Source organism: Papio anubis, chromosome 2 (assembly GCF_008728515.1).
Source record: "Papio anubis isolate 15944 chromosome 2, Panubis1.0, whole genome shotgun sequence".
NCBI classification, from domain to species: domain Eukaryota; kingdom Metazoa; phylum Chordata; class Mammalia; order Primates; family Cercopithecidae; genus Papio; species Papio anubis.
The window spans coordinates 141,823,983-141,896,071 of record NC_044977.1 but is presented as its reverse complement, the minus strand read 5'-3'; the positions used below and the strand labels follow the sequence as shown (position 1 = coordinate 141,896,071).

At 41.0% G+C, this 72,089-nt stretch overlaps 1 non-coding gene and 1 pseudogene across 1 annotated transcript; one reads left to right on the top strand and one right to left on the bottom strand.

Moving 5' to 3' along the window:
• Window positions 1–22,418: 22,418 nt before the first annotated feature.
• Window positions 22,419–34,469, top strand: LOC110742634 (annotated as a pseudogene).
• Window positions 34,470–50,432: 15,963 nt separating this feature from the next.
• LOC116274048 lies at window positions 50,433–50,537 on the bottom strand. The gene has a single exon (XR_004182527.1). It is a non-coding gene; the product is annotated as a small nucleolar RNA U13 (small nucleolar RNA).
• Between the last annotated feature and the right edge of the window lie 21,552 nt (window positions 50,538–72,089).

Below are 72,089 nucleotides of genomic sequence, written 5' to 3'. Positions count from 1 at the left end.
TGGCAGATAGGAGGCAGGACTATCTTGCAACTCCTGCTCATATGGATAGAGCAGCAAATCCAACAGCATATCAAAAAGATAATCCACCATGATCAAATGGGTTTTATATCAGGGATGCAGGGATGGTTAAACATAATTAAGTAAATAAATGTGATACACCACTTAAACAGAATTAAAAACAAAAATCACATGATCATCTCAATAGATGCAGAAAAAACATCTGACAAAATCCAGTATCCATTATGATTAAAAACCTCAGCAAAATTGGCATAGAAGAGACATACCTTAACACAGTAAAAGCCACCTATGAGAAACCCACAGTCAATATTATACCAAATGGGGAAAATTTGAAAGCATTCCCCCTGAGAACTAGAACAAGACAAGGATGCCCACTTTCACCACTTCTGTTCAACACAGTACTGGAAGTCCTAGCCAGAGCAATCAGACAAGAGAAAGAAATAAAAGGCATCTGCATCATTAAAGAGAATTGCTGTTTGCTGATGATATGATTGTATACCTAAAAAATCCTAAAGACTCATCCATAAAAAGCTTCTAGAACCAGTAAATGAATTCAGCAAAGTTTCAGGATATAAAATTAATGTACATAAATCAGTAGCTCTACTATACACCAACAGTGACCAAGATGCGAATCAAATCAAGAACTCAGCCCCTTTCACAATAGCTGCAAAAAAATAAAATACTTAGGGATATACCTAACCAAGGACATAAAGGACTTCTACAAAGAAAACTACAAAACACTTCTGAAAGAAATCATAGATGAAATAAGCAAATAGAAACATATCCCATGCTCATGAATGGGTAGAATCAATACTGTGAAAATCACCATACTGCCAAAAGCAATGCACAAATTCAGTGCAATTCCCATCAATATACCACCATCATTCTTCTCAGAACTAGAACAAAAAGTATTAAAATTCATATGGAACCAAAAAAGAGCCCACATAGCAAAAGCAAGACTAAGAAAAAAGAACAAATCTGGAGACATCACATTACCTAACTTCAAACTATACTAAAAGGCCATAGTCACCAAAACAGCATGGTATTGGTATAAAAATAGGCACACAGACCAATGGAACAGAATAGAGAACCAAGAAATAAACTCTAATACAGCCACTGATCTTTGACAAAGCAAACAAAAACATAAAGTGGGGAAAGGACACCCTATTCAACAAATGGTGCTGGGATAATTGGCAAGCTATATGCAGAAGAATGAAATTGGATCCTCATCTCTCACCTTATAAAAAAATCAACTCAAGATGGATCAAAGACTTAAATCTAAGATCTGAAACCATAAAGATTCTAGAAGATAACATTGGAAAAGCCCTTCTAGACATTGGCTTGGGCAAAACTTCATGACCAAGAATTCAAAAGTAAATGCAACAAAGATAAAGATAAATAGATGGGACTTAATTAATCTAAAAAGCTTCTACCCAACAAAAGAAATAATCAGAAGAGTTAACCCACAGAGTGGGAGAAAACAGACAACCCACAGAGTGGGAGAAAATCTTCACAATCTATACATCCAACAAATAACTAATATCCAGAATCTATAAGGAATTCAAACAAATCAGCAAGAAAAAACAAACAATCCCATCAAAAAGTGGGCCAATGACATGAATAGACAATTCTCAAAAGAAGATGTACAAATGGCCCACAAGCATATGGAAAAATGCTGAACATCATTAATTATCAGGGAAATGCAAATCAAAACCACAGTTCCATACCACCTCACTCCTGCAAGAATGGCCATAATCAAAAAATTTAAAAAAAAAAATAGATGTTGGTGTGGATATGGTGAAAACAGAACAGGCTTCTACACTGCTGGGGGGAATATAAACTAGTACAACCACTATGGAAAACAGTGTGGAGATTCCTTAAAGAACTAAAAGTAGATCTAGCGTTTGATCCAGCAATCCTATTACTAGGTATCTACCCAGAGAAAAATAAGTCATTATGTGAAAAAGATACTTGCACAGTAATATATATCGTGTGTGTGTGTGTATTATATATATTATATATTATATATATTACATATATAATATACAGACACACGTGATATATATATATACACACACACACATATACACACACACACACATATATATACACATACACACACCACGGACTACTACTCAGCCATAAAAAGGAATGAAATAATGGCATTCACAGCAACCTGGGTGGAATTGGAGAATATTATTTTAAGTGAAGTTAACTCAGGAATGAAAAACCAAACATTGTATGTTTTCATTCGTATGTGGGAGCTAAGCTATGAGAATGTAAAGGTATAAGAATAATACATTGGACTCTGGGGACTCATGGAAAGGGTGGGGTGTGGCAAGCAATAAAAGACTACACATTGGGTACAGCGTACACTGTTTGGTTGATGGGTGCACTAAAATCTCAGAAATTACCACTAAAGAGCTTATTCATGTAACCAAATACCATCTGCTCCCCCAAAATCTACTGAAATAAAAAAAAATTTAAAGCAAAAATTTAAAAATAAATTAATAAAACAAATCCCTCCCCCCGCAAAAAAAGACATGGAATCAACCTAGATACCCACTGACAGTGGACTAGATAAAGAAAATGTGGTACATATACACTCTGGAACACTATGCAGCCATAAGAAAGAATGAGATCATGTTCTTTGTAGCAACATGGATGGAGCCAGAGGCCATTATCCTAAGAAAATTAATGCAGGAATCCAAAAACCAAATACTGCATGTTCTCATTTAGAAGTGGGAGTTAAATGTTAAGTACACATGTACACAAAGGAGACAACAAAAGACTCTGGAGCCGCTTGAGGGTGAAGGGCAGGAGGAGAGTGAGGATTGAAAAACTACCTATCAAGTGCTGTACTCATTACCTGGGTGACAAAATTATTTGTGTACCAAATCCCCACAAGATGTAATTTACCTATGTAACAAACCTGCACATGTATCCCTGAACCTAAAGTAAAAGTTGGGAAGGAAAAAAAGATAAATGCATACAAATCAATATTCATGTAATAACAACAAACAAACCAAAACATAAAGTTTATGAGAGTTATTCATGCTGGAAATATAAATTTGGGTGTCATCAGCGTACAGATGGTGTTTAAAGCCAAGAGACTTGCGGAGATCACTAAGGGAGAAAGTGCACATAGAGCAGGAAAGGACTTGGAGGACTAGGGGTTGGGGAAAAGGTGTCTACATTTAGAGATTAGAGAGAGAATTAAAGAAACAAACTGCAGAGGAGACTGAGGAGGAGTAGCTAGGAGGCAGGAGGAAAACCAGATGTGTGTGGTGTCAGGAATGAGCCACTGTGACAATTAGAGATTTGCCATAGGATTTACCACTGTGGGAGCTTTGCTGAAGTTGCCTGTGATAAAGTTGCCTGGGATAAAGGAAAACCTGACTACAGTAGATTTAAGTGAGAATGGTGGGGAAGACTTGGAAACAGGATGCAAAAAGAAGAAAAAGCTATACACACACATACACATGAGCATGCATTTGTACACGCACAGAAGAGCTCTGGAAGGAAATGCGCTAAACTCAGTGAAAGCTCTCTTTGAGGAAGGAGGAACCGGGAGCAGGGGGCTGATGGGGAGTGGGAGAGGGTGTAGAAATGGAAACTTTACATTCTTACCTCATACAACTCTTTCCAAAGTAATTTATTTTTAGAAAGATACTATTTCAATAATAAAAGTATTCTATTTAAAAGCCAAAGAAAACTTTATAATCACATATTTACAATCATTTGGTTGCTTAATTTTATCTATTATGTGTAGATTGTATTAGTTTCAGCCTCAGGTAAAACATTATTCTTCCTATTTCCGGGAGCTTGGGGAAGTAGCACCTCACGGTCAGGATTCATGCCACTTATATCAGACCTTTTGCAGCATCTAGCACTTCCCCCCTGAAAAGCAGTTCTAATGTATTCACATTATAAAGTACATAGAATTAAAATTAAAACTACTGAAAAATTTGCAGTGCTTCTAAGATGACTAGAGACACCTTTGCCTTAATGTGTTGGAGAACGATAGAAGAAGTCAATACCTAACAACTTTTCACTTATTGCAGTGACAGTGCAGTTGATGAGCTAATGCCATCTCCTCTTTAGCCATAGAGGAATATTGTTCATGTGTTGCCCAAGCTAACTACAGCGACTCTCTAGAAGTGAGACCCAGGCATATGTATGTTTTCATACAAGCTCCGGATTCTAATGTGACCTCAGGTTTGAGAACCACTGGAGTAGACAATTATAATTCTGCCTAAATTCACACAAGGACTACTTTATTTTTCTAGTAGTAGAGTTAACTGCCTGTTAATTTTATATACATGAAGGCACATGGAGGTAGGATGCCCTGAGACAACAGAAGCTAGAAACTAAGTCTGCTGCCTAGGTTAGAAGTCCCCACTGTGTTTTTAAGGCCAACTATGATTCACTTCTCTTAAACCTAAGATTGCCTGAGAGGGGATCCACGCGGCCTTTGGGGAATGAGGTTGGGCAATGCTGCTGGTATTAGTCCCGCTGAGAGTACTGCAATGGGGGCATCAATAGGGGAGACCATAACTACTGTAAGTAGCATAGTTTTTACATCCTAAATGACTGTGTTTTCCCATTATCGAACTACCTCCCATCTTCCCTCATCCTCTTAATGAGCTCTCATTTAACTAAGTCATTATGATAAGCAAGCCCTACTAATTGTGTCCCCACCCAAACCAGGTCCTCTGCATTACAGCATATAAATTGTGGAAATAAAAGATAGGTATTGGAGGAGGTAGCAATAAGGAGTAAGACGTGTCATTTGTCCTCACAGGTGGATATTTACAGACATTTCTAAGCACCTGCATTTTCCAAGTCCAGGTTTTGTGCTCAGGACTCATGTCTGCAGCATCTGCAGAAATTTCGTATTTTAGGCCTCTCCCCAGACCGAGTGAATCCTCATGTTACAGTAGGTAGCTAGTCAGTCATGCTCAGGGCAGGACAGGACTCCCCGCACCTCCCACCAGGAATGTCAGGCAACCATCAGGTGATGGTCAGGCGGTTCTTAACTGTCTCTCCAAAATAATAATTGGTCAGTTGCAGCTAGTGCCAGGGAAAGGCAATCTCCCAATAGATAGAAAAAGCCTGAAACTGGTAATCAGCAGTTTTCCAATAAGACCTCAGGAGTTGGGCAAGTGAGCTCAAGCATGAGCATTAAGAGGCAACATGGTAGAGTTTAAATGGTATATGACCTTCTAGAGACATTCGACTGGTAAGGGGAGAACGCCTCAAGAGAGCATGCGTACAACTTCACTAAACACACCACGCATACTCCCCTCCCAAACGCTAGCAGGGCACTGCCTATGCGGACAGCCTACCCCACGGGAAGAATCAGGAAAGCAATGCAAGACCCTGGAAGTATGCCAACGTGTAAAACTCTAAGTCAGAGGTCAAACCATGCACTTGATCTCTCAAGTCACCTGCTTGGCCTTCCTCCTTTCATTCCTGCTCTAAAGCTTTTTAAATTATTAATAACTTTGATTCCTGCTCTAAAACTTGCCTCAGTCTCTCCTTTTGCCTTACGCCTCCTCGGTCAAATTCTTTCTTCTTAGGAGGCGAGAATTGAGGTTGCTGCAGACCCATATGGATTCGCTGCTGGTAACACTCAGTTGATTTGGATGCACATTAAAATGTGAGAAGCACTGAACCAGCACACAAAGATGACTGTGAGAGAGTTCCGCCTGCAGGGAGTGCATGGCTTCTGGCAAATACTTTTTTTTTTTTTTTACAAAAAGTAAAAACATGATCTCAGAAAAATGTATAGTGAGTGTGTGTCAAAGATTTATTTAATTTGCTAATGAGGGGACCAGCAAAATGGCAAAGCTGGAGCATAGGGTAATAGGAGGAAACTGATAAATGTAGTCAATAGGAAAAAAGAAAATGCTGGAATACAGGGGCAAAGTTAGGTACAAAACAGGTTAATGTCCTTCCTCCAGGACCTTAAACCTTTGGGTTTATTCTTTTTGATTGGAAGAAAATAGTTTGCCTCTTTCCTGGATAAAAATCATTTGTAATTTATCAATCCTCTACAAATAAGTATCTAATTTTCCAGAATCTAGCCTCTAGTTAACAAAAAATAATCAGTTAAAGTTACTTTCCCTTTAGGTCTGTTTGTTAAATGATGCTTGAGTATGATGCCAAAAACTATATGATTATCTCCAGTTTTGTGTAATTTTTCCTAACAACTCAGAGAGGAGACAGATCTAGAAATAAATAATTGCAACAAAATAGCATGGTAGGCACTGTTCTAAGTGTTTCCATGAATTGGCTCTTTTAATCACAGTCACGACCCTATGAGGCAGGGGCTATTCTTATCCCCATTTTACAGAGGAGGAAATTGAGGCACAATGAGGTAATTGTGTACACAGTCTCTATATACAGGCTGATGGTGGCCTTGGATGCACTCCCATTTCCCATTTCTAATTAAAATTTGAATTGGGTAGTGAGATGTAATATGACAATTTGGTCTGTGGGCTGCCTGGAAACCCTAAGATGGTTTGTGTAGAATGCCTGCTGCATTTTGCAATTGGGGATGCTCCTCCTGGTGCTCAGACCTCACGTGTCAGCTCATTACACCATCATTCCCAATCCCAGGGCTGGAGCAGTTAAGTTGGTGTGTCTAGTAGAGACAAGGGGAGGGAGACTGGTGTGTATGTCATATTTCAGTGGGATAGATGTGTCAGTGCTCTTCGTAAAAAAAAACAGAATTTCATAGAAATCTGGCATTTTCTGGAAGTCTGGGTATTTAATTAGAGGGCTATATGACTTGATTTGGTGTTTGGAATCCACTTTAGCAAGATGAGTTGCTTTTTTCTAATTAAATAAATTCACAGTCTAATCCTCTAAAAATATGTTCGTAGGGCCGGGCGCAGTGGCTCACGCCTGTAATTCCAGCACTTTAGGAGGCCGAGGCGGGCGGATCACCTGAGGTCAGGAGTTTGAGACCAGTTTGGCCAACATGGTGAAACCCTGTCTCTACTAAAAATACAGAAATTAGTCAGACGTGGTGGCGGATGCCTGTAATCCCAGCTACTCGGGAGGCTGAGGCAGGAGAATCGCTTGAACCCAGGAGGCGGAGGTTGCAGTGAGCCGAGATCGTGCCATTGCACTCTATCCCGGGCGACAAGAGCGAAACTCTGTCTCAAAAAAAAAAAAAAAAAAAAAAAGTTCGTAAACAGTGGAAGGACTGCTCCAGCCTGCACATCCCAGGGTAGGTGCTACTTTCCTGTCCCTGCTGTTCTACCTTATAGCTGGCACATGGATGAAGTTGGAGACAGGACTTGATGAGCCAAATTGTTCTCCTCAGCCTCCTTTTGTGTTGTCACAATGAGCTGCACGTGCAGAATTGTTTTTATATGTAATTGCTCCCATGAGGGGGTAATTGCACCCAAAAGTGGCTGGTTGCACCAATGGCAGGAGCAATTAGTAATAAAAATGCAAATAATTGCAGTCATCCAAATTGCAGTCTTAAAATAGGGACACCCAGTAGAAGCTTGGTGAAGGATTTGGCCTGCTCTTTGTCCCGCTGAAAGCGTATTTGTAATTCAAAACCAATATTATCATCTCTGGCCCTTCCTTGAGTTTCCACGCTTTTAAGAGCCTCTTAAAAAAAGGTGTATATTATGGGACCAATAAAAAATCAGACTAATTCCAAATGTCAGCTCATTTAAGAACTAGAAAATGGAGTGACTTGGAGTCAAAATTATATTTTGGAAAAAAAAAAACTCCTCTGACAATTGAATAAATGCATTTTTATCGTAACTGTGAATTTGATCTCCATACATCAAACCTGGGGGAAACAGGTTATAGAAGTAGTAATAAAGTGATTTTTTATTACTCAGCATCTAGGCACAATTTCAGCAACTCTAGCTACACATCTTTCCTGCTACCCCTGCCCCTCAAACAAGTTATTCTCAATGGTAGCCTTGGTGAAGCCCAAGCATAACCTGTCTCCATAGCTTTGCATATGTTTCCTGTGATCTCCTACCTTCCCCACTCAGATAGCACTGGGTTGTGCCAGGTGGCTTTGGTGCTCTGCTGCTCTGGATGGCAATGTTGAGCTGACAGGTTGTCCCCTATAAAATGGGGATAAAATACTGTTTTCCATTTGTGCTGTGCTCTGTAACATGGGCCATAGGGGACGGCATCTTTCTGCTTTTACAGCCTCACAGAGGTGTTAGTGAAACACCTCTCCTTTGTTTTTGGATCTCAACCTCCCTCCCCAGCTCTAGCTAGAGAACTGCGGGAAGAAGGTACAGGGGAAAGCTAAGGGTGGGGCAGAGAAGGGGTATCCAGAGGGCAGTGTGAGCCCTGCACTCCTCATCATACTCAAAACCACCCCTTTACTCACATTTGTGCACACACACGAATCCTTTCTTCTTTTAGAAGTTTCCTCCCATAAATTTCTTGGACACTCATGCAAATGAACATCCAAATTGGCTCCTTTTATTGGTCCACAGTGTTCCAGAGGTACCTGGACACGCCTGAATTTTACTGGTAAGACAGCCCCAGCTATCCTTGAGACCCCAGCTATAATGGCACTTGGTTGACAGAGAAACATTGCCCTAAGGAACACAGGAAGGAAAAGCAACATTTTAGAGCAAAGTGTTTTACAGCACAGAAATAGCGAGCTCCTATTGATTACTGGCCCGTAGAGACAAATGTCACAAACAGAATGAAGAACATAAACTCTGGTGATGTGTGTATTATTTAGCATTCTTATGTTGGCAAAGTCTTTTCCTCAGGGAAGAAGTTTGTTACATGAATCAATGCCAACTCAACCGGAAGAATGTGGAAGAAATGTAGGAATACATAAGGCACTTCTCTCCTCTAGAAATGCCACACTTTTCTTTTGCTTGCAGGGTAGTGGTAGACCTTGCAATGCTTTGTGGCCACCCTCAGGGGATAGGAGTAAAGCTCATTTGTTGACAAGAAACAATTTAAAGAAAACATTGGGCCACCTGTGGGCAGAATGTATTTAAACACCAAAGGTTGGCCCAGCAGTGGAGATCTCACGGCTGCTGCTCTAGGCATGAGCTGTTAGTTGATTTAATAATAGCCTCCTCCACCCAGCGCTGGGAGGAAATGTCACCTTCCATTTATTCCCACTGTTTGTAGCATCTGGGATGCCACTCGATCATCCAGCCAATATAATTCTTCCTTCTTTCATTGCTGTAGGCAGCTCTCATTCAAAGGAGTTATGTAGCAGATAAAAGAAGAGGCAGCAAGTGGTCAAAAATGACTAAGAGTGAGGGGTTATAAAGTGTTTTTGCTGAGACTGAGAAAGGAAGTATAAAGAAAAAGAGAATTGTGCAAGAATAAGAGGGCTATTCAGATATTGTGATATCAGATGAAATGTGGTTGGGTCAACTATTCGGTTTGGGTAACCAGAGAAGGGAAGATCATTTTGAGCCCCTAGTAAATCTCCTTGAGAAGAAGTGACTCTCCATGTGTCCCAGGCCTAAAAGAAACTATGACTGTTTATGGAAGGAATTCTCTGTGTACAAGCTGCAGGCAGATTCTGTTCTTCTGCCTCAATGAACCGGTGTGTGGTCAGTGAACTCTGTGACAACGGCTTGCATATGGAAAACTGCCCATCTGCTGGACTTTCACATGTTGCAGGGAAGCTGCAGCCTTCCTGTTTGCCTATGCTAAAATTAATTTAAGCTAGGGATAAACGCTTTAATTGCTCACTTAGGCTTCAAGTTCAAATATTATTGGGAGACATAGTGCATTAGTGAAAAAAGATCACATTAAAATGTAAATGATTGACATGCAAGTCTAAATCAGAAAGAAGCTGTGGGAGAGGGAAGTGACAAAGCAGAAATATAATCTGTTGAGAGCTCTGGGTAGAATTCATGCAGAGATATTGGGGTGTGAGACCACAGTTTCTAAATGGCATGAAGAAGATGGAGCTCTGGGTCAGCAGAAGGAGGGAGAGCAGTGTTTCATAGTGTCATGGATGCCCACTGATTTCACCTGATTGGTATTCTTTCCCCTTCATCAGGTAACAGCATGCTCTTTTTTCTTTTTGGGCACTATGCTTCTCATACCGCATGTGGTCCTGGAAAAACATAAGTTCCCCAATGACCTTCTCCATCCCCTCTGTGGCCCAGTCTGACCAACCGGCAGTCTCTATCATCTGGAACACTGGCCTTCCCTACGGCATGCTCTACGGACACTGGGAGAGAGGAGGTGTCTATTTTACTCTGGGATTTCTAGTTGTAGGGATTGGGTGAGCCTGGAGTTGTTGGAAGCAATTTTCCCCAGCAGTATGAGAGAAACTGCCTATAGAACCAAGCCATCACACAGAGGAAAGCACAGCCAAGAGGTGGGGAGACAAACACACTCAGAGTTCTGATGGCGTCACTAAAGGCCCCAGATCCAGCCATGCCTGAAGGGAGAACATGCCAGTTACAAGAGCCTCAGTGTCTCCATAGAGCTCTTTTTAAGTTACAGTTGGATTTTTGTCATTTGAAACCCAATGCAAGGGAATTAGAGAATAAAAAAAGTCAAAGGATTTTAATAAGAGTAGATACAAACACTGTGTTTAGACTTTATTTTTCAAAGGCCCGCCACAGAAAAATGCAAACTCTGTGTTTCTTTGAATGTGATTTTGCTCTGAGATGGAAAAGTGGGTTTTGGCTTTACCTGAGCAAGTTATTTATTCATTTTGTTTCCTCCTTTATAATATATGAATAGTAGCAGTGCCTGCCTCCAGTAGGTTAATACATACAGAGCTCTTAGAACAGTGCCCAGCACATAGTAAATGCTGTATACATATTCTCCACTCTAGTAGTCTCCTTGCATTTCCTTTCTTTCCTCCGTTAATTTTCCCCTCTACCTGAAGTCAGCATCAAAAAAAAGGTGCAGTCAGGTGTGGTAGTGCAGATGCCTGTTGTCCCAGCTACTCGAGAGGCTGCAGGGGGAGGACTGTTTGAGCCCAAGAGTGAACCCAGGAGCTCAAGGTCAGTGTGGGCAACATAGTGGGACCCTGTGTCAAGAAAAAGAAGAAAGAAAGAAAAAGAAGGAAGGAAGGAAGGAAGGAAGGAAGGAAGGAAGGAAGGAAGGAAGGAAGGAAAAAAGGAAAGAAAAAGGAAAGAAAAGACAAAGAAAGAAAGAGAAAGAGAAAGAAAGAGAGAGAAGGAAAGGAAGAAAGAGATGAAAGAAAGAAAGAAAGAGAAAGAAAGAAAGAAAGAAAGAAAGAAAGAAAGAAAGAGAAAGAGAGAGAAAGAAAGAAAAGTGGAAAACTAGTCTGGTAAATAGCAGGCAGAACTTGCTTTGAAGGTTGGGGGCTGGGAAGTAACTGAGCTGGTGAAGGCAGAGACTCTTCAGTGAATGGAGATAGAAGATAATCCTGTCAAGAACACACATTTGTTAACAAAGTTGAGTTTGTCAAATATAGACTGAACACATTAATCAGTTTATTCACATTAGCCTTTAATATCTTCTTAACTACTGAAAATTTAATGCCAGCACATATTTTCTGGTATAAGATTTTAAAGACAATTTGTAAGGCTGTAGGGAAATCATTCAACCAAATCACCTGTGGAACAGTCAGCAGAATGATCATAAAATAATATAGAATATTAGATAATACAAAAAAAGTATAGGTGTTTAGGTTGATTATTGATATGGTTTGGCTGTGTCCCCACCCAAATCTCATCTTGAATTGTAGCTTCCACAATTGTGGGAGATAATTGAATCATGGGGCTGGTTTTCCCCATACTGTTCTCATGGTAGTGAATAAGTCTCATGAGATCTGATGGTTTTATAAGGGGAAACCCTTTTTGCTTGGCTCTCATTCTTTCTTGTCTGTCACAATGTAAGATGTGCCTTTCACCTTCCATCATGATTGTGAGGCCTCCCCAGCTGAGGCAGGAGAATAGGGTATGGAGGCAGGGAACCTAAGGCCATTTTACACCGACTTCCGAGAACTAAATTGAAAGGAAAACCCTACCTTCCCATGCCTAAGTAACAAAAGGACCAGAGACTACTACCTTTACAAATCCCCACCTTTTCTGCAAGGCAGATGAGAAATTGAATGTCCCCAACCAGTCAGACTGATTGCGGGCAGAGTCTTCCTTTGTGTAAAAGTGCAACTTTGTAACTTCACTTTAACCTCTGATGGGTTGCTTTTTGCAGCCTATCAGATGTTTGCACAGGAGTGTAACCTTTGTAACTTCCCTGCAGCCTCTGATTGCTGGCCACCACTTCATTTACATGAGATGACCACCAAGTGGCCAATGGGAATCCTGTAGAGGGTATTTGGACCCGAGAAGATTCTGTATACAGGCCCTTGAGCCCCTATGCTCCGGCCGCTCCCACACTGTGGAGTGTACTTTCATTTTCAGTAAATCTCTTCATTCCTTCCTTGTTTTTTGTGTGTGTTTTGTCCAATTCTTTGTTCAAGATGCCAAGAACCTGGACACCCTCCACTGATGACACAGCCACGAGGAACCGTGAGCCCATTAAACCTCTTTTTCTTTATAAATTACCCAGTCTTAGGTATGTCTTTATCAGCAGCATGAAAATGAACAAATACAGTTACACACTAACTCAGAGCTGAAGATACTTGGTTACAGAATATTTGACATTTAAAAAAAACAGGGACGCTTTTGTGCATGACTCCTTCCAATGCCCTTGGGGGACATAAATTTATGTGTTCTCTTGTTTATATATTTTTATAAGATTTGCAAAAGTAAAATTTTTTGTATTTTTTTTTTAAAGAGACTCTAATATTGTAAGAACTCCAGGCCCCATAAAACCTGGAATCATTTTCCGTCAAAGGACTTAACACTATTATGATAGATTTCCTAGTGTATTGATAAGAAAAATAATCAACCAAAATTTGGAAATAAGACCAAGAGAGAAACCACGACCTTTTAATATCAGCCAAGGAGTTAAGAAACCCATCAATGAGTAATTATCTAGGGAAATGTATCTTTGTTTGATTCCTTTTTAATTAACGTTTACAGGTCTCAGACTTGGTGAAATTACATGCTAACTTGTAGACATTTTTGTCTGGTGGAGATGCAAATGACTTCTGTCTGAGAGAAAGGGTAACCTAAAAGATTATAGTTTTATTGCCCTGTAAGACATTAACAAGTTTTGTATCTAATCTAGTAATCTCATTCTCTATTTTTTGTTGCCAAGGAACACCCAGTTCCTCCAATATTCTTTGTACCAGAATTACCATCTTACAACTTCCCTCCTTAATGAATTAAATAACATATTTGACATGTGTTCATTCTAAATTTGTACAGGAGTTATGTCTTTAACTTTTTGGAAATTGTACTTTGACAGTACGTTAAACTCTCCAAAGAAAATCATTCTATTTATAATTTATTATGACATACACGAGTATATGTCACCCATCTTTATGTTTACTTATAGTCAGGATTCAAACTTGGCTTGAGCTGCTCTCACCACAAAACCTAATAATCTCTTTCATTTTATGGCCTGGTGGGCTAGCACAGAGCCCCAACTTGAAACCGTGCATGTAACCTTTCTGAGCCTCAATTTTCTCATCTGTGAAATGTGGGTTGCTGTTAAGATTACGAGATGAGGTCTTTAAGGCTCTGACACAACACCTCACATATTTTCCCTCAATAATTGTTGATATCTTTCCTGCCTCAGCCAGTATCCTTTCAGTTACCCAAGGCAGCCCAGGTGTCTCCCAGAACCCAAGGCAGAAATTGAGAAGATTAGACCCACAGCCATACTTTCCTGGCAAGTAAACAGTTGCAGCAAAAAAGACCTAGACCGAGGAGCCCATTTCTCTTTCTGATTATGGCTTAAATGACTCTGTCAGCCCCAAGACTCACTCAGAAGCAGAAGATGGCTTCCCTCCTTGGGGCTTCCCTCCTGAACTCATTTGGTTCTCAAACAGCTGAAACTTTGCTGTCTTGTCCAACTTTTTTTTTTTTAACCATTGATTGGGTCCTTTTTAATTATGTATAGTCTGTCTTTCCATCTTCTCATATTCAATCTTGAAGGCAAAAGATGTTTCCATTTTAGTTCTCTAGTTCCTTCAGATAACTCCTCCCACCCCCCAAAATCTAGCAGCATGGTCAACATGATTTACATGGTCTGTATTCTTAGCAAGACTTTATGGGATGAAGAATGTATGGACAAAGAGGACATGACGCTGAGTAGCTGGAACGGCTAGAGTGGGATACTGTTTCAGCTATTTTTGCGGATTTCAGCAGAGGGACTCGAGGACCCTGGGATTCTGGACCACTGTTTGCTCCATTCTGCCTTCGTAATCCACCCCTGGACCTCCCCCCTCATGTGTTTGCACCTTTCATTGTCCAGACTCCATTACTATTTCTGGTTCCCTAAAGGCCATGTTCTACCTCCTTCCATCTTTACAGATACATACACACATCCCTTTCTCCTTCATTTATTTACTCTTTTGAAACTGATGCCCAAGGAAGTAATTAAAAAGTTTAGGGGAGGCAATTGAATTAGATTTGTCATAAAAACAGCACTCTGAGCTCTCAGGACTTCTCTTTCAGTCAAGATGGAGGAACCAGGACCAGATTTACCCTCATGCCTATACAGCTAGAAAACCAAACAAAATATATGAAACAATGGCCTTCACATATTAAACAAGATGTGGCGCAGGATTGTGATATATGATAGAAGGGAAACAAATGAGGTGAGCTCTGTAATGCGCCCAGGTTTCTGCTTGCAGGCTCTTTCTAAATTGCAGCACAAGGAACCCAACTTGGCCCAACCATCATGCCAAAGTGAGGAGAGAGAGATCAGAGTTTGGGGAGCCAAGGCAGCATAGTACCAGAGACAGAGAGAGAAAGGGAGGAAGGGAGGGAGGGAGGGAGGGAGAGAGGGAGAGAGGGAGAGATAGAGAGAGAGAGAGACAGAGAGAGAGAACCAACAAGAGTGCCCTAGAGATATGTAGAGAAATATCCTCAAGTTTTTGGCTGAGTACAGATCTGTAAATGCATGAGAAGCAGGAAAAAAGCCACTAAATGGTGCGGCAGAAGAATTTCTAGACTTGAAAATAGCTTGTATTTCACCATCCAGAGTTAAAAGATCTTGTAATACAGAGGAAATTGAATAAATTCCTCAGAAGGGTATTATTTTAGTAGTAAAAGTAGTAGTAGTAGGGCTAAAATAGCCCTAAAGATCCCTCTGAACTCATTCTAACAGAGTTGGAAAGCAAGCCTCCAAAGGGTCAAAATCATTCCATGTAACTTAGCTGTGTATCAAAAAATCCAACACTTTTTAAAGGAATATAACAAAATCCAGCAATTAATAATGTAAACTTTACAATATCTGGCATGTAGTCGAGACAAAGAATATTACTAGGAGTAAAAAAGGGCTTAATAATAAAAGAGTCAATTCACTGAGAAGACATAAGAATCACAATTGTGTATGTACTTAACACAGAGCTTCAAAACATATAAGGCGAAAATGGTAAGACTGAAATGAGATATACACAGATCCACAATAACATTTGGAATCATCAACGTTCCTCTCTCAGTAGTTGACAGAACAAATTAGAGACACAAAAGCCCGTATATGAATATTCATAGCAGCACTATTGCTAATAGACCAAAAGTGGAAACAAGCCAGATGTCCATCAACTGACAAATGAGTAAACAAAAATGCAGTATAGTAAATAAAGGCACCATAAGCATTGACTTAGTGAATACTGAACCATTGCACCTAGGCAAAATATACGATTATGTTCCTGTGAGCCTCTGGTCACAATATTTCTGTCAACCAATCAATAAATAATTTTTCTTTGCCTTTGTTTCTGTTTTAAAGACACCTTATTTAATATATATTGTTGATTCATTAACATCTAACTCACAGCCAACAGCACTATAACTCATGCCTCAATAAAGCTTATTTAAAACATGTATTTTCTCTGTAACATATATCACAGACTTCTTGTGCTGAGCAACACAAGATAGCACTTCAGCACTACACTTGCGGGGGGGCATTTTAAATAGCAAATTCACCAACAAAAAGCAAAAAAAAATCCAAAAAAAAAAAAGTGCTATGGCTTGAATACTTGACTCCTTCAGACTTCATGTTGAAATTTGATCCCCAATATTGGAGGTGGGGCCTCATGGGAGGTATTTGGATTATGGGGATGGATCCCTCATGAATGGCTTGGTACCATCTTTGTGGTAATGAGTGAGTTCTTGCTCTATTAGTTCCTGCAGGAGCTGGTTGTTAAAAAGAACTTAGCACCTTTTCTCTCTCTTATTTCCTCTCTCACTATGTAATCTCTGCACATGCTGGCTCCCTCTGGCCTTCTGCCATTAGTGGAAGCAGCCTGAAGCCCTCACTGGAAGCAGATGCTGGTGCCATGCTTCCTGTACAGCCTGAGAAACATGATCCAAATAAATCTCTTTTCTTTATAAATTACCCAGCCTCAAGTATTCCTTTATAGCAACACTAGGTGGACTAGGACAACATGGCAATAAACAGACCACAAAAAGGACACTTCTTTATAGTTAACGAAATCTTATTTACATTAGCATTAAAAAATCATGACACTTATAAGTAAGTTATATAACAAAATACATGAAAGATCGGTATGCTGAAAACTCAAAACATTGAGAAAAATCAAAGACCTAATAAAAGAAGGGTATACTGTGTTCATGATTTGGAAGTCTTACTCTACTCTTGTTACAATGTCAGTTCTCCTTGAACAGATCCATAGATTCCACAGATTCAATGCAATCTCAATCAAAATTCTGGGAGCCTTTTGTTTTTGTTTTTTTTTTTTTAAGAAACGGACAAATTTAGCTGAGCTTGGTGGCATGCACCTGTTGCCCCACTTACTCAGGAGGCTGAGCTAGATGGATGGCTTGAGCCAAGGTGTTTGAGACTGGACAACATCGTGAGACCCAATTTCTAAAAAAGAAAGAAGGAAATAAATAAATGAATAAATAAATAAACTGACCAGTTGATCCTCAAGTGTATATGGAAATGCAAAGGACCTAGAATGGCCAAAACAAAAGTGAAAAACTAACGCCACCTGATTTCAAGATTTACTACAATGCTAAAATAATCAAGAAAGTAAGGTATTGTCCTAAGGATAGACATAAAGATCAATTAAGCAAAATAGAAAGTCCAGAAGTAGTCTCACATATACATGGTCAATTGGTCTTCGATTAATGAGCCAAAGCATATAAATATGGGAAAGGAGGGCTTTTTCAATAATCGTGCCAGATCAACTAGGTATTTATATGCAAAAGAAGTACCTTGAGCTTTACTTCACATTTTAAACAAAAATTAACTTGAAATGGATCATACACCTAAATGTTAAGAGTTAAAACTACAAAAGTTCTGGAAGAAATTGTGGGAGAAGATCTTCTGGCCTTGTATTAAGCTGTCTTCTTTGACAGAACACAAAAAGGCATAAACCATAAAAGCAATAAATTGAATTTCACCAAAATTAAAAACTTTTTCTTTTCAAAAGAAAAGAACAGTGAAAAGGTGAACTGCAGTGTGGGAGAAAATATTTACAAAACATGTATGACAAAGGTCTGCATACATAATCTATAAAGAACATGTACAACTAAATACTAATCAAACTACCTGATTAAAAATTGTACAAAAGATTTGAATAGATCAAAAAAATACAAATAACCAAGAAGTACATGAGAAGATTATCAACATCATTAATCATTAGGAAAATGTCAATTAAAACCACAATGAGATATTAGCACACACTCATAATTGACAAATGACTGACAATACCAAGTGTGGTGAGAATGTGAAGTAACTGAAACTCCCAGATGTTGCTGATGTGAATACAAAATGTTAGAACAAGTTTGGGAAACAGTTTGGTAGTTTTTAATAAGTTAGATGTACAACTCTGATTATGATATGACCCAGTAATCCTATTTGTAGATATTTACCCAAGAGAAAAGAATACTTATATTCAAAAAAACCCTTTTACTTTAATGTTATAGGAGCCTTTTGTATAATAGCCTTAAACTGGAAACAATCCAAATGTCAATTAATTTTTGAATAGATAAACAAATTGTGGTATGTCAATATGATGGAACACTAGTCAGCAGTAAAAAGGGAATGAACAACTGATAATACACAACACAGATGAATCTCAAAAGCATTATGCTAAATAAAAGAAGTTGGACAACAAAGACTTCATACAATATGATTTCAATTATATGAAGTGCTAGAAAAGTAAAAACTGAAGTGTTCCAAAGCAGATCAGTGGTTGCCAGAGACCAGGTGTGGAAGGAGTCTCGAGATTACCTGTAAAGGAACATGAGAAACCTTTTTTGGTGTCATAGAAATATTCTACTCTCTTGATTGTGGTGATGGCAGTGGTTATACAACTGTATACATTTGTCAAAACTCATAGATCATACATATAAAATTGGTGAACTTTATTATATATAAATTATATCTCAATTAATCTGATTTTAAAAGACAGAAGGAGAGAGGCCCTCTGGTTGGTACAAAGAGGATGGGGTGGTGAGGGTGATCAAGACTAAACACCTAGATGTTAATTATTTAGAGACAAAAGCTGGAATATTCAAAAAGAAACTTGAATGATAAATGAGGGGAAAGCACAAGAAGACCAAAAACGGGAAAAAACAGAAGCACAGAAACAGATGAGCTTCCTGAGCACAGATTTGTGTCCTAAGATAACTTAGAGACAAGGCACAGATTTGCATGACAGACACTCCCTGGGTACACAGGCCCCTGTTCCTTCTTCTGCCCTACTTTGGTCTCACTTGAATGTTACACCAAGCAGCTCAGGCTAATTCCAAGGTAGGCTGGTGCTAACACCACTGTTTCGGTTTGCCACATGCATTTTTAGTACTCCCTGAAGACTGGTTCTACTGTTGGTAGAATTTGGTAGAATTATAAGCTACCTTCTGAGGCTGGAATGCCCAGAGGCCACTTGTTTACTCTTTTGGTTGGTGAGCCCATATTCCTGCTGGGCACTCACCCAGTGGTCATTTCCTATGTTCACATGATTCCACCTTGGTAAGGTGGTCCCATGCAATATAGGGAACTTATATTCTTTATCTGAAATTTACATTTAACCGGTTTTTCTGTATTTTCACTTGCTAAATTTGACAACATACCTGAAGGCTTTCCCCTAGGATTCTGCATCTGCCTATTGTCCCTCCTAAGTAATCCCTGAGACACTGTTTACCCCAAATCTTATCACCTAGTGTTAATAGTAGAAGTATGTTTATCCATCAAGAAAGAAAAACACCCTGCCCAACAACTGGGAGAGAGGAATTGTCCTCTCAAGATTCAGGCTAGCCAGAAGAACGGAAGTATCTTTTTCTTAAACAGCTATTTCCTCAACCACAGGTAAAAAAACAAACAAACAAACAAAAAACCTGCTTTGTCCTGTCTCCTCACCATGGAGCAAAGGGATATTTCCCTTTGCATGTTTAGATATAAATAAAGATTAAGTTCTTGCCTTAAACTAGTAGCAACAAGTTAAAGATGTAGCCAATATAACCTAAGATTGATTCACTTCTTTTTCAAGTTATTTTACCTACATTTTGTATGGAAAGGTCTTAAGGAACCTATTTTTTTTCCCAAGTGTGTCAGAGTTTACATTGAAAGTAATTTCATACTAAAGAAAAACATCGTGAATCATGGCATTTTGTGTAAGGATTAAGAATTCTTTATTGTCTGCATAGTGCTCTAAAATGTCTTATGAATAAGCCAATATTTTCAATCTTCAGCTCAATCGGCTTTATTATTTGAAATCTATGATCTTATACTTGTAATGTATTTTGAGCACTTTTTCATCCTTATTAATAATGAAAATGAGATTGTTAATGAAGCTAAATGACATGGCTGGGATTACAGTAAGTTGATTGTTACAGAGTTCCTGAGTCAGAAATTCTTGCTCCCTTTTCTCTCCCTGCAATTGGTGATGAGAAATCTATCTATAATCTGATATATTATTATTATAATCTATCTTACAGTCTATCTATAATCATCTTTTATATTCTGGTTCTCCATTTTTTTCTCTTATGATCCATAAATTAAGAACATATACTTATGACTTAAATATTTAAGAATTGGATAGAAGTATTCATCCATAAATTTTTATCCCCCAAAAAGCCACAATCCATAGCCCCAAACCACATGAGTAATGCCTATACGTGTAAATATGATTCTTGTGTATTAAATACATATATGTATATATCATGTTAAGATACACACAGCTGACATATATTATATACTGTGAGGTGGGTACACGTGATTGGAGGAAAAGACTGTTGTCTCTCTGCACTCCATTTTCCTTTGCCCCACTGTATCACTTAGGCATGTAACCTCTTTGCTTCAAGCTATTATAAAAGAAAAAAAGGCTACGCCTTTTAAAAGCATATGTGCTGAGGAGCTCAGGGCATAAAGAAGACCTAATGAGAAGGAGAGAGTCTTCCATTTGATCCTTAATTCCTCCAAAGGTTCACAGGTTAGTGGAGTAGGGAAAGGAAGACAATTAAAGGAGAGGCAAAGGGAGGTTAGCTAAACTCTGATGTGACCTGAGAAATGGTTCCCACATGCTGCTCCCTCCCCTAGGCTAAGACCCTGGGAAGGAGGTAAGAAGCAGGGTGAGAAAAATACCAGATAAAAGGAGACAATCTGAGCGTGGTGAGCATCTATACTCTCTTGTCCCTCTACCCCAACCTCAAAGGGGTGGCAGCCAGAACCAGAGTCCCCTGGAATCTTCATGTGCATGCTGGAGCAGCAGGGTTCAGGGCCTCAGGCAGCCTCATGGAGCTGCTTGTGCCCTGGGCTGCAGCTCTGAGAGCGTTGAACTCTTGCAGCCTTGCTGCCTCTCTGTGTGAACAAAGACCAGACAGCAATAAGGATGCCTCAGTCTTCACCAACTTGGATGGATCATGACCTAGACCAGACAACCCCTTCCGCCCACTGCCTGGGCACACAGCTCTACCCTGGTAACTTAGAAGGGAGGAGAAACCCTTCCTGACTGAGATTGTTTCCTCGTAAGATGTGTTAAGGTTTGTTCTCATGAGACTAAATAAAGTGATATATTTTATACCACTAAGTTTGTGGTCTAAAATACCCTGTACACACACATATACATATACACAATGTCCATATATATAAATTTTATTTATAGCTATATATATAATTTTCACCTATACCTATGAGTATATGTAATTTTTTATTTATACCTATGTGGTATATATTTTATATATTTTAGTTATATGCATCCTCTATTTTATGTTTCTGGTTTGTTTTAGGGAATTTGCTTGGGAAGTGGACAATAAGAAGGGCAGGCTTTTCTTTGCTATCTGTGATGAAGACTTGAAAGGGTACACAAAAAAACTTAGTATTTTAGTGGTTAAGATAAGGAAAATGAAAAGAAATTGTGTAGGTGTGTGTGGTACATATATGTGCATAGACAAATACGCAGATACATAGGTAAGTAGATAGATATGGAGCTACCAACTCTCTGCCTACAGCAGTTGTTTTCCTGATGCAGAAAAACCAGAGTGCCATGAAAGCCTCCACATAAACTTGAATAACATTATCTCCTGGGTTCTCCAGTCCACGTCACCAGTCTTAGCTATGTGGTTCATCTCGTGGCCTCTTGTGCTCTCACAATGGATGGGTAGAATTCCTGCTTTAATTCTGGTGCTGGATTGTGCTTTTTAAAATAATTAGATGGTGAGTGGGGAACACACTGACTTAATTTGCCCCAGCAAGACTTTTTCTCTATTAATGAGGGCAGCATGAATAAACTAAAGACCCTTTCTGCAGTAACCTGTCAAAGGCTTTTTCAGATAAAGCATTGGTTGTAGGTTTTCATTTTCAGGAAGAAGGAAAAGAATTACATTTACTTATAAAATAATGAAAGAAAACAGAAAAAGGTTTTTGGTGTCTCTTCATGAATCACTTAAACAAACAAACAAAAAAAGGGATAGATTTGTGAATAGCAACCCAGATGGAGAATTTGCTTATGTGAGGGGCAAAATGGTGCAGTGACTGAAGCACAGATCTTGGAGCCGGGGGCATGGGCTCAGATCCCAGCTGTGTCTCTCACTACCTGGTGTTTAGCTTCTGTGCCTCAGCTGTCCCATCCGTAAAGTGGAATTGAAAGAGTTATCTATCTGATGGAATTCTGAGAATTAAATGGTAATCTGTAAAGAACCTAGATTAGTATTTATTTTAAAAGTGTAGCAGTCCATTCTCTCATTGTTTTGAAGAACTACCTGAGACTAGGTAGTTTATAAAGGTAAGAGGTTTAATTCACTCACAGTTCCACAGGTTGTACAGGAAGCATGGCTGGGGAGGCCTCAGGAAACTTACAATCATGGCAGAAGGTGAAGGGGAAGCAGGCACGTCTTACATGGCCAGAAAAGGAGGAAGAAAGTGAAGTGGGAGGTGCTACACACTTTTAAACAACAAGATCTCCTGAAAACTCTATCATGAGCCAGCACCAAGGGGATGGTGGTAAACCATTGGAAACCATTCCCATAATCCAATCACTTCCCACCACACCCCACCTCCAACACTGGGGATTACAACTCTACATGAGATTTGGGTGGGAGTATAGAGCCAAACCATATCAAAAAGTGTAATGTGCTGAGGGTAACCACCAGTTTACCCTTCTCCATATATGACAGAAATAGAGGAAATAACCTAGAAGGCAATGTAAAGGACTTAGGTTAGAAATAAGAAAGAACTGGAAGATTGTTTTTTAAGTTCTGGAATGGTCTACCCAAGAAGCTGTAAGTGCGTAAAAAACAAAGCAGGAGAGTTAGTTACTCATTTGACCAGAACAGTTTTAGTGCAAATCTGTTATACTAAAGCCATTTCAGAATAAGTACCTACCTTCTTGATCTGATGGCTTAGAATTTCACTCAGTTCTCACGTTGGGTGACTTTAAATTATCTATGTCACTGTTGACCATGGTGGATAATTGTCATTTTCCTAAATGTACATTTGCTCTGGTGGTCAACTACTGCATATTAAATCCCTAGAGAAGAGGCGTGCACTACAGTCAGACCTGCTTGAACATTTAAGGTGATAAAGATCGAGCAAACCCAGTGACTCACCTTCTCCACGCTAACTCCTCGCTAGCTCTCCGGCTCATACACTCTCACACCCGGCTCAAGATGGCGGCGGCAGCTGGAGACTCCGACTCCTGAGAGGCAGACGCATTCTCCGTGGAAGACCCAGTGCAGAAGGTGTGGGGCGGCGGCACTGCCGGTGGGGACCGCTAGGAAGGCGAGGACTAGGACGAGGACGTCAAGGATAACTGATAACAATGATGACGTAAAAAAAGAAGCAGCAGAAGTAAAACCAGAGGTTAAAAGTTCAGAAAAGAGAAAAACAGCAGAGAAGATAAAAGAGAAAGAACGGCAACAGAAGAAAAGGCCAGAAGAAATTAAAAAGAGGTTAGAAGAACCTGAAGAACCTAAAGTGCTAACACCAGAAGAACAATTAGCAGATAAACTGGGGCTAAATAAATTACAGGAAGAGTCAGACCTCTAATTAGCAAAGGAAACTTTTGGTGTTAATAATACAGTTTATGGAATAGATGCTATGAGCCCATCTTCAAGAGATGATTTTACAGAGTTTGGAAAGTTACTAAAAGATAGAATTACACAATATGAAAGGTCACTATATGATGCCTTCTTTTTGGAAATCTTAGTTTGAGATGTGTGTATTTCATTGGAAATTGATGACTTGAAAAAGATGACCAATTCACTGAAAACAAAGCAAAACCAAAAAGAAGAAAGGTGTGGTTCCTGGAGGGGGATAAAAGCCACCAGGAAAGATGATCTGGCAGATTATGGTGGTTATGATGGAGGATATGTACAAGACTATGAAGACTTCATGTGACATTTTATCTTTTCCTGGTGTCATTTTGTTTTGTTTTGTTTTGTTTTGTTTTTGTTTTTGAGACGGAGTCTCTCTGTCTCCCAGGCTGGAGTGCAGCCGCGTCATCTAGGCTCACTGCAACCTCTGCCTCCCGGGTTCAAGCAATTCTCTGCCTTAGCCTCCCGTCCTGGTGTCATCTTTATGTTGCGCACAATCCCTTGAACATGTAGTACAACTTCCTTTCCTTTCAGTTCTGCCAAATGCTACAATTGGAAGTTCAGTTGTATCTTTTGTGTTGGTTATTTAGCCCCTCGACCCTTAGGTGCTAATGTGCAAATGAGGGAACTTGGATCTTGCTGCCAAGGGGTTAAAATTGGGAACTTCAGTTGCTACTAAATCATAGTTCAAAACAAACCTAATAATATTGTCATTGTTGCTCTCTGATTTCATAGCAGCAGTCACGGAATTGGAAACAAAAGATTGCAACATGACAAAAAAATTGTATAGTATTTACCAGTATCATTCAGTAATACAGCCTTAACCATACCTCCTTGAACTGCTCCATAACTTGTCAAGAATACCATTTTGCAGCAAGGGCATGTGGTGTGCACCTAGTATTAAAATTGCTTTGTCTTAAAATTGAACATGATGATATTACAAATACATTGTGAAGAAGACTGCTTATCTCAGAGTGAAGATACTGTGGTTGATATCTTCACTCTATAGTTTTTATATCAAACTGCAGCAGTAGTTTGATATAAAATTAAAATGACCAAAACCCTCCAACTTTGAAGCTAAAGGAGGTAAATTTCTCCATTATTGCATTACATGTTGTGGAATCTCTTGAGTGCAAAGTAATTTATCAGGCTATTTCTACTGATGAAGTGCTTCAGCTGGGGGAGAGAAACTCTTTACCTGTTTTTATTTGCCAATTTAAGTGTCTGAAAAACCAATCGTTGTTCTCTTAGGCCACAGTGGAACAACTTTACCAGGGTTTTGGCATTTCCTTCCCTTTATAAACATGCTCAGTAAACTGCACCAGTTAACTGCAGTTTGGTAAATTGTTATGTTAACAATTGCGACATCTGCAATGTTTTATAAAGCAACTAATTTAATAAAATCACTATCATGAGGACTTAAAAAAAGATGATAATGATTTACAAACAGCATTTTAACACTCGTTTTGACTATTCAGAATAACCTACTCTGCAAGTTGATGCTATCAAACAAAATAGAAAGTTTCTTAAAGTTTTCCAGACTCAGTTGTATGACTTGATACATGCTCTTTAGTTGCTTGAAAAAAGGTCAAGACACAATACAGAACGATTAAAATAAACTTTAAAAACTAGGTTCCTGGGACCATCTGTGAGCTGCTAGTATTTTGCCACCAGGAACCAAAAACTCTCTATGGCCAGCTGATCTTTTGGCCATAACTAATCCAAAAGATACTTCGAAATAAGCAGAATGAAGGATTTTACATGTGGGGACTGATTGATTTTACAGGTAACTCTTTCCTAAAGATCAATATAGACACTTACAAATAAGACTGGACAATCTGTAAGAGAGTCATATTTGACTGCAGTATTGTCATCATAGGAAGAGTAATGGTGCTTTTGGTCTATATTACAGTCAGAGTTGAAAGGACCTTAACAATGATCAAGGGTAACCCCTTCCCCTCATTTTTCAGATGGCAAAACTGAGAGACCTCAAGAGTTTAAAATCTTTATTTAAAGCCAAACAGCTTGCTAGTAGCAGAGCTGTGATAAGAATTCAGATCCCCTGCCTAGACCTTCAACTTAATCTCATCCCTTTTCTCTCTCACCACCCCAGACACCATTGTCCTCATTCAGTTCTCCTGGCCAGCCAGGCTTGATTCCCCCTCAGGCCTGGGCACTTGTTTCCTCCACCTGGCTCTACTCCTACGGCTTCTCCTGGCAGGTGTTACCTCAATTATGATCCTTTACAGAGGTTCTTTCTAAAATCCACCAGTCACTCTCTATCATATCACTCTGTTTAATTTTCTTCTCAACACTTATGGATATCCGAAATTATCATCTTTATTAACTATTATTTCTCTATTATCTTCCTGCCATTCACAGGTAACCTTCAGGAGAGCTGGGGCTTTACCTGTCTTGTTCTCTGCTGTATTTTCTGCTTCTAGAATGATATCTGGTACAGTGTAGGTGCTCCATGAATACTGTTAAATGCATAAAAGAAGAAAAAGACAGCTTTTAAGAGTTGCTCTGTTTATCTGTATCTTCTGATTATCTTGTACTTCCATCTTAATGTAGCACATTAATACTAACTACTATTTATTGGGGATGTGCTATATTTTCAAATGTTATGTTAGGCCTTTTACAAATCTTATCTCATTGTCTTCACAACAACCCTAAGTGGAAGGCAAAATTATCCCTGTTTTACGATGCAAAAGTTGAGGCTGAGAGAATTTAAGTGGCTCAAGCATCTGGCAAAGCCACATTCAGATCTATAGTTTTCCAACTTGAAAGTAATCATGTCTAAGATTTCCAACCTCCTTTATTTATTATATCTGTTCCCAGGTATTCAATATCAAGGCAATATCAGTAAACACAATTATAGAACACTTACCAGATTGTGAGCGCTCAGAATGGGTTTAATTTCACATTAATAATGAAGCAGTCAGTTGGAAGTACAAAGATGCTCATAACTGTGTTGATCTGTGAATGTTCAAGAGAGCTTGGCATACCTGTTAAGGGTTTGATGTATTCGTTGTCTCTGCTAGGGCTCATGACAGGAGAGGGGACCTAAAGTGTTCTGTGAAAAGAAGGCTGTTGGCTGTGGGCTGAGAACTCAGGAGCAGCCAATGTCAAGTTTGGGGTTCAGCCTGCCCTTGTGCAGGAGGCCTCCACCTGAAGGAGTTGGGGTTGGGGTTTCTTCATTCAGGCAGTGAATCAGAATCTTAAGAAGAATTGAAAACAGGACCCGCAGCCCTCATCTTGTTCTCTGTCCTGATACAAATGACTAACTGCCCTCAGTCCCCCAATCTGTAAATGTGGAGTGCTATGTAAATGCTGACTAACAACCATGTTGGAAAATGGTTTAGGTTCATTTGGGACTGGCAGCCTTTTGTCGGGGGCTATTTTCAAGGCTACTGTAACTTTCTGTCTTGATTCTTACATCTTCGCTATTATGGGAGAAGGGAAGTGGGACACGAGAAGAAGGTCAAACAGCTGTTCACTACAAGTTCAAGAATATTTCTAGTCTACCCAGAGAGCACCAGGCGGAGAAGGTTCAGCAGTGGGGTCACTGGTCTAGTCGGCTGATTCTAATCCTGGCCCTGGTCACAGGCATTAGGCACAGGCCTAATGTCCTCCATGGACATTGTCTCCTGCCTCCTGCCCCGATGCCTCAGTCCTTTAAAATGCATTCCTGCCACCCTTCCTGCTAGCCTCTCCCCCAGAGTTCTATCTCAAGAGGCCAGTTTCATGACTGGAGCTTGCACTCTGTAGACTGCTCGGGCATCCCTGAGCAGTGGGTTGCATGTGAAAAAGATAAAACTGGATTTAAAAATATGTGAATGGCAAGAGGAAAGAACACTACTTGGACATTAGATGTAAAGTGGAAGGGGTGAAATGTTTTTCTTTAGCAGGCTACCTGGCAGCTTCAGGATAGCAACATGGGGAAATAAAATAGACCATGAGGTTTTAATGAGATGTTGTGGCTTTTATGAGGGAAAACAGAAAAGGCCTGGGAGGAAAGCAGGATATGCTCACTGGGACTGTGGGTTCACCTAAGAGGAGTGTGTAGGATTGGAAGACATGGGGCTGGTTTAGGGAATTTCAGCTGTCAGAATCCTGGGGCACCAGGGGAGAGCAGGTGTCTTTCAAAGTCAAGGGACAGGCATGGTGCTCAGATGGGAAAGGACTCAGCTATTTTAACGTAGATTTCCAGTGATCAGGGCTGGGAAGGATAGGCAGATTTTAAGGCTGGTAAGCAGAGGACCTGCACCTTGAATGACAAATCAGTCATGTGGCTCAAAGAAGCAGCACAAACAAAACAAGCTGTTCCTAGGGGTGGCTGAGCCATTACCAAGGTCAGAGGAAGCCTTAACTGTGAGCATGGCACACTGAGCTCCGATGTGGCCAAGGACTGAAGTCAGGGTGAAGTGGTGTCCAGACCAGGGTGTGCCATGTAGACACAGGTGTGGGGGGCATGGAAAAAAGCAGAGGTTCCTGAATCCAGATGCCTACAGGAAAGAAAGGGAGTCTACCTAAGCCTCCAGAGGAGCTTGAACAGTAAATCAGATCTTTTAAGGCTGCTATAACTTTCTGCCTTGATTCCAGAGGAGCTTGAACAGTAAATCAGATCTTTGCCATACTTTGGGCTCATCCCCATTCTACCCTGGTTAGAACTAATCTCTGACTGGGCTGCCTAGAGAGAAAAGCAAACAGCTAGCTTGATTGAAGAAGCCCTTAATGTAATAGTGGAGATAATGTTTCTCATCAATGTTTCACTTCATTATAGGGTTGGAGCTAGAAGCAAGCAGCTAACTAACTGGAAGGGTTCAAAGGGGTTGGTTCAGAACAGACTGGGATGGTTTACGTTTATGCCAAGTTGTCAGAGTAACTGAGACTGTGGACCCATTACCCACCCAACCACTCCTGTACTAAAGATTGCCAATGCCGAGGCTTTGTTACAGGGGAAAAGCCCATGGGAAAAATAAGAGGAGAGAACTAGATACTGTTCACCTTAAAACTAAATTCCAACCCAGATGGGCTGGCAATCAAGGCAGTAGTCTGAGATCAATGACCTGTACTGCGTCTAGAGGAAGCAGATGTTTAGAAGGCAAGGCATCTGTCAGGAGACACAAAGATGGGGCTCCTTCTTAAAGGCCATGGCAAGGAAAAAGTTAAGAGTTCAGAAGGTCAGTCAGTATAATGCTTATGACCAGGCATATTCTATTTAGCATGGGGTTGGTCTCAAGGTGGGGAAGGAATGGGTCTATGCCTGGTTTGGGTGGGGTTTATTCTATCCTCATAACAGGGGTGAGCCCTGTTGACTTAACCTAGTGATTGGTTTATGGGTGCATAAGCCAATCTGAGGTGATAAGAAACAACATGCTGGCTAGGGCTTCTAGGAAAGAAATTTTTTTCTTTTCCATTTGATAAGCCTCTTTTCTCTGGGCGGTGGAGTGTGAATGTGTGAGGTGCACGGTGGCTGTAGTCACGGGGTGGAGGGCGCATGGGGCAGGGTGGGCTACAACTGCACATCACGTGGAGCTGAGGATGGATCCTTTGTTGTGGCAAGGAGGAGGGAAGATTTTAGTGAATTATCGGAGCTGTTGGATCAAACCCGACTTGATGTACCAATTACCCCTGTGTTTCAGATACTGGAACCAATACATATTATTATTATTATTACTATTACTTCAGCCCATTTTAATGGTATTTTCTCTTTCTGTTTCTTCAACACAGAGTTTTAACTGCTGCTTTTTCAACACAGAGTCTTAGAAGAGAGCAAAGCCTAAAGGAGGAGTAATAATGGGATACAAAGGCCTCTGAGTTCAGGAATCAGGCTTTTAGAAAATAACTCCTCCCGGCTTCTCTGGGGACGGTGGTTTGGAATGTTACCTGAAGGCAGTCCTCCTGGATTAGGGGCTTCTTTCTGGAAGCAGCAGCCCCTACCACAAACTGAATACAGGGCAGTGCAAGGCCAGAAAGATGTTCAGAAGGTAAATGGTGAGAATAGTGTCACCTTGGGTTGATTTTTGTTCAGGGCTTTCCTAAAAGGGTAGATGTGTCAGAATTTCTTGTGCTCTGCTAATCGTTTTACTGATCTCATCTCTGAGGTTAGAGAAAACTCACAAAATTGGCCCTTCCAGATTGTTCTCTAACTTCTGAGAAAGTAAGACAGCCCCAAATACCACAAGCTGGCAGAGCGTGGGTGGTGCCGGGAGAAGGCGCAGAAGTGTTCCTGGTAGACGGCCCCCATGGGACCTTTCAGAGGGAATGTGCTCCTGGGGCCCCGGAAGTCACTGTCAGCCTCAGCCTCACAGTCCACGGAGCGGGAGCCCAGCCCTGAAACTGCTCTTGTGAAGCATTCTGCTTGGGGCTCAAACAGCACATACTCGTTCCAGTGAAAAATCACCTGCAAAAGAAAAAAAAAAAAAAAAGCTGTACAAATAGGCGGTCCTTTTCAGCTGCCTGATATCAAGAGCAGAGAAACTCCCCAGTACTGCCTTGCCTCTTCCATTGGCTTGTATTCTCTTGAATGTGAACTTGCTGGTGCTGGGTGATCTACGAGCAAGCACCCTAAATTAAATCATCTCTTAGTATAAATTGATTTATCAACCCTCTGCTGGGAGCAAGGTTGGTGTTTTGGAGAGAGGAGAAAGAGCATGAATGTATTGATCAGACTGGCTGGGGAAGAGACCAGGAGGAGAGAACAGATAGTTGTTAAGTAGCTGCTGTGTGTTGGGTTGGGTCTCTTCATATACCTGTCTAATTTAGTGTTTCCCAGAGAGAGTGCTGATAAAACTAGTCTTGCAAGAGACAAGTATCCAAACGTTTTTGCTCACTTACCTCACAAAAGAATTTAGGACTCACATACCCTTTTACACATTTTTAAGTTAATATCTAAGATTTTTCATTACAAGTCTAAAGATTCCTTTTTTAATAATAGGAGTAGAAAAGATGAAATGTTTGATAACTTGAAATCAGGTGGGGGTGGATCAAAATGGACATAAACATTTCGTAATATGACTTGATAAAATGTTTTAAGTAGCTTGTTGAATAAAGAGGACTAAATCTAAAATAAATGATGTAGAATTTTCACCCGAGGGTTTTCTTTGATGTATCTTGAAAAATTTGGTAGTATCAGAAAACTTTCCAGTTATAGGCTTAAGAATATGTGTCACAAACCCATACCACTTTAGCTATTCTGAATTCAGAGCATCTCAGCAGGCCCCAAACACGTCATTAATGCAAGCCTTCAGGCTTAACAAAAATCTGTGTAAGACAGTGGGCCCTGGGGACTTCATGACTTATCATTAAAGAAGTCGGAAATCCAGAGTAGGTGCAGGTCCCTATGGTAAGATATGGGATAAGGGTGGAGCCAGACTCTCTCTTATAAGGGGAAGAAGACCGCAGTATTGGGAAGGCAGGCTGATCCTTCGGTGGGTCAGTTTTATGAAAAAATTCATATGGAATTAAGAACTGGAAACCAGTTCATTTTACTCTATCTGTATCTCTTAGAAGTCTTTGTGTATCCCTGAAGCACACGCATGTATGCATGAAGACAACTCTTGTACATTCTTCATGACAGTAGGGTTCCAAGTTTAAATTAATTTGGGAAACGTCTACCAGATTCCCTGACTGGCTTCTTAAAGACTCTGAGAGGGTCCAGATGTGGTGGCTCACCCCTCGGTAACCCCAGCACTTTCGGAGGCCAAGGTGGGAGGACTGCTTGAATATGTGTCACAAACTGGTACCAGGAATTTGAAACCAGCCTGGGCAACATAGCAAGACCCCATCTCTATAAAAAATAAAAATGAAAAAATTACCTGGACTTTAGTGGTACATACCTGCAGTCCCAACTACTCAGTGGGAGGCAGGAGGATTGCTTGAGCCTAGAGGTCAAGGCTATGATCTTGTGACTGCACTTCAGCCTGTGTGACAGAGCAAGACCCTGTCTCAAAAAAAAAAATTAAAAAAAAACCAAGAGAGCCTGTAATAAAAGCACACATCCTTGTTTAACCTAGCATTTTCCAAGTGTACTTATTTATTTTTGTTTAACACCTATTAGCATTATCATAAAATCTTTTGAAATATTATTATCAGGATTCTATGGATAAATAAATTGAGATTAAGTCACTAGCTCTAAGCCAGGGATCTACAAACTCTGTAAAATGTCAGGTGAAAAATGTTTTAATCTTTGAGAGCTGTGTGGTCTGTCTTGTGGCTACTCAGCTCTACCACTGGAGCACAGAAGCTGTCATAGACAACACCTCAGTGAGTAAGCATGGCCGTGTTCCAATAAAACTTTTATTTATAAAATCAGGTGGCAGGCTGGATTTGGCTCTCAGGCCTTAGTTTGACACCCCCTACTCTAGGCCATGTATCTTAAGGGATTTGAACACAGGCCCGATGACTTTATGTTAACCCTATCACCATATGACTCTGATGAGGTGCCATGGAGGGCCCCAAAAGGGGAAGCTGGGGCCCAGAAGGCAAATCTCATATTCCTGAGCCTTTTTCCAAGGCTGGCTTCTTCCAGTTTGACTGGTTCTAAGGGCAACTAGGGTCTCTCCCTTAGTGTCAGAGTTTGCCTGCCACCAACCCCACTCATCTTTAATAATAAACTAATATAGATCTCAAAGCCCAAAGAGTAAACATCCCCCAGCAGGCCTCAGTTGCGAAGTACAAAGTAAAGTACACCAGTAATTTTTTAGCGCAAATCAACAGCCCAGCAGTCCTGGGCTCAATTGGGTCCACAAGGAGTTATTTCTCTTGTCATTTAATAGGCGTGTCCTTGAGTCAACAGCTTCTGAATAGTGCTGGTAATTAGATTGGCTATTTCTATTTTAGTTCTTCAAAGCTTTCAGAATGCTAAAAAATATTCGTAAACCTTTGTCGGCTGCCATGGTAAAGATATTTACCTGGGAAAGGAATGCCATATGTAACCTGCCCTGATTTGAACTCACCCTCCCTTATATGACTGTCTTTGGGAAAAGCCTAAGAGAGTTCATTTTTTGACAGATTCCAGTGGTGGTCATTATTTTTTGACCAGAGATTGCTCCCTGGAAGCAGAAGTCACAGGGGGGCAGCTACAAAGTGCTGCAGAGGGTTCAGTAATCCCTAATCATGAAGACCCGTTACAAAGGCCTTCATTACATTATTAACCTCTGCAACAACAGAAAGAACTATTTTCATTTTTATAAGAATGGTAGGCAAGGGTCAGGTCATAAAAGCCTAGAGATGTCATGCTAAGGAAGTCAGATTGGATACTGCAGAGAACTGTTAAGGAAGGAGAGTGACACTCAAATATGCATTAAGAAAGTCCATCAAGCAGCAGGATAAATGAGAAGGAGGGCAGGAGGTCTTTACAACAGTCTGGGAGAGAGATGATGGGGTCCTGGTTTTAGGCTGTGACTGTGGGAGAACCCACAGAGGGTAGGTTCAAAAGAGAGGAGTCAACAATAACCCATATTGCTACATAAATCATAGGTTGAAATGAACATTTCAGAGTAAAATGCCAAAACTAAACAAGGCTTTCCTTGGAAGGAGTGGGAAAAGATTGAAAATCATGATGAAATGCAGGATTAAGCCAAAAGCAATGACAACTCAGGGGTAGAAGGGATGATGATTGTAGTTCGGGGGACTTTAGTCTTCATGCCACCGTTGGTATAGAAAATTGAGATTTTCTCAATATTGTGAAAGTTACCATGTAAAAGCAGCTTCCAGCCTCCTTCTCTATTTCCAAACATATGAGTACCTTAAACCCCTCCATTATAGAAATTCTAGTTCTCTTACCACTAACCATCATATAAGATGCTGCATGTTTTTGCAACAAGCATGTACTCTTCAAAATTATCTCTATTTCGAAGCCAGCATCAGTGACCCCAGCTTCTTTGCTTAACTATAAATTAAACAATCCTTCTGTTTTATATTATTACTACAAACATGGATAATATCCAGATGGGCTACCTCTTGAAACAAAGAACAAAAAGTGACTTTTTCAATGTAGGGTGTCAACTGCAAAGAAACAACCCCGTAGGGAAGCACTCATGGTTTAGTTACGACAAACTGTTTCCAAATCAGAGGCTGAGACAACCATCTTAAATATAGAAATCTCTGCGCAGGCAGTGTCCTTTCTGCCCTCTCAAAGCCTGCCAGGACTTAGAGGCTGTGTCATAGATCAGTGCCACCCACAACCAAAGGGCTGAGGACTTCTGGTAATGGTTGAAGCTTCACCGAATTGTTTCCAAGGCATATCAGGTCTTGGAGTGACAGTTGAGATTCCCTTTGAATCATCTCCCCTTTCACTCCGGCCAGTTCAGAAGTTGCCAACCGGCTGCTGCCTCATCTCCCTGTGGCCGCCACCTGACACCGCTTTGGGCTTCATGCCTGTACCACTGGAACTCAGTGGCAAAATCAGATCCAACTCAGCGTTATCATGGGCACTGCAGAAGTGGCCTATTCTCAGATTTTAGATGTTCCTTTGTGTTTGGCATTGCTTCCTCCTGGCTGTCTCCCTGACCTGCTCTCTGAGCTGACCTGCATCTTCTGACCTATTCATTGAATACCTACCACAAGCTAGACTCTATGTGGAGGCTCTAAGATGCACAGGGCATGGTTTCTACCCTCAGGGACTTGACAAAGCAGCTGGAGAAAGAGAGGAATATGCACAGCAATATTAAGCAGCAACGACATTCTCTTAAAGGCATACTTTTTTTTTCAATGTTCTCTGGTCTCTCCATATGTCTGTGTGGATATGAGTGCCAAATCAGAGGTATGATGTGAAAAAATGTTTTTTGTTTTTTGTTTTGTTTTGTTTTGTTTTGTTTTTGAGACAGAGTCTCGCTCTGTGGCCCAGGCTGGAGTGCAGTGGCACCATCTCGGCTCACTGCAAGCTCCGCCTCCCCGGTTCACGCCATTCTCCTGCCTCAGCCTCCGGAGTGGCTGGGACTACAGGCGCCCGCCGCCACGCCCAGCTAAGTTTTTTTGGTAGAGAAAATGGTATTTCTTTGTGGAGGTTACAGATCATTCCTTGGGAGGTTTATGGGAAAATTGTAGACAAATGTGGACAGTGTATACATGGCTGGGTGTATCAGGAATACAAGACCCCCACAGGCTAGGACAGAATACCTTTTGCTACCCGGATTCATTTCATTCATATAAATTTTACCTGAGGTTAGTTTTTACTTTTTGGGGTGGCTAGACTGTGGGATCATGAAAGGAATTTCCAGGAAACTAGGTAAATGTAGGTGAGATATGGAACAAATGTCTTACTTCAGTGTAAACCTAAACAATAGGGTCCTAACAAACTCTGTTTTTAGGTTTTTGTCCCTCCCCTGCAAGGTAGCAAAGGAGTGAAACCAGGAAAAGGATGAGCAGAACCCCCATGGCATTTTCCAGGCCTCTGGTTTTTCTTCATCCACTGATCTCTCCACAGTGAAGAAATTATATTTAAGGTCCCAGTGAAACCTGACCCTAAAGCTTTCTGTTTGGAAGTTTCCACCCGTAAGGGAGAAAAAGCTGTTCCAAAGGGCCGATCTTACTTTTTGTTGGAAGCTTCCGAGCTCTGTCTGTCCAAAGAACGTTCTGGCAATGAGTCACAACAGACGGTTAGTTAGGACTGCTTGGTTTTTAAGGAAACAGGCATTGTACAAAGTGTAAGGATCTCTCTGGCAGTTGGGATTTCTGCTTTCAGTTTGCTAACACTGAGTTCCTCTCTGTCACAATCAAGAAAGTCGAGCCCTTCTGTGACTCCAGGCACCACGGAGTATTTGTTCACAGGCCTGTATGTGGCTTGGAGGAGAGAAAGCTGCTAGGAGACAGGTCTGGGCCAAACTGCAAGGCTGATTAGCGGGAAAACAGACTCCATCCTTATACATAGGGACGAGTGAATTGAAATTTCTAGGCTCATTTACTCCAGTAATTTGGACTGGGGCTGGATCATTGCCCTTGGTGGTCTTTCACTTTCTCCTCTGTCCTTGAGTGATCTGTTGTATAGCAGTGGACTACAGCACGGGGCTTCAAAATCACACAGACATGAATTCCAATCCTGAATCTCTTTGCCTACTTTGGGAGGGATTCTTAAGCTCCATAAGCCTCGGTTTCCTCATCTATAAAATGGGGATAATAACAGCACCTAGGGTTACTGTAAGGATTAATCCCAGTAAAGTGTATGAGCAGCCATTGCCTAATCCACCATGGGTGTGCAATAGTTTATTTTCCTCCCTGGTTCTAGCTTTGCCACTTAATAGCTGTGAGACTTTCAACAAGTCATTTCAATGTTCCTGGCCAAGATTTTCCTCATCTTTAAATTGGGTAGGAGGGGAACACACCAGTAATACCTGCTCACTGGGATGTTCTGAGCTGTGCCTGGACAAATGTGCTTGTGGCTGTGGGCAATGACTACTTCAGTGAGACCTGCCTGATGGCTCGATGGCCAGTGTCACAGTTGTCCCCTCTGTTGGATGATAGAGTGTCAGCTGTATGTCTGAGAGCTCAGGAAGTGTCTCTTCCCAGAGTTGGGACAAGCCTGTAGGTGTACCCCTGGTAGGTGGACATCTTGAATCCAAATTGTAGATATTTTATTTCCTTTGGGAGTCTTTCATTTGTCCCTTTTTCTTCTGCCACTGCTGCTATTTTAATTATTTTAATCCAGGCTCTTCTCATCCCAGATATGAACAGCAGCAGTAAAACTGATCTTTTTGCTTTCTGCCTTCAGATGAGTCTTTCAAAGATTCCAATTACCTCTAGTCATTTTATTGCTCAAAAGCTCAATGGCCCCATCATTTCCTGGATAAACTGAAGACCCCTCAGCCTGGTATTTAAGACCCTCTAATCTGGCCCACTTTATCTTAGTTCCTACTATACGCTTCACAAACTCTCCACTCATCCACTTGTGTTTCCTCACAGTTTTTCAGTGACTATGTGCATATTCTTAAATGCCATTGTTCATGCTCTTCCCCCTGCCTGGAATGCATGGCCCCTCAGCCCATCCTAAATATAACCTCACTTTTGTCATGTGGTCTTTATAGTCATTGCAACTCACTACAACTTTGTTTGGGAAACAAATGTCTGGGTTTGTGAGTTCAAGGATTGTCCCAATAAGTCAAGCAGGAAGGAGAAGCAGGTTGGTTTGGAAATACGGTACATCTTGGAGATGTTGAATTTGTGGCAATGGCATTTTCATTGTTGTTCCTTCTTTCAAAATCACATGAATTTCAGTTAGAGAAATGTTGTTCAGGGAAAACGTTTCTTAGAAAAAACACATACACGTAGTTTTTTACATTTTTGTTTGTAAAGAAGACTAGAAAGAAAGATATAAAGAAAAAGTTAAAATGACCTCTATTTCCAACACCTCGAAATTGCTATGGATATTTTAATGTGTGTCTTTCTTGGCCTTAAAAAGATATTTTTAATTTTTTAAAAAAGAAAATTATGTCTTATGTACTCTTTTAGTACATTATATTCAACACTGTATTGTGAATGTCATTTACATCAATAAATCCTGACTAAATAATAATTTTTAATGTCTGTTTAAGGCTACACTATATGTATTTAATCAATCTTGTATTGATAAAACTTAGCTTATGGCCAGCTTTCAGTTCCTCAATATGTGACATTATTTTTTTATAACTGAGTTCAAAAAACTGTGTTGACCTTTAGAGACAAAATCTGCAGGTGTTGGTTGTAAAAACAAAAAACAGAGAGAGAAGAAAAAATAAAATAAAACAAAATTCAAAATAACTCACAATTCCATTACCCATAGATAAACGCAGCTAGATTTTGATGGCACTCCATCCCCAAGTTGACAGAACATTTATTGCAAAATTCTGATAATTTCCTTCTATTTTCCTCTTTGCCCAAATGGCTGAAATTTTATCGGGTACTCATGTAGTAACAACCTACTGATGTCTTCACGTTTTACACATTACTACTATTCTTCTTTCAGAGCTTATTTATTGGGTATTCAGCAAAATCAAGATGAATTCTGACATGATACATTACAAATGCCAAGAAGGAAAACCATGACTCAATTTCTCCATGTCTTGTCAGTAAAAAATATTTTTCAGCTTCATGCTCCCGACTTGGAAAAATGATATGATGCCATAGTGCTGTGTCACCTTCCTCTTGATACACAGAGTTCATCATGCTGGGATCATGTGTTGGGAACTTCCTAGCCACCCACATCGTCGACTTTTTGAGGAAACAATACTTCTCTCTGGATTACTGCATCTCTTTATCACCCTCCTTCTTTGCCTCTCTATTACCTAATACTGTGCCTGATGAGCGCCCCAAACACAGAGAGCCCCTCCCACTCTTTTCTAGATTTTGTTCTTTATAGGGCAGTGTCTGATCTACAGTAGCAGCTTAATGTATAAAGCTTTAAATCATATTATCCATTGGAATAATAAGAATAGGGTGAGGGAAAGAAACAGGAACACATTATAACTTTTCATGGGGTCTTTCTTTCATCGAAACAAAACAAATTATATTATGCTTTATAACCACATTGGTATAACAGTGAATGTAATCCAGGCTCTGTTTATTATTACATACTCATTTTTATTATATTCCTTTTGCTTCTAATTTTAAAAGAAATAAAATATTTCCATGGGCCCCAGGCATTGTGTCTGATGGATAAAGTACCCATCTGTACTTCGAAAGCTAAGGGAAAAGAAATACAATTCTAGGAGGAAATTCTTCACTTACAATTGGCCAGGGCTTTTTACGTTTGCACTACACATTGAGAGCTTACTATAGTCCAAGCGGTCTTCTTATGTGTATTATCTCATGTAATTATCACACCAATCTCTGTGTTAATTGCTATTATTATTCCACATTTTATAGTAAAGGTAATTAAGGCATAGAGAGATGACCTAATGTGTTCACAGTCATAGAGTCAGTATTTGGTGGAACTGGGATTTCACTCATTGCACAAATTTTCTTGAGCATCTGCTGTGTGCCAGGCACTGTCTGGACATTAGGGAAGTGAGCAAAACAAAGCACCTGCCCTCGTGCAGCACCATCCTTGGTCTGATTTCAAAGCCTGTGCTCTTTACTCTTGTGCTACTTGTTTGTTCTATGGGATGAGCAGAGTGAGCCTAGAGAACAAGTTGGGGGAGGTGGATTGATGAGGCAGAGTTGTGGCAGCAAGTGCAGGAGGCTGGGCCCAAGGGCAGTGGGCAGGGCTGTGAGGACCGTGCTGAGGAGTTCACCTTTACCCTGAAGCTTATGAAGAAACAGTGAAGGGGTTTCAGCAGGAGTGTGAGAATGACTGCAAAGCTGGTGTAGTAAGAGAGGTGAGAAATCCAGAGGATGGCAGAAGTGGAAAGAAGTGGGCAGCTTGGATGATAGTGAGGAAGTAGCATGGACAGGACTTGGCGTCCAGGTGGATGTTGGGGGTAAAGGAGAAGGAGGGTTCAAGGATCATGCCCCGGCTGCTAGAACACCCCATGATCTCTTCCCTCTGCTGGCTTCTTGTTGCTTCTGACTGAACCCTTTCCACTTTTCTACCCAAATAACGCCTTGTTATTCCATTCTCGATTTGGGCATCACTCCTCCCTGGAAAGCTTCTCTGACTATCCACAGGATGGTCACATCCTGTGTTTCCACAGGAAAGGCATGGCACAGTATCACTGGGTAACTGAGGAGCCTGTTAAAGGGACTAGTTATAAAGGTGAGAGCAGGGTTTAAGGAAACAAAAAAGCGATGGCACTGAACCCAATGGCTGGTAGTCCTGTGACCATCTGAGAGGCTGGAAAGCACCAGGGGAGAGAAGGTTACTAGGACCCAGAGAAGGAGTCAGAGGAAAGGGCCACTTGACCAGAGCTGCATCCTTCAGTAGGGGATACAGCCCATCTACAATGATCCTGAAAGGAGGGATTCTGGAGAATTAACACCTCAGCCTTCTTCTCCTTCCTCTAGCTCATCTTCGCTGTAGCTCCCCATTGGCCAAATCCAACTAGAAGCAGCAGGCACAGGAACCCATTGAGGCAGTCCCTGCAGTCAGCCCCCAGGGCACAGGGCAGTGTGGAGCATGGAGTGTGGGCCTGGAGAGGCAAGTGGGAGACGCCCACAACCCTTTCCCTGACCAACCCTAACCCCAGTCTAGGTCAGCAGCTTCTCCTGTTAGGGCCTCCTAAACCCTGTAATTCTCGCTGTCAAGCATTGCTCTATCTGCCCCCCTTAGGGGGGTGAGCTATTTGAGGGGGTTCTGCCACATCTTAGCCATCTTTATATCCTCGATAGCTAACACAGAGCCTGACACTTGGTAAAGGCTCCATAAATGTTGAATAAAGAAAGATCCTCCTTTCAAATGCAAATTTCACATAGAAGGTAAACTTCTTAGTCTGCTGTCAACTGGTGCCTCAGTGGTTTATGGTAAGAAAGAACAAGTTTCTGCATTATAGGCTTGAAGTTAAAAGGCCCCCAGAGGACATGTACTCACTGGTTTTATTATTTTTTTTTTTATTGATCAGTGTGTCATCACTCAACAAGTATGCAGCAGCTTCCTCTACAAGGAACCAGAATTCGTACCAGAAATTAACACGTGCTGGGGATTCATTTTCCTTTTGTAACAAAAGTAATGCAAAGTAATTGAAAGCAATGACATTATTTCATCCAAATAGCATAGGCTGGATCAAATATAAAGATGTGTTGAGAAATTAAATTTACTAGGTAAACACAGCCACAGAGAGCTCACAGCTGTTTATAGCTCAGTTGTATTTATGGGATGACACAGCCTAGCCATCAGGCATACTCAGGATGACTGGGCTGTACATTCTAGCAGTCTGTCCCGTCTGTTCCAGCTTCTTCATTTTCACAGCCATCCCAGGCCACCTCCTCTTTCAACCTGTCCTACACTGAGGAAGTGAGGAAGATTGTTCTGGCAGCAATTTTCATCACATCATATTATTCTCCAGCCTTATGTTCAAACTCTTCTGACAAGTGGCTTCCACTTCACTCTTAGTATTGTAACATGTCCCCTTGTAATTGCTTCTCAATCATGCATCTATAGCTCCTCTCGTTGCTTATTATTAAAGGGAAGACATCTGTCTTCACATTGCTGTGAATTCTCACCATTCCCATACCTAGTAGGCACTCAAGGGGGATTTATGATTAATAATCCACTTAGATATACCTACCCCATACATGTCGCCATGGTAACTCTACACCTTGCTAAAAGTTGATGGCATAGTGTGTAATGACTTGGCTTCTTCCGCATTCAGCCACTAATCCTGTAGATGGATGATTTTGTTCCTACCCCCACAAAGCCTGGAGAGCTCTGCAGCCCATGAAAAAATCAGAAGAGTTGCCAGCCTGCTACCTGATTCCTCTCTGCCTCCAAACACAATGCAAAACAAGCTCCGGTTTCCATGCTGCACATAAATAGAGATTGTTCTTCAACTTCAGATATGTTCTTAGCACAGAATGTATGAGTCTACCAGTCATAGGAATTCTCTCTCTCTGTCTTACAGGACAATGGCTGAGGTCTTGGGAACTCTTTCAGGAAGCCCACTGGGGAGGGAACCTTCATTTGTCCTGATTGCCCTGTGTTAGGGAGGGAGTGAATGTCCCCCCAACCAGTAGCTAGAAACCAGAGCCAAACCCATGAAACTCATGGATTCATTCTATGTCTCCTTCTCTGATATCCTACTGCCAGGCACAGCCACCATTTTGCACAAATCTGGGTGAATGGTGCCCCTGAGGCTAGAAACTATGGTGGGCCTGGTGCTGAGCTTTGTCTTGAGCCTAGTGAAGATGATGCTGTGGTCCTTGAGAGGCGTTCAGCCGTTTACCCTGTGTCCCAGCAGGCCAACTGGTATGGGCTGCATCGAGTCTTTTGCACTCCAACTTCTTGTTGGATAATGGGGACCTGTGGCAAGAGGTTGGACGATGAGAAGGAAGAGAGTGACCAGTGAACCTACCTCCCTGCCAGTTTGCTATGGGTTTGTTACCAGCAGCTGTTGCCCACCAGACAGTCCTCTCAGAGTTCAGGCAAACACTCTGATGACCCTGATGTTATTAGCCCCAGAGTATTGCCCTATCCGCGGTTGCCCTCATCTTTCTAAATGATTCCTTTATTAAACTCCTTTGACTCAGTTTGAGAGTGCCATAAACTCTTTTTGCAGTAACTCTGACCATACAGTGGTAAATAAGATAAAGCCCTAGCCTCCTTGGAGCTTAGGTTAGTGTGGAACAAAGACAACAAATGTGTTTGCAAATACAGTCTATGTAATTTCAGATACTGATAAAAACTTAAAAAAAAAAAAAAAAGTACCCTAGAGTAGTGGAATGGCTGGAGAGGGTCTAGGGAGGAGGGCTACTTTATGTTAAGTAGCCAGAAAAGGCCTTTCTGAAGAGGTGACATCTGACCTGGCACAATGACAGTGAGAATGAGACAGCCACACCAGCATATAGAGAACAATCTAGAGTGGGGAACACTGATGCAAACTGCCCTGGACGGGAAAAAGTTGGAACAGAATGGAACCTACTGGACAGTGGGAGAGTGGCAGGAGATGAGGTCAGGGAGGAAGGGCATAAAGGAGTTTGGATTTGATCATTAGGACTCGGAGAACTTACTGTAGGATTTGGGTAGGGAGTTGTGATGGTCACTATCCTAACAGAAATTAGATGATACAATCAAAGGGTTTAACTGAAGACAATGCAATGAGAGGATTATTTACTTAAATGTGGGCAGGATTAGGAAACTAATAAAGGGTGGTGAAGCATCCAGGAACTAGCAACAGAGAGAAGCTCTTATCATGGGGTGAGAGTCCAGGTGTGGATGGGGGACATGGCAGGTCTGGACTTCTGAGGACAATGGAGCACACAACGATCTGAACATTTGACATGAATTACAGAAGCTGGAAAGAAAGAATTTGACATCTTCCAATCAATACCCTTAGTCCAAATATTTGTTAGTAAACTGTAACTCTTTTCATAAACTTTAATGCCTTCAGGGCTCAGTCAGGAACCTGTGAGGAATTCAGGCGAAAACCAATAATGAGTGGGGGGTGGGCAGTGGTGAAAGGGTGAGGCTGGCTCCACTGAAGGGCATTCAGATGGAAGCATTACACAGTCCTGAATTCAGGAGAGCAGTCTGGTTCCTGGGGACAAACTGCAGCTTCGGAGATGATTTATTCAGCAAGTTTCCCAGCTTGCAAAACTTTCCAAAGTCCTCTTATTGCTGTACTATAGTTGCTGTTCGGCCTCTTATTGCTGTACTATAGTTGCTGTTTGGGGGCCAGGAAAGCCCATCAGGGGCTTGTCTGGGGTTAACAAAGGCGTCGCTGACTTGCACCTCTTTACTCTGAGGGGCATCGTTTAGGTGACTCTTCCAAGCTGGCAAAAATAGAAGGCTTCCATACCATTGGTCCTAAATTTAGAGAGTGCAGAGTCCTTATTAAGACTAAATTGTAAGGAAAGAAAACACTTGTGGGGTTACTCAGGGCAAGTAATTACACATAGTCTTTTTTTATTCCTCTTCTGGTTTCTGTCTCCTAGTAAGATACATATAAAAACAACAACAACAATGAAGACAGGCATTGCTCTCTTAAGAAACCTCGGCTGCCCCTCACTGGCATTCATCTTATCCTGTGGTTTCCAAGTGTTTTTAGCAGCAGAACTCTTTTTCCAGACAAAATCTGCCACAGAGTTTTAATGGATAACACAGGCAAAATCCAAGTGGCCATTTCCCAGACACCTCCACAGACCTTGATTCCAATAATCTCCAGCAGGACTGTCCTGAGTGTATGTATGTAAGTGAGGTTTATTTCGGTATGATTTTCATACAGTAAAATTCAATACAATAAAACTGTAATAACAGTCTTGTAATAATGCCACAATCAAGACACAGAACAGCTCCATCACCCACTGAATTCCTTTGCATCCCTTTCCAGAAAATCCCCTCCCCTCATCCCCATCCCTGATCTGATTTCTGTCTCCATAGCTTTACCTTTTCCAGAATATCATATAAATGGAGTCATGCAGTGTGTAATCTCTCGTGGCTGCCTTCTTTCACTTAGCCTGATGCTTTTGAGGTTCATCTGTGCTTTTGCATACATCAGTATTTTGTTTCGTTTTATTACAGAGTGGAGTCTATTGCTCTTGTGGTAGTTTTCGACGTCATCCTTCAGCTTCCAATTTCTTTTCTGCATAAACTGTAAAGCTGTCCATTCAAATAATTTTCTTTTTTCCTTGAAATGCTGAGATTGAAGCCCTGATAACACCATTGCAGAGGCACAAGTAGGAAAGAGGGTGCATGACCGGAGAGACGTCCTCACTGTACCACGCTGCTGCGTCAGGGCCGCTCACAGAGCTGGCTCCCGAGCCTCCAAGTGCCTCATCTCTTCCCAGGACTAGAAGTCCTAGGAATTGTCTAATCAAAGGAAAGAAGTACTGCTTGGATTCCCTTTTTATTGTATTTTCAATATAATTAAGAGACAAATTTTTAAACCACGAAAAGAATACGAGGGAATGTGTTTGTTCAGAAATAACCCTAGGCTGCTAAAAGTCTTTCAAGGACAAAGATGTGCCTAAAATACAATTTCCATACAAAAACTTAAACCAAAAATCTCAGCTTTGTCCACTGCACGTGTGACCACACAGTTGTAACCATCTTTTGGATTCTCAATTCTGCCATCTCATAAGTAGCTTTTGTCGCCCCCTCAAAGGCCATACCTCTCGTGGATGCTCTCACTTCTAAAGAATCTACCAGAGCGGTCAAGGGCACATTCCTTCCTCCTCCCCAGCCCCACTCTTACAGACCACTAATATTCCAGGAGACTGAGGCATCTCATTCTTTACTCCCTTTAAAATATTTTTGTTCTGGGTTTTATTTCTTTAACTCGTCATGTTTTAAAGATGCTTTAATATTTATGAACTACCCCCAGATACTTTCTTGAAATAGATGGAGTGTCATTGACAAAATAAATGTTATGAGAATTAAGCATTGTATTTCTTACCATTTTGAGTCCCCCTATTATTTTGCTTGTGCTGAAAATAACGACTCCTCTCTGTCTTGTCTGCCTTGAGCTCAGCTAGATCCATGCAGTTTGTCATTGTTCCTGAAAGTGAGTTTGACTTCTTGAGACAGGAGGGAGGGAGATAAGAAAGTCATCATTTAAAAGGAAGAATATTTTGCATTTATTAGTTCCTTTAGGCCAATATTTTTTTTTTTTTTTTTTTTTTTGAGACGGAGTCTGGCTCTGTCGCCCATTCTGGAGTGCAGTGGCGCGATCTCGGCTCACTGCAAGCTCCGCCTCCTGGGTTCACGCCATTCTCCTGCCTCAGCCTCCCGAGTAGCTGGGACTACAGGCGCCCGCCACTGCGCCCGGCAAATGTTTTGTATTTTGTAGTAGAGACGGGGTTTCACCGTGTTAGCCAGGATGGTCTCGATCTCCTGACCTCGTGATCCACCCGCCTCGGCCTCCCAAAGTGCTGGGATTACAGGCGTGAGCCACCGCGCCCGGCCCTAGGCCAACATATTTTGAGTCATTCTTCTCTGCAGACCTGTGCAGTACCCTGAGGCAACAAAGACAGTTGCTGCAGCCAACAGCAAGGTGGGGTAGACTGTAACACAATGAAATGAAAAGTGCCCGCATGGAGGCAGGAGGTGTTGTGCAAAGAAAGGGGAGCCCACGTCTTCCTGGGAGATGGAGAAGGAAACTTTGTGGACAAGATGATTCTTGTGCCGAGTATTGAAGAGTGCATGGGAATGTTCTGGGTGGAAAAAAGGAACTAGAGCCCCCTGTGCAGAGAAAGTAACTTGTGTAAAGACCCAATAGACTTGAAAAAGAGAGCGACAAAGAGAGACAGAGAGTTTGGTGGAAAAGCAAATGCTGTCGTTTGCTATGTGACGTGGGAAACTGTATATGGAGAGTGAGGTGGATGGAGGCCAAAGCCGGCGGTGGGGGGATCCTTAGGGTGGGGTCACCAAGCCATGGGTGTTCTGCTCCCGTCTGGACCTTAGCCTAGGGCCAATGAGGGTGAGCAAAGAACTTTGGGTGGAGGAGAGTCAGTGTGCATTCTGAAAAATCCCTCTGGCATCTGTGGCAGGGGGATGGAGGGTCCTGCTAGGGTCCAGGTGAAAGATGATGTGTCAGCAGGACAATGGAGAAAAAGGAATCCATCCTAGAGACATGTGGGATGCAGAATTGATAAAGTCCAGGAGAAAGGTGAGAGGAAAGAGGGTGCAAATGACTTCATTTCACTCCCACAATAACACTGTGACATAGGGGTCATTATGTCCATTTTACAGATGATGAAACTGAGATTAAAGAGGTAGAGAAACTTATGTGAGTTTACACAGCTAATGAAACAGAAACTGTACCACAGTATTGAGGTGCTGCACTCAGGAATTACTCAAGCATGTGAGATCGTGAGAAAGAACACATTTAATGAATTATGGAAAACTACCTTTAAAAACCCCCAAAACAAAGCTTTGGGAAAAGTTTCCTTGAGTCCTTGGAGAGTGATGTTTGGGCAATATGCTACCAGGGACATACGTGGAATGAGCAGGTCTTAAAAGGGCTTGCCCTGAAGATCGAGGGTTTCTCCTCTATCATCCTTTCTCAGTTTGTCCTTCTGCAACTGGGGAAGAGAGATTTGTGTAATAACGCATTTGCATCTGAGAGCATTTCAGCAAAGCATGCTTCCAACTGCCGTTTCTGACACAGGCACATCTCCCACCCTCATTTTATTGCTTTGGGGTAAATGGCCTCCTCCCCACTCCCGACTGCTTTGGAGATAAGAGAAGGCAGTGAGGGATTTATCCTTTTACCCATAGTATTGTGGCTGTGAGGGATTTATCCTTTTACCCATAGTATTGTGGCTGCCATAACTCATGTATAGAACTGTGACTACAATATCATGGAAAAAGCCATCATTCAGACCCCAAACGAAGAAATGTGGAGTCCCGTTTCTTCCAGCTATAAATTGCCTCAAAACCAGCAGACAGCAGCTGGCATAACCAGACAATGGAAACTAAGGTTTGGAAAGTTATCCATGACAAATTGCTTTTTCTTTCCTCCCTTTCCCACATCTTCACTAACATCAAAGCAGTTTTTCTGCTGGCAGGTAATGAGAGCTAGATAATTGATCCTTACTGAGTTAGTACATGCCAAATTTGGGAAGTGTCCTGAAACATTTTTAGAGCCAGATGAAATTTGCAGATAATACAGCCTGGTCGAGTTGGGATGGGTTACTTAGACTAGTTCTGTGGTGATAGCAGTTATAAGTCTTCCAGGAACCACGGCGTCTATTTTTCCAGTGTTCCTAGAGTGAGGTGTCACAAACCAGGAATTTCTCCCACCCTGCTCTGACCCATGATTCCCACCCACGGGCAGGGGTAATAGCCTATCCTGTAGTTTAAACTCAACACCCTAATCATCCTCCAGAGAGCTAATGGAGGAGATCATGAATCCCCTGAGACTGGCTTCCCACGTGTCCTACCATGCTCAGCTCCATCTACCACTCTCACACATGGCTATGAGCATCTTCTATGCATCAATAATATTTTAGGTACTTTATGCTCACTATATTACCTAACTTAACCTTATCACAGACTTGCAAGTTAGATATTATTACTATTCTCATTTTATAGTTGAGGAAATTAAGACATTGAGTGACTCAATGAATAAGGAGAAGTACAATTGTCACCCAGGTCAAGCTACCACTCTTGCCTCTGTGATTCACAATGCTTTTAGCCCTCTCTTCAAAAGAGCAGGACAAAAATATTATAATTGTTATAGAATGTATAAATTCTGAAACCAATTATTACCTCAGTATTTCTGGAATATCATTTACTTCTAGAACTTAATAATTTCCTATTCTTGTGCTTGTGTCTTCAGATTTGTGAGTTCAGGTTATGCGATTAGATGGCTTGGATTTAATCCCAGCTCTGCCCCTTTTTGCTAGTGTTGCGGGAAGTCAGGGACCCTGAATGGAGGAACCTGCTGAAGCTGTGACAGAAGAACATAAATTGTGAAGATTTCATGGACATTTATCACTTCCCCAGTCAGTACTCCTATAATTTCCTATGCCTGTCTTTAATCTCTTAATCCTGTCATCTTCGTAAGTGGAGGATGTATGTCGCTTCAGGACCCGTGATGATTGCATTAACTGCACAAATTGTTCATAAAGCATGTGTGTTTGAACAATATGAAATCTGGGCACCTTGAAAAAAGAACAGGATAACAGCGATGTTCAGGGAACAAGGGAGATAACCATTAGGTCTGACTGCCTGGGAGCCAGGCAGGACAGAGCCATATTTCTCTTATTGCCAAAATCGGGTAAGAGAAATATTGCTGAAGTCTTTCCCCAGTAAGGAATATTAATAATTAACAGCCCTGGGAAAAGAATGCATTCCCAGGGAGGGCCTCTAAAATTGCCTTTCTGGGGGTGTCTGCCTTATGCATTTGCAGATAAGGGATGAAACATGCCCTGGCCTCCTGCAGTGCCCCTAGGTTTGCTAGGATTAGGAAATTCCAGCCTGGTGAATTCTAGTCAGACTGGTTCTCTGCTCTTGAACCCTGTTAAGATGTTTAGTAGTGACAATGCATGCACAGCAGGACATGGAACTTCGTTAGTAATTCTAGTTTTGCCCTGACCTTGTGATCTTGCCCTGACCTTCTGCCTTGTGATCTTTTGTTGTCCTTGAAGCATGCAATCTCTGTGACCCACATCCTACTCGTACACTCCCTCCCCTTTGAAAATTGCTAATAAAAACTTGCCTGTTTTATGGCTCGGGGGCATTGCGGAACCTGCCAACATGTGATGTGTCCCCTGGACACCCAGCTTTAAAATTTCTCTCTTTTGTACTCTTTCCCCTTATTTCTCAGACCAGTCAACAATTAGAGAAAATAGAAAAGAACCTACGTTGAAATATTGGGGGCTGTTTCCCCTGATATACTAGTGTGACTTTGTTCAAGTAACCTAACCTCTCTGTATCTATTTAGAATGAAAATTGTAAATAGTATCCACTTCATAGGATTGTTTTGATTTTTAAAGAAGATAAATGGATGTAAAGTGCCCAATCCAAGATGTGGTGTATAATTTGTGTGGTTGCCTGTTACACTGGTGACATGACCCCAATGAGCCATGCCTTCCAGTATTTAAGTCTTTATGTAGTTCCTTCTCCCATTGACTCTGGACTTGGCTGAGTAGCTTGCTTTGACCATTGAGATTCTAGCAAATGGTATGGAAGCAGAGTCTTAATAAGTGCTTGCAAATAGGGATTTATCCTCCTTGGACATTTGCTCTTAGAGCCCTGAACCACCACATAGAGTTATTAGTTTGTCCTATTGGAGAGACCACCTGGAGAGAGAAAGATAGAAATGCCCAGTCAAACCCAAGCTCTTTTATCCAGGCCAACTGAGGTATTAGACAGCTATCTTGTACATTCTAGTCTTAGGAGACACCATGTGGAGTAGAAGAACCTTCCAGCTGAGCCCAATCAATCCATAAAACCCTAAGAAATAATAAAATATTGTCTTAAGCAACTAAATTTTGTGGCCTGTTACATAGCAATAGATAACTGAGATAGACTGCATTTAATAAATATTAGCTATTTTTAAAAGTTAGCATCATTATCCAATGACTTTATTTCCTCTAAAATAATTAACATGAAGATGTGAAAAACTTTCCTAAAAACTCACTCAAAAAGCTGGGCATGGTGGCTCATGCCAGTAATCCCAGCACTTTGGGGGGCTGAGGCAGGCAGATCACCTGAGGTCAGGAGTTTGAGACCAGCGTGACCAACATGGTGAAACCCCATCTCTACTAAAAATACAAAAATTAGCGGTGTGTGGTGGCCAGCACCTGTAGTCCCAGCTACATGGGAAGCTGAGGCAGGAGAATTGCTTGAACCTGGGAAGCAGAGGTTTCAGTGAGCCAAGATCACGCCACTGCACTCCAGCCTGGAGCCTGGGCGACAGAGCGAGATTCCATCTAAAAAAAAAAAAAACAAAAAACACACAAAAAAACCTCACTCAAAAAAAGTGCTGTCTTCCTACTATGTGCAGAACAACAATGACTTGTCTCCCATGTTTATAAAATAGTATCCCCCCAAAATATGTCTTCATAGCAATTTTGAACTCTTAGATCTGCAAAGCAGACAAATTAAATTTCTCATCATGTTTGGATTATTACTCATTATGCGACTATAAAATTTCTCTATTTTAAACAATCTTTAAAAAGGCATGGGGGAATTAGTGCATTCGTGCGGAAGCAGACTTTATTTTTCATCTACTTACTGACACTTCTTGAGAGAAAGTTAAAAAATACTCAACTCTACATCAAAACCACAGACTCCCGAGGATAAAAGAGCCTTTGAAAGTTCAGCCAGTCTGCTGTACTCTAGGTAGACTTTTCATCTGAGCTTCCCTGAGAGCTGGCACGGCTCCTGTTTCTAAAGTTCGCAAGCAATATTCCCTGGGTTAGCAGCCACAAAGCCCTTCATGCATGGCATTGGTGTTTCCAGGGGAAACCATGGGGCAGTATTGACTTTGTGTCCCTCTTGAGTCTGCCACATTATAGACTGCTGTAGTTTAGGGTCACGTTTGCAGCCATGAAGAGTGCCATTTGGTAGAAAGTCATTCATTTTTCACTTGTATTACACACAGCTTCTATTGGGCGTATAATGAGTAAAAACAAAATTGTGAGGTAGGGAAAGTTTACCTGTCTTCCCCACCCTTCTCTTTTGGCTAGCACCTGCAGGCTTCCATCCTCTCAAAGACTGGCTTGCCTTCAGTTGTTTACAGAACAAGTGAGTCTTAGTCTTGCATTATCTCTCCTTCTACATTGACTTTCTTTTTTTCATGTCAGGTGGGCAAAGTGCCAACCTATAGGAAGAAGGTTTGAGGGAGGCACATCTCACACATAAATGTGATACCCCATCATCATGCTCATGAATTGCAGAAGGATCTATACTGACATCTTAAGCTGAATATCTCTCTCTGTCTGTCTGTCTGTCTGTCTCTCTCTCTCTGTGTATGTGTGTGTGTCTGTGTGTGTAATATATATAAACCTATAAATCATCCAGTTATAGAGATAAAGGCCTTATGCCTTGTTAATCTAATGGTAAAATCAGAGAGACAGGGAGTAGAGTCTATTCCAACTCCTCCACCCTTTTCTGCCCTAATCATTTTAAGATATGAACCTGGGGGTGGGAGCAGGAGTCAGGAAGGCGACCAGGAAAAGCATTTGGCTTGGAGACAAACATTTACAAAGGACTTCAAATTTAGGCTTTTAACGTTGCTTCCAAATGAGGTTATAAATATGGTCAAAACACAGATGCTTCTCATTCAACTCTAAACTCACGTCCCATGATTGAAGCATCCTACCTCTAGGGTGCTATAAATTAATTATATAGAAAAAATCCTAACTTCTATATTACCTGTAAATATCACAGTTATATGCCATTGCATTTTTTGAATTAAAGGGTATAATTTATTAAATGTAAACATTAATGATATTCCACAACTTTGTGATCCTGTTTTTACAATTCCTTGAAATAATAATAGCTAAACATTTATGGAGTGCTTTTTGTATGCTAGGCCTTTCACAAGAAACATCACAATGACTCGGTAAAAGTAGGAACTATTACCACTCCATTTCACAGCTGAGGAAACCGAGACAGGCATGTGGGGAAATGTGCCCAAGGTTCACAGGTGATGAAGCCATGGATCTGGGATTTGAGCCCAAGCAATGTGGCTCCAGAGCAAACATGTGCAACACCCAAATCTGTTTCTTAGTTTCAAAAGTCTCCTCATGTGGAGAGCCCCTTGTGATCTCCAAGAGGTGCTGGACGGATGGAGAATGATGTCACAGAGGAAAGGCTAGGTGTCCCGTGTGGCTGCTGAAACACAACTGCTGGAGCAAGGCTGGATGAAATGGCCTCTTCTGGAATCTTCCAGATGCATGTCTGTCTTCCCAGCTGTTTCCTCACCTCATTTCCTCACTACGCTCCTGCTCCCTCTTTTCTCTCTCATCCCCAGCTTTGCCTTCACCTCTTTCCACAAGATTCCAGCATGTGGGGGCCTCAGTCCTTTCTCACAGTGTTTTTTCTCTAGCCTGGCCTGGGCCTCACCCTCAGATCCAGTCTCTGCCTCGAAATTTCTCCTGCCTCAGGCTCTGGGTCGCACCTTCTGGGCCGGAGGTCTGGGGAGCAGAGCGTGGGAGTGAAGAGGAACCTGCGAGCCAGAGGGAGGAAGGCAGCCCAGGAGGCCCGGTCTGCACTGCCAGGGCCTGGTAACCAGCGGAGTGTGGGAGAGATGTGTGCTCTACATCGCGGGTGGTGTCATGGAAACCTGCTGACACCGCAGTTCATACTTCTGTGCAGTGAGATGGAGATGATGTTATTCACTAGAATGCCAGCGAGGCTGGGCCACACAGGCAGGCCTGGTCACGGCTGTTTGAATCATTAGGCCCCACAGACATGGGGGACATGAGCTTTGTAACGGCCTACAAAATGTTTGAGGTCTGAAAAAATATATATAGATTACAGCAACAGAAAAGTAAATCATAAAATAAAGATAAATGCCTAATTAAATGTCTGCAAACCATAATACCGTATCATCCAGTCAGCCACAAGTCAACTCATGTAAATAATATTTAATGTGGAATGTGGGTGGATTTCCGTGTGAGTTAATATGCTTGCAATGATCTGAAACTGACACTGATGCACAGGGGCTGCTCCCTTGGAGGAAGCTGGTTGCGGGGACAGGATTACATATGTTAGAGGATTCGCATAGAGGGGAGGGCCATGGGTAGGCACCAGGGACCCTTAAAAAGGGCAGAGTGAGACAAAGGGAGCAGTATCCAAGATACCCACATGTTCCCCAAAGTGAACCCCTCCCCAAGGCCCTGCAAATCTTTTGTAAAATTCCAAACATTCCAGTTGGTTCAACTGAGTTTCTTGCAGAAGCCATCAAAGGGAGTAGGTGGGGGATTGAGGAGGGAGGTTTGCCTCTCTCAGTATCTCTACAATGGAAACTGCCTCCGTCTACTTCTGCCTGAATGTCCAGTACCTCGTAGTTCAAGCAGCCTCGCTCTCAGTGCAAGAACCTCCTAATGGGTGTTCTGCTTTCATTTCTGCTTCTGTTCAACCTTTTCTCCACAAAACAGAAACACTGACCTCTTAAAAATCAGCAGTCAGATACCTTAGGACTCCCACTTAAAAGAAACGTCCACCTCCTTCTCCTGGTTACAAAGCCCTGTAGGATCTGGCCCCTTCCAGCTGCTCACCCCTCATAGCTACCCCTTCTCTCCTGAGTGCAGCTAATCTCAGCCACTCAGGCCTCCCTTGCCTTTGAAATGTGCCCAGCTCAGCCTGACCTCAAAGCTTTGGCCCTGGTGGTTCCCTTTGCCCGGAACCCCTCCTCCAGATCGACAGGCTGCCAAGCTGGCCATTCAGGCCTCAGCCAGCAGCCACCTTCCAGGGAAGACTTCCCTAACCCCCAAGAGGAAATTCACTACGTCTCAGGACCTCACAGGATCCTGTTTCACTTTCCTCATCAAACTTTTCACTATCTGAAAATCTCTTTTCTTGCATTGAATTCCTCTCACCCACTGGAATTTAAATTCTGCCAGAACAGGAACTTGCCTGTGTTTTGCACCATTGTGTTGTTATTACCTATAATAATGCCTGGGATATAGTAGGGGGTCAGTAAATACTTGTTGAAAGAATGAACTTAAAAAATGAATAAATGGGGCTGAATTGACATGGCCCACAGGAGTGTAGAAATCATGGGGATACTTTGAAGTCCTGAGGTTGGGGATAAACTAATTTTTACCTAATCTGCAAGTAGTCGGTCCAAGTAACATCTGGTTTACATGTGTATTTAATTATACCCTATCTTATTTCAAAAGACTTTGTGGTCATTTTCAAAGATACATATACTGCAATAATTTATTTTTAAATAGTGAATATGGGGAGGAAATAAGCACTGAAAAAACAAGATGAAATGGGGACAAGATTAGTAATTAAACTAATATCACAAAGTTCTTTTCACCTTGCCAGAAGTGGATTGCACATTGAACATTGAACTTCTTAATAACCAGTGATAGCTTATCTATACCAAAGTCCTTAAAAAGGAGAAGATAGAAAATGCAAAACTTTCCTCATAGAATTTTTACCTGTTTGGCCATGAAACATAACAACTATGCATAACATGAGAAGTGTTCTCAATTAATGCTACTGATCTTAGCTGTAGCACTAAATTTGGTTTGCCATCAATTAATATTTATCGAACATGTGCACTCAAAGAGTTTACACATTCCAACAAACTTGTGTGTCTTCTTCACATCCTGCTCAAGTCAGCTGGCAGGATTCAGACCAATTCAAAACATTTCCAAGGAGCACAACCCACAGGAAGTAGAGTTGGCAGCTTCCCTGAGTGACACGCGTCTGACTTAGCTTACTTCTAATCAGCAGAAAATTCTTACTTGAGTTTAACATACAGGCTCCTTAATATTACTGAGGCCCATTTTCTTCATGCTGCCTTCTCAGCCCTCTTCTCTAGAATAAAGCCCGTCCATTGGTTTAATTTTTTAAAATTTATGTTTCCCCAAACTTTGGTCATCTTTCTTTCTGTCTTTGGAGTTTTTCGTGTTCTCTCTTTCACACACATGCGCACACACACACACACACATTTTTGAAAGATAGTCTAATAGCACAGTGTTGAAAGCATGGGCCATGAAATATTGACCAAGTTGCTTCACATTTTTGTGCCTCAATTCTTTGTTGCAATTGGGGGTGATAATTTCGCCTACCCCCCAGGGTGGCTGTGAGGATTAAATGCATTTGTATATGTAAAGTGCTTAGAATATAGCTTGGTACATGGCAAGCACTATGTGAACGTTAGTGAATATTATGATTACACGCCATTCCCCTTTAAAATGGCCCTCCCCGCTACTTTCCAGAAACTGTGCCCCTTGGCAGAAACTGTGTTTATCATTGCTGTCTCCAATCTCCACATCTCTGAACTTGCCTGGAATTTCCTTCCACCCTTCGTTGTTTGAAGAACTCCTACTCATCCTTCCCAACTAATCTTAGATGTCTCCCCTTGCAGAAAGCCTTTCTTAATTGACACTGCCTCCCCTGGGCTCTCCTAGCAGCCGGTGCATACTTCTCGATCATAGGACTCAGAATACTGTGAGGTGTTATCTATTTACTTGTCTGTGTCCACAAAGGACTGTTGGGACAAGAGCCAGAACATATCGGTTGCTATATAGTGGTTGCCCAGTCCAATGCTGGTTGAACTAAAATGAGTACAGAACTGATTCCGTGGGGGAAAAAAAGCAACCAACAAAATGACAGCAACACATTCTCATATATTTCATACTTAAACAATCCAGTATCATGCTTGCTTTTCTGGTTGGGACTAAAAGAAACTACTTATTTTTATTCTTTGTCATTTAAATAAATTGAGATTTAACTCATCATTGCAGGAGATGAAGCCCTATTTCTCTTGCAAAATAAAAACCATTTCAGGAAAGTGGTATAAAGTGTTGGACAGAACCCTTTACTGGTCACTGGATTTGAGCCCCACTACTGCCCCTCCTAGTTGTGAGATTTGGCGCAAATTAGTGAATCTTCCTGGACTTCAGTGTCCTCATCTGTAATATGAGTGTTGTGGTACCTGCCTTGTCTCCCTCTCACATTTCTTGTGAAGATCAGATGTGTTGGTAGATGTGAACGTGCTTTTACAATAGTAGATCACACCTCTGGTGATGTGAAATAATATATTATTTGGAAAGAAATCTTGGAGTTAGACATCTATTCCAATAAGCGGTAGAGAACTATTCTAGCTGCAGGGTTAACTGTAGATATTAGTCCTTTTGAATCAAGAGTCAACTGTAAAGAAATTTATATTCATTAGATGTTAAGAGATGTCCCAATATATTTCACATAAATGGCACTGTTTTGAGAGGCAGGGTGTTGCCGTGTCTCTGCAGGCTTGTTCCATGTTCCTAGGGAAGAGGGTAACTGTGTAACTTCATCAAGGGGATGTGGGGGCAGGGCTGGATAGTAGGGGCAAATGCCAGGGTGCACACTCCAAACACAGGGCCGTGCCAATTATGACTATTTTTACACGGCCACTGAACTCTGAAAACTTACCATATAACATTTTGTCAGCTAGAAGATGTCTACATGCTAGTCCTTTAATTTTTCTTTGCTGCTTTCTAATTTTACTGTGATGATAACAAAATGAAACCACAGCACTTCCATCAGAAATCAGAGCATGTCCGTGAATAACTAGCAGACTGCATACAGTTTTCCCAGTGAATTCTCAAAGCCAAACGTGGGTTGGCTTTTGTATATAAATTGCCAGTGCGCCTTTTCCATTCCGGTGGGAGCTCTCTGAAGGGAACATTACAGCTGTGATGAATAACAGTCCCTCTAAAGAAGCTGGCATGAAGCACGCATTTCATCCCACTGAGTGGAGCACTGCGCCTGCCGCCAAATGTTGCTGGGTCTCCCACAATTAAATAAATATATACATATGTCGCTTGGCTTTGTTTCCAAGTCTTAGGCTCTATAGAAACCAAGCACTTTATTACTATTAATAATACTATGGTTATAATAGATGCAGAGCCGAGGAATGGTACTTTGTCCTTAGTGGTTTTGATGAAAGTTCCCATTGTTCATTACTTATTTCTTACAACAAACTGTAACCCTTTGTTTACCACTGTAATAAATGACAGTATTTTTCCAATATAAATTATCTCTATATAGGCAATATTTTGATCAATTAATCTACAAAAATGATAACATCTACCTCAGAGACCAGGATAATCATAGTTAACATTTATTATGTGTCAAGCATTTTTCTAATTATTGTTATACCCATTTTGCAGAGAGGAAAGTGAGGTTTAGGGAGATTAAATGACTTCTCTAACATGGCATAGCTGGAATTTGAACCCAGGCCGCTATGTTCTAATGTTTCTCCATGTAAGTAAAACCCCAAACCACGTACAATGAATTCTATTTGCCTTTTACTGCCAAATAGTGACAGAATCACACTATTCCTGTGTATAGAAAGGTTTTTTTTTTCTTTTTAGAGAGAACACTTGTTAGTGGCTCTAATAACGATTGTCAAGATACTTTGTTTTTGAAATGCCACTTTAAAAAACCCAAGATATTATTTAGAGAGAAACAAGAGACTATGGAGTAAATATCTAGTTTTCTGTTTCATTAAAAAATTGTATTATCTGTAAATCTTGAAGATAACATCACCTGCCTTTTGGACAAGTCCTATCCATTTTAATTTGTCTTCTAACTCCACTCTGCCTACCCTCCCACTCACCTGAAGGCTGTTATGGAAACTGCCATTCAATGGCCTGGCTCCCTGCCACCTCACCCCCAGCTGCAGTGAGCCTATGGGATTGGATCCAAATTCCTCATGTCAAAGCCCTCATTAATGTCGTTTCATCTTACTTATCCATTCTTATTTCCTTCAATTTGTCCACATATACCCTAACTTTCAATCTAGAGCAACTCCTTTCTGCCCTTCGGATATGCCCTTCTTACTCCTTCTGATTCCACACCTTTGATCATGCAGTCCCCACTCTGCGAAGTACTCAACCCCAACATATGAAGACCCTTCAAGACCCGTTTCTGCTTGAAGCCAGCTATTTTAGTACACTCCCATCTTGCTTTCCCCTAACTTTCTTACTATTTCAAATATAGCTATTAACAGTTAGTTGAGTTATCAATTATTCCTTAAGGAATTGCTAAACAGGTGACATTTGAGACCCCTAAATATATTGTCACCTCCTTAAGGACAGGGCCCACCTTATGCGTTCTCTTATATCCTCCAGAATCTCCAGCACAATGCAGAGGAAACATTAGGTACTCAATATATACTCACTGGGTAATGAAGATTGGAAACAGTCAAACTTGCATTTAAAAATCTTAGGTTTTTAATTTATAGCACATTTATTAATTTTATAATTTTACTGAAGTAATGCTCTAAAACAATCTGAATGTACAACAGTAAGTGTTATTTAAGGAATAATACATCCATATAATGGAAATAATATGTAGCTATTTAAAAAAATGTTCTTTCAGAAATATAATGACATCAAATGCTTTGCGATACAATGGTAAATTTTTAAAACGTTACAAAAAGCATGTTCAGAATGTTCTCAATTTGGGAATGAAAACTCCGATATTAACAGAATATTTAAAAGTATTAGCCATAAAGGAAAAGACTAATAATTCACACTTTGAAAAAAGCGTATACCTTTAACAGAATATGGGGCAAGCCTGACAGAGGACCCATATCCAGAAGATATACAAGAATTCTTACAAATCAATAAGAAAAAGGAGACAGCAACATTTGAAGGATGGGCAAAAGGCTTGAACAGGCAAAAAGAAGATGCCCAAGTGGTCAATAAACAAATGAAAATGTGCCTAGCACCATTAGTTATCAGAAAAATGCAAATAAAAAACCATAATGAGATGCCAGTACACGCCAACTGGATGGTGAGGATAAAAACAGAACAAAAAACAAAAAACTGACAATATCAAGTGTTGGCAAGGATAGGGAGCAACTTTCTGGGACTTCCTATCACCATTCTTTTATGAAGAATCCCTTGTTTCTTCCACTCAATGACTTTGTATTTCTTAGTTTATTTTCTATTTTTGCTGGTATCTGTATTCTTTGATGTTTTCCTAAGAAAGGATGGATAAGAGTTAAATTTTTGAGTACTCTTAGAATTTTTATGGTATTTATCCATTATCTTCTTTTTTGTTTTTCTGTTGCCCAGGCTGGGGTGCAGTGGCACGATCTCAGCTCACTGCAATATCCACCTCCCAGGTTCAAGTGATTCTCTTGCCTTAGACTCCTGAGTAGCTGGGACTACAGGTTTGTTGCACCTTGCCCAGCTAATTTGTATATTTTTAGTAGAGATGGGGTTTCACCATGTTGGCTAGGCTGGTCTTGAACCGACTTCAAGTGATCCACCCACCTCAGCCTCCCAAACTGCTGGGATTACAGGCGTGAGCCACCATTGTGCTGGGGCCCCCATTGTCTTCTACTATCTAGTGTTGCTGCTGAGAAAGCTGAAGTCTATTTTGAAATAATCACCAAAAGCTTTATGATCTTTTCTTGTCCCTGGTGTTCTAGAATTTTTAAATGATCAACCTTAGTTTGGGTCTTTTTTCTTTTTCTCGCCATGATGGACTTTCCAGGATCCATCCCTTTCCATCCAAAACTCACATCCTTAAGTTCTGAAAAATGTCTACAATTTCCTCCATCTCAGCCCCACACATCCCTCATTTTCCCTTTCTGGATTACAGGTGACTGTTGGACCTCCTGGGTTATTACTTTTCTTTCTCTCTTTTATTTCATTTCTTTGCTACTTTTTGTTCTACTTATAGTAGATTTTCTTGACTTTATCATTCTGCCCTTGACTTTTTCATCTCATTTTTAGTGATAATAATCACTGAGATTTTATTTTGGCTATCATAGTTTAAATTTCTATGAGCTTTTCCTTATTATTGGAAAGTATCTTTTTTCCTAGGCTTGACTTGGTTAGTGAATACAAACAACTTCTCTTTTCTCCCATAGGATATAAATTAAAATTGTTTCTATACTTTCTTCTTCTCACTTCATTATGTCATTCATATACATTCCCATAGTCTGCATACTTGTTCCGGTGTCACTTTCTTGTATATTGGAGGATTTTTCTATTGTTGGTGATCCTTGGCCTCTGTTCATATTTTAGAGGGAGGAATTAAAATATGCAAAAATATATATACTGCACGTATCACCCAGTGGGCCTCTCTGTTGAATTATCAAGAAGAAAAAAATGGCAAATTTTATTTTTTAAAATGTCATGCAATGATTTTCAAGTAAAAAAGTAACCTGTTCAATACCAAAGATTCATGAATAATAAAAATTTTGGTCATGAAAAGAATGAGTGGGTAGATGCAGAAGTAAATTATTGAATTCTAGAATCTAGTTTAACTGTACACCATAGAGAAAAAGTTGAAGTGGTAGATCCTCAGTAAAGCAGCTCCATGGTTTATAAAAAAGTATAAAAGCTCTCTTCGTTCTAAGCAGGTAAACGGAGCTCTTTTTAAAGTGACTGTGGAGAAAATGAATCTGACAGAATATTTAAAAACTCATTGGTGCCTCTTGGAAAACCTTGAAAAATATTATAATTTGAAGACAAATTTGTGGGTATAGTGTACACTTCCTCACAGTTTCCTTCTTTTCTTTGTTTTAACAATCTTATAAAAATTTGCATTTAAAAGCACCTTGGCTGCTGAAGAGTTCTGTGGGTTGTTGGGTTATTTTCCTTTCACCTCATGGTTTTACTTCACCTAGTAATTAAAACTGTAGAAAGCCAAAAAGAGGCAAATAAGAATAATATTCCTCAGGTTGCTTTTCCTGTCGTTAGCAGAAAGTCATCAAAGGATAATGTTTTTTAAAGTTTTTCAGAAGATATTGAATTCATTGAGATATTCAAGAGAAATGAAACTTGTAAACACCATCAAAGTCTCATGAATTCACTTTTACATATTTGCCATTAACTCATTTTGTCACAGCAGCCTCATTAATTCATCATCTTTGCTTTGTGCTCCTTTTCCTTTTCTCTTATAACTTATAGGTCACCCCAATACATAAGCACAGCTTTAGTCATTGTTTGCTGGCTCTCCCGTCTGATACATTTGTGGGAAGGAAGTCACAAATAGTGACTGCTGGCTTCACACAGGGGCTTGCAGAAGGGATCATTGATTAATGAGAGTCTCATCTTGAAGGGGATTACTCGGCTGGGTTTTTTACCACTTGATTCTCTGCCCAATGAGGTAATGGCAGAAAATATTCACTTGCCTAAAGATGATTTCTTGTGTATTATATCAGAAAGTAGCTGAGGATTGTAACTTAACTTGTAAGATATAATTTGAGATTTTTTAAATGGAGAAAGTGCAGCCAGAAGACAAATTGACATGGCATAGGGAATTAAGTACAGCTGAGGACAAAGTCATCCTGGCTAATATGGTGCAGTGGTGCTTGCTCTTAGCTGCATATCACATTAGAATCATTTGGGGAGCTTCTAAACAAGCACCCATAGGTGGGTTCTATTCCAGACCAATGGAAACTGGATCCCTGGGAGGGGGCCTGAGAATTAGCATATTGCAAAGTTCCCCAGGTGATTCTGATGCACTATGAGGGTTAAGAATTGCTGATACAGGACAAGATACATTATGCAGGAATAGGAATAATTAAGCTCCCTCTGTCTCCCCAGCTCTATATAAGACACATCATGGGAGAATGTGCAAAGACATAGAAGGAATGGCTCTTACAGGGTTTTGTAATCTATATCAGAGGCAAGATAAACACAGGAGAATAGCTGAGAACAGCATAAGGCAATATCTAATCATGTGGACATTATACCCACAGCGATTCTGGGGAGGAAAGACCATGGTGGGGGAGGATGGTTTAGAGGCTTCACAGGGAAAGTGTTGACTTAGGACTTTGTGGAGAGTAGGAAGGGGGCATTCACTGCAGGTGAGACAGAAAGCAAAGGAAAGAGTGTGCTGGGGGTGTAGGGAAGAGCTAGTGGACTGTCTTGGGGCTGTGGTTTAGGTTTGGTTTACTCTAGTCTCATTACCAGCCTCCACTGAGCACTTTACATCAATCTTTACAGGAACTCCTCTGTGATGTATCATTACAGATGAAGATACTGAGATGCTGGGCCTTCAAGGCATAAGTAACTTGCTCAGGGTCTAGTTCCCTTTTCAGTCAGAAAATCCAGGTGGGGGTCGTCAGTCTCACCTGGTCCCAAGGGGGAAGGTCGGAAAACTCAAATTATCTGCAGCTGTGACATCAGTGGGATGGAGCGTTTGCAGGGGCAAAGTGGAGAAGCAGCAGCAAACTGACCTGTAATGTGAGAGAATCTGAAGCCCTCATCAGGATCCCAGAAGAGGATCAAGAGACTCAGATAAGCTGGGGCCACCAGACTTGGGGCAGAGGTCAGGAGTTATTCAGACCCAACACTGGAGACAGAAGTCCTGCCTACCGTCAGGCTCTTCCATGCTCCTGGAAGCAGGCTTGCATGTGAAGCAGAAAGTTCTGACATGGTCTCCTGGATGCCACAAATATCTTATAACCTTAAAAATATAGCATTCTTTTCTTGTTGTTTTCTATTATTATGTAAAAATATCGTATACTATTAAGCAATGTGCACCTCAGCCTGCCTCACACATTCCTGACCCTTTGAGCTATAAAGAGACATTTTTGGCACCTGGGGTAAACAGCAGGCGATGTTCTTCTCCAAATCAATTTTATAATTCATGATAGGGCTCACAGATGGGCATTATTAACAGTGCGCACCATCTGGCAGCTTCCCACTTTAAATCATTATTCTTGCTAAATAGATGTTAAGCTTTCAAAATCATTATTTACAATTTTTGTGTCATCTAAGTTTCATGCCTTAGGTACAAGCCTTTTCCAATGTTTGGCTCCTGTTCCCCTCCTACTCCAGCCAGAGATTGGGTACAGCTCAGGCATGGGGTAAGGGCGGATGTTGCACAGATACCGGTATGAAAACAACTAAGAGTTTAATGGTTTACTTCTCAGGGTCATGAAATGACATTAAAGTTTTAATATTTATGGCATTCAAGAGGCCATGCCCAAACAGTATAAACATTTTCTGTGATATTATGAGTCCCCTAAGGTACCCAGGAGAGACAGGAGTCTGGAAGAATCAAAACAAGCAAATGGTATAGATGTAATTTGAATTCAGTCTGTGTAATACTAAAAAATTTCTTTCTACCATATTATGCCTTGGCTACCTAGACACTATGTGCCCTGCAAAGAGGCATCAGCTATGGTTCTTGTCTTCCAGGAGTTTTCAGTTTAGCTGTACTGACAGGCTGAAACATGAGAAGATAAATAACAACTCATGATTGGCATCAGACTAAAGCCAAACAAGATGAAGGCACATTAAGTGCTGAAGAAAACCAATTCTTCAGTGATTCTCTTTGAAACTTACTGTTCTAGATTGAGATCGAATTTGCATTTCCACTATTTAGTTTTTATTATTTATATTTTTCAAACAGATATTCCAAACACAGGGCAAAGTATTTATTGTGTTTTTTTAGAGACAGAGTCTTGCTCTGTTATGCAGGCTGGAGTGTAGTGGCATGATCATAGCTCATGCAGCTTCAAACTCCTGGCCTCAAACAATCCTCCTGCCTCAGCCTCTAGAGTAGCCAGGACTACAGGTGTGTGCTACCATCCCAGGTTTCTTTTTTTTTTTCTTTTCTTTTTTTTTTTAGTGATAGGGTCTTTTTATGTTGCCCAGGCTGGTCTTGACTCTTTGCCTCAAGCAATCCTCCCATCTCGGCCTCCTAAAGTGCTGGGGTTACAGATGTGAGCCACCACACCTGGTGTCAAAGTGTTTAAATGATACAAAAGGATAGACAGCAAATAGTAAGTTTCCCACATCTATCGGTCAGGATCCTAGCAGAAAACCAAATTTACCTCCAGAAGCTTCAAATTAAGAGCCTTTACTGAAGGGACTGCTTACAGAGGTGCAGGGTTAAGGGGGAAAAACAAGAGATGTGGAGGCCCCAGAGACTGGCAACAGCCTGAGGAAGGAAAGAGTGTTAGTGGAGCCCAGTGAGAGTCGGAGCCTTGGAGGACCTAGTCGTGGACAGACACAGCTATTGTGAGACATGGCACCAAAGCAGGGAGGGAGCATGGAAGGAATCGCTTGTCTTTCTCACTCTCAGATATTTTGCTGGTGCATCCCATTGGTCAAACCCAAGAGGAAGTCAACCCCAAGGAAAAAGGGTGATGGAGGCTTTGGAGGACACTCTGAACAGGGCAGAGAGGAGGGCAGGAATGTGATCTGGGGTGGTGTGGGGTTGGGGCAGGACCCACAGAACAACCAACATAGCACTCCCCTATCCCTCAGTCCCCTGAGGCAGCAATTACAGTAGACCCTTGAATAACATGGTTTGAACTGTGTGAATCTACTTATATGTAGATGTTTTTTCACCCAAACTGAGCGCATCAAAAATACAGCATTTGTGGGATTAGAAATGTGAGTGTATACAAAGCTGACTTTTGGTATAGTAGGGTTCTGCAGGGCCAACTGCGAGACTTGAAGAGTGTGAGGATTTGAGTATACATGCGGGGTCCTTGAAACAATCCCTTAGATATACTAAGAGAGAACTATATTCACATTTTCTTTGTAACCATCCAGAAATAGTCAATGCATGTACAAGCTACAATGTCTATGCCAACCCATTTTCTCTACAAAATAGTAGGAAACTCTTCCCCGACTACCCGCGCCACCCTGCCCACTCTTGCTCTTTATTGCTCAACAGTCATATTTCTTGGATTTGGGCCCATTCTAGCATCCACAGAACTACCTTGTTGGATACCAGGGGTTCTGAAAGCATGGTCCCTGGATGGACAGCATCAGCATAAAGTGGGATCTTGTTAGAAAGGCAAAGAATTAGAAACTCGGTGGATGAGGCTCAGCAATTCATGCTTTAACAAGCTCTCTGGGTCCTTCTGATGCACATCCAGATCCAGAGTTCTAAACTTTGTGAATGAGGCTGGGGTCCCGCCTGATCAAGGCTGCTGGCCATTCACGTGTTGATGTACCCAAGCAATCAGTGGACAGAGGTCCACATTATCAGGCCATGTCTTTCCACTGAAGCTACTGGGTAGTAAAAACAAAAAGCATTAAGTATTGATTCCGTATCTGATATCAGTTCTCAGTGCAAACCTGGAAACAGCATGGAAAGGAAAGACTCACTCCCTTCCTCCTGGTACACATCATTTTCTCCCTGGTTTTTCATCTTGTTAGTTCTTTAGATGCAGACACTATGTTTTAATAGGTTTGGTTGGGTGTGTGATGCAATACAAGCTAAATATAATCATGAAGATGCACAATCACCCCATGCTTAGGGTTGGCATCTGCTTGGAACCCACAACTATGAGACTCGCTACCTGCCCTGGTTTCTAAGGTCACTGACTCCCTCAGGAGGGCCCTGCCAGGCACTGCTCAGCCATCGTTTACTGTGGCTCAAATACCTGTAGCATATACAGCAATGGCCTACACAGAAATGGACATCTTGTCCTCACAAAGATTACAAAACAGCCTGAAGCTTGGCAGGTACCTGCTGTTTCTGTGATCCTAGGACCGTCCATGTGCCTTGGTTTCCCCATCTGTAAAATGGCAGTGACAGAAAAGGCAGGGCTTGCTCAACTCTGGGGACATATTCAGGTAGAATGATGCAATGTGACTAGCGCCCCCTGAAGGCTGAGGGTTGAATGAAAGATGAAACATGAAACCTTTTGCCTGGTGCCTGTTCTGTACCGGCCTGAACCTCCCAGCTGTGTGACAGTCAGCTGCTCAGGAAAGTGCAGGGTGAGTCAGTCGGAAGTTGAGTCCAGGCTCCTTTCTTTCTTACCACTTTGTGACTTAGGCAAGCTCATTCACCTAGAGGCATCATTTTGATGTATTGTCTGGAGCAGTTCCTGGTACATTATTGGCACGTAATAAGTATTTGTTGAAAGAATGAATGTACACTTACGGATCTCAGTTTCTTACTTTACATAATGGGGACAATGATGTACCTCATGGGAATGAATTAGGATTAGTTGAGAAAACAGTTTAAAGAGACCTGATACACATATGCAGAAATTTGAAATTGTTTCCCTTCCTTACGCCATATACAAAAATTAACTCAAGATGGATTAAAGACTTAAATTTAAAACCCCAAATCAAAAAATCAAAGTGACATGTTGCTACCGATAAAAGCCGGCTTGGATGACATGGCTTAAGCATGTGAACACATGGGTCCTAACACTCTACTCAATTTAAGACCCTGCACAGATTCTCTGGACGTGCTGGACCACTGCAGGCCTTCCCTGCAAGGGCCATTTCCATAAGCTTATGTGTGAAGTTGCAGAATCGGCCTCCCTCTGTAGCTGGGAGGACCAGACAGAACTGAGTGTTCTCAGTCTCTTCTCCCAAATGCAGCATTCCATTAAGTTGGCTCCCCCAGGGATGAGAGTGTGAAGGGACATAAAGATGCTCCTGGAAGAAAACGCTAAGGGAACCCTCCCTGAATGGAGTGGTTAATCAAACCCTTCGATGGAAAACTAAGGGGACATGGAAAGGATATGTCCCCTCTGCTAACATTTTTTATCTTGGACCTGTGTGCTTTATGCTTTTCTGTAACTGTTGGAATGCTTTATCAAGTGCCAGTGAAAGAGAATTTTATTTCCTTCTTTTTATTTGTTTTGATTGATCTTAGGTATGAAAAATTTTATTGGGAAAGACTGTATATATATTTGGCTACTATAGTGGGCATATTAATTGCCTATTGTGCCATAACCAATAATCCTATACTGCAGTAACTTAAAACAGTAATAAATATTATTTCACATAGTTTCTGCAAGTCAAGAATTCAGGCCAGGCGCGGTGGCTCATGCCTGTAATCCCAGCACTTTGGGAGGCTGAGGCGGGTGGATCACAAGGTCAGGAGATCAAGGCCATCTTGGCCAACATGGTGAAACCCCGTCTCTACTAAAAATACAAAAATTAGCTGGGCATGGTGGTGGACATCTGTAGTCCGAGCTACTCAGGAGGCTGAGGCAGGATAATAGCTTGAACCTAGGAGGCGGAGCTTGCAGTGAGCCAAGATCGTGCCACTGCACTCCAACCTGGGGGACAGAGCGAGACTCTGTCTCAGAAAAAAAAAAAGAAAAATTCAAGAGTGGTTTAGCTGGGTGATTCTGCTGAAGTCACACAAGTGGTGGAGCTGGAATTTGATCTCAGATCCGTTAAATAAAGTTGAATTTCTCAAACAGTTCAAATCAGTGCTTCCCAACGAATGCATTTCCAAATCACCTGAAGAATCTAATTCAAATGCATATTCTGTTTCAGTAGGGTTTGGGCCAGGCGAGGTTCTACATAGCTAACAATCCCCCAAATTATGCTATGCTGCTGACAAGGGACCTCACAAGGAGGTAGTACAAGCCACTGCTAGTGGCTATGCAAAGGAGTGAAGCTTTCTAAGTGCAGTACCTGGCACAACGAATTGTCAAGCAAATGGTAAATCTTCTCTGCAAAGGGGAGCTGAGACTCAGTACCCACAATCCACTCTGGAGTCTCCTTATAATCCTGAAGAGGGAAGCCCAGGGGAAATTATCTGGTGAGCTTATCTCATCCTTCTAAAAAAAACGATGAGGATTGTTTTGAGGAGAGCTGCAGTGGGAGGTTGAAAGTCAAAGCCACACTATTTCTGGAGGCTTCCTCCTTTTTTCCTGGGATCAGACTCTACTTTTGTGCTATCATCCACCTTTGGGGAGGTCCATGAAGGTCGTCTGCTTTTGGGGGTGCATTTGGGACCAGGCAGGAGGCTGCACTTCCCAACTTAACCAAACACAGCTTCTCAACGGGGGCTTCCAAGTTGGGGCAAGGGCTATGCATGAGGCAGTCTGTGTGTGGGTGTTGGGGAGCTGAAGGGACATCCCTAGCTGGGCCAGGGAGCTCTGGTCTCTCCTTGTTTGTCTCCTACAACTGTGGCAACAACACAAAGCCTCTCAGTATGTGCATATTGCTTTGTAGTATCTCTTAGAGAGACAAGATAATGAGTAGTTTTCTTAGCTCATCCATGAAGTTAACATATAAAACATTAATTGCATTTAGGAGCATTTATTCAAGTAAGTGTAACTAGTAATTTCAAAAAATGCCCAATAATACTGATGTTACAGCACACTTGGCATGCTTTGCTCCAGAAATGCCAAGCATTTCCTCTGTTTGGCACTGGGGAGAATCCTGGCACTTTGCTTCAGAAACAAATCTCCTTAATTCCTGTGGACTCTGTATCAAGCTTGCATTGCTCTTTGGTTTTTCCAAGGCTAGGACCTGAGCTATTTGCTTTCTTTCATCTTCAGATCACTTCAGCCACCCACCAATGTGATTTCTGAAAGCACTGTGTGAAAATTTGAGAATTACGTTGTGTAAACCACTCTCTATTTCATGGTAGACCTCTCTTCCCTCCCCCTCACAAAGCCCAGAGCCAGGGACAAAAAGGAATGGGAAAGCGGATTTGCCTTCCCCAGGACTTCCCAGCCAGGGCACAGAAGGACAACAATGCTGCCTCCCAGCATCTCCTAATGTCTCTAGAAATGAAAATGCTCTATCCGCCTCGCACTGCAAGGAAGAGGTGTGAGGCTCTCAATCCACACAGCTGGATATCAAAATCTTAAATGTTTTAAGAAAACAAGATGAGTAAGGTTAGAGAAGTGAGTCAGAAATGCCAAGTAGCAGATGTGAAAATGTGAGTAAATCACAGCCTCAGTGAACTAAAGGCTTTACAGCAGAAGGCTCCAAGATTTTTTGATTGTCACATGTATGTTTATCCATGTATCTCTGTGCTTTGGCTTGAAAGTTTACATCCCCTCCAAAATGAATGTTGAAATTTAATCCCCAAAACAACAGTATTAAGAGATAGGGCCTTTAGGAGGTGATTAGTCTATGAGGGTTCCTCCCTCACCAATGGCATTAGAACTTTATAAAAGTGTTAGAGGAAACTAACTAGGTTGTTTGTGCTCTTGCGCCCTTCCACTATGTGAGGACACAGTGTTTGTCTTCTCTGGAAAAGACAGCATTGAAGGCACCATCTTGGAAGTAAAGACTGGGCCCTCACCAGACACTGAACCTGCGGGCATTTGGGTTTTGAACTTCCCAGCCTCCGTAACTGTAAGTTACATTTACTCTGTTTATAAATTACCCAGTCTGTGGAATTTTGTTATAGTAGCAGGACTAAACTAAGATACCCTCATATATTAATATATACATCTTAAATCATACCTGTAATGGGGAATATAAAGAATAGCAGTTTAAGTCACCCTCAGTGGAAGTTCTACTCTTTTTTCTCTACACCCTAATGCCTTCTCTCATATTGTCTCTGCAGTGCCTTCATCCCACCGTGGAGACTCCTGTTGTATTAATAATTAGGGATGGGTAGACAGGGCTGAAACTGAGGCTGGGTTGCTACTTTCTCACCCGTATAACCTCGCGGAAATGACCTTTCTGAGACTTCTATTGAAGAGTCTGTAAAAGCAGATAATGATAGTACTACTTCCAGGGTTGTGGTGAGAATTCAGTGAGATATTGCATGGAAAGCATTTAGCACAATCCTGGTCCATGATAAATGTTTGATATTTGTTAGTAATAATTATTCAATAACTTGAGGCTCCCAGTATAGAAAAATTATCAAAACTTCAGAAATAAGGCAAGAGGATGAATGACTGTGTGCCTTTCAATGTCATAGTGGAGAGCTGTCCAATAGGTCTACCCCAGGTCCTGTGACACTGTAGGATAGGAACTTTGTCTGGCACAATTGGCTATTGATTTGCATCCAGTTCCCCTAAAGTTAGATATTAACTAACTAAGTTGCATATGATTTGGTCTACTAGAGGATGTGAATCATTTTTGTTGAGTAGAACAGATAACCGTAGAGGCTATAGTTGTATTGCTTTTGTTTTTGCTTTGTTTCATATCTACATTTGGAACTTGGTGGTTTCAACATCTTATCTCTTTCTAAGTATGTATTCATCTTGTATATCTTCTTTTGAATCAGCTTTATCATCCTACTTGTTCCCTCATTAATTAGGTAAATAATCTCTGACTTACATACATTATATACTGAATAAAAGAACTATATTTGTGTTATCATAGTTATATGATCTCCTTTATTTCAACTTCCCCATCAAGCTCTTGGCTACCAGGTGCCTCATCCTATCCTGAAATACCCCCAAGGAAGATAATTTCCAAACTTATATCCATATCCTACCTTTCTTTTAAGGCAAATTAGCATCTTATTTTAAGTGTTTAATTCAAGAAGTATTTACTGAAAAAAGAAATATTAACTCTGATTGTTTTCAAGTGATAGGATTTGGGATGATTTTTTCCCCCATTTTCTATTTTACTATTGTCCACATTCTCTATATTAATGATGTACAGTACTTATAGTGAAAAGAGAAAAAAATGTAACTTCTAAATAAGTGAGGACCTACTATATGCATGTCACCAGGTAGGACCCAGGAGGGAACACAATGGTGAATAATCCACTCTTCCTGCATTGACAGTACAAAAGTGTAAGCTATAAAACAGGACAGAATATAAGCACAGATTGGAAAATAACATTGTATCTGTGGGGAAAAGGCTGAGGAGAGGATGGAAGGGAAGGAATTGTCTTGGAAGGGTAGCATTTGATAATCCCATTAATAGCTACTAGCTAGTATTTAATGTACATTTGTTACATGCCAAGCACCCTCCTAAGTCCTTCACATGCACCTCATTTAACTTTCTTCTTTTTTTGTTGTTGTGTTAAAAAGATGTTGTGTAAGATTTACTATTTTAAGCATTTTTAATTGCACGGCATAATAGTGTTAAGTATATTCACATTGTTGTGAAATAGATGTCCAGAACTTTTTCATCTTTGAAATTTGACACTTTATAACCATTAAATAACAACTCCCCTTTTCATCTCCCCCGAGCCCCTGGTAACTACCATTTTACTTTGTTTCTATGAATTTGGCTACTTTAGATACCAGAGATCAGTGGAGTCCTACTGTATTTTTGTGTGTGAGTGACTGGCTTATTTCGCTTAGTACAATGTCTTCAAGGTTCATCCATGTTGTAGCATGTAACAGGATTTCCTTTCTTTTTAAGGCAGAATAATATTCCATTGTTTGTATATACCACATTTTGTTTATCCATTTATTCATCAATGAATGGAATACATGGGTTACTTTCACTTTTTGGCCTATGTGAATAATGCTGCTATGAACATGGGTGTGTAAATACCTTTTCAAGATACTGCTCTCAATTATTTTGGGTATATATCTAGAAATGAAGTTGCTGGATCATACGGTAGTTCTATTTTTACATTGTTGACAACCTCCATACTGTTTTCCATAGTGATTGTACATTTCACATTCCCACCAACAGTGCCCAAGGGATCCAATTTCTCCACAGCCTCACCAACACTTGTTATTTTCTGGTTTTTGACAGCAGCCATGCAAATGAGTGTAAAGTGATATCTCACTGTGGTTTTGATGTACATTTTTCTGGTAATTAGTGCTGCTGAGCATCTTTTCATATATTAGCCATTTGAGTATCATATCATATTTAGAAAACCATCTATTCAGGTCTTTTGCCCATTTTCTAAGAGTTATTTGATTATTTTGTTGTTGAGTTATAGAAGTTCTTTATAAATTCTATATATTAATTCCTTATCAGAGATATGATTTTCTAATATTTTCTACCATTCTGTAGGTTGCCTTTTCACTATGTTGATTGTGTTGTTTGATGCACACAAATTTTTAAGTTTGATATAGTTCTATTTGCCTAATTTTTGCTTTTGTTGCCTACACTTCTGTTGTATCCAAGAAATCATTTTTCATATCCAAGAAATCACTGTCAAGTTCAATGTCACAAATATTTTCCCCTATGTTTTCTTCTGGTAATTTTACAATTTTAGGTCTTACATTTATGTTTTTAATCCATTTTGAGTTAATTTTCTGTACGTGGTATAAGGACCCAACTTCATTCTTTTGCATGCAGATATCCAGTTTTCCCCACACCATTTGTTGAAGAGATCTTTTTTCTTCCCCATTGAGGGGTGTTGGCAACCTTGTTGAAAATTATTTGGCCATATATATGAGAGTTTGTTTCTGAGCTACTATTCCATTCTATTGGTCCATTTGTGTTATGCCAGTACCACATTATTTTGATTTCTGAAGCTTTGTAATGTTTTGAAATCAGGAAGTGGGAGTTCTCCATCTTTGTTCTTTTTCAAAATTGTTTTGGTTATTGAGGTTCCCTTGAGATTCCATATAAATTTTAGGGCAAATTTTTCTATTTCTGCAAAAAATGCCGTTGGGACTTTGATAGGGATTCTATTGAATCTGTAGATAACTTTCAGTAGTATGACATCTTAACAATATTAAGTCCTCCTTGGTCAGGCACAGTGGCTCACCCCTGTCATCCCAGCACTTTGGGAGGCCGAAGCAGGCAGATCATAAGGTCAAGAGATTGAGACCATCCTGGCCAACATGTTGAAACCCCATCTCTACTAAAAATACAAAAATTAGCTAGGCGTGGTGGTGTGTACCTGTAGTCCCAGCTACTCGGGAGGCTGAGGCAGGCAAATTGCTTGAATCTGGGAGGCAGAGGTTGCAGTGAGCCAAGATCGCACCACTGCACTCCAGTCTGCCAATAGAGCGAGACTCCATCTAAAAAAAAAAAATATATATATATATATATATATATATATATATATATATATATAAAGTCCTCCAATCCATGAACATAGGATATCTTTTCATTTATTTGTATCTTCCTTAATTTATTTCAGCATTGTTTTATAGTTTTCAGTGCACAAGTCTTTCATCTCCTTGGTTACGTTTATTTCTAAGT